Below are 72,089 nucleotides of genomic sequence, written 5' to 3' on the forward strand. Positions count from 1 at the left end.
AGGCTCATCCCAATAGTATCTCTTCACATCTTTGTAGAACTTCTTCTTAGCATATCCGTCAAGACCCATTGGCTCTCTTCCACAAGCTAAGTAGTTCACCAGATCAGCATACCAAGGACCTTTCTCTTCGGTTGCCTTCACCTCTTCAAGCTTCTTTCCAGTTTCACAAACTGCTACCACTGCTCCAATTGCCATGATCTGTTCTTCTGGAAGCCCTTCATCAATAGGGATCCCACTATCAATCTTCAGTCTAGACAAGTGATCAGCTACACCATTCTCGACTCCTGGCTTGTCTCTGATCTCAAGGTCAAACTCTTGTAGCAGCAAGATCCACCTCAACAGTCTTGGCTTAGCATCCTTCTTTGCCATGAGATGTCTCAACGCAACATGATCAGTGTAGACTATGACTTTTGACCCAACCAAGTAGCTTCTGAACTTCTCAAAGGCGTAGACAATGGCTATCAGCTCCTTCTCAGTTGTAGCATACTTCATTTGGGCTTCATCAAGAGTTTTACTCGCATAGTAGATCACATGAGTCTTCTTGTCCTTCTTTTGACCAAGAACAGCTCCCACAGCATAGTCACTAGCATCACACATGATCTCAAAGGGGAGATCCCAATCTGGTGGCTGCACAATGGGGGTGCTAACCAGCTTGTCTTTCAACTTCTTGAATGCTTCCAGACATTCCCAATCAAAGTTGAATGTAGCTTCTTTGCATAAAAGCTTAGTCATTGGCCTTGCTATCATTGAGAAGTCTTGGATGAATCTTCTATAGAATCCAGCATGACCAAGGAAGCTTCTAATGTCCTTAACCGTCTTTGGTGGAGATAATCCAATCATCACTTCGATCTTGGCCTTGTCTACCTCAATCCCCCTTTCTGAAATCTTGTGTCCAAGCACAATCCCTTCCTTAACCATGAAGTGACATTTCTCCCAATTCAGCACAAGGTTTGTCTCTTCACATCTCTTGAGGACCATGCTAAGATTGGACAAACAAGCAGAAAACGAAGATCCGTAGACAGAGAAGTCATCCATAAATACCTCCACAACATCCTCTATAAGATCAGAGAAAATAGACATCATGCATCTTTGGAAAGTGGCTGGAGCATTACATAGCCCAAATGGCATCCTTCGATAAGCAAAGGTACCATAAGGGCATGTGAAAGTCGCTTTCTCTTGATCATTTGGATGTATGGGGATTTGGAAGAACCCTGAATACCCATCAAGAAAACAATAATAGGAATGATTTGCAAGTCTCTCTAGCATTTGATCAATGAATGGCAATGGAAAATGATCTTTTCTAGATGCTGAGTTAAGTTTTCGATAATCTATGCACATCTTATATCCTGTTATTGTTCTTGTTGGTATTAGTTCATCCTTATCATTTTTTACCACAGTAATTCCTCCCTTCTTTGGGACAACATGCACAGGAGACACCCATTTGCTATCTGAAATAGGATATATTACTCCTGCATCTAAGAGTTTCAGAATCTCTTTCTTAACAATATTTTTCAAGTTGGGATTCAACCTTCTTTGATGTTCTATAGAAGTCATAGATTCATCCTCTAAATGTATCCTATGCATGCATAAAGAAGGTGATATCCCTTTAATATCATCTAGTGAGTAGCCTATTGCCTTTCTATACTTTTTAAGTTCATTCAAAAGTTTAGACAATTCATCTTCACTAAGCTCACTACTCACTATGACAGGGTAAGTTTCATTAGGGCCAAGGAAAGAGTACCTTACACCATGGGGAAGAGGTTTAAGCTCCACTTTTGGTGCCTTGAGTTCACTCCAATCATCCTCTTGGAGGTTCTCTTGTTGAGTGGCCGAGGAAGCATGGTGAACCTCATATGTAAGCTCCTCATACTGACCTTCACCACTAATCCCCTTGTGAGAATCCAACATTTTCACGTAGGCATCACTTTCTTTGTTCTCAATCACATGGACTTCTCTCTCAATTGTTAAAGCATGTTGTAGAGAGTCTTCAAGTGCCAACTCTTCTAGAAGCTCATCAGCTAGAGCATCCATTTCATCAATGTAGAAAACTTGGTTCTGGATGGTTGGCTTCTTCATCACTTCATTGATATCAAAGTGGAAAATGTTCCCTTGTCCAAGATGAAGATCAATATTTCCTTGTCTAACATTCACAGTAGCTCCTGTTGTTGCTAAGAATGGTCTTCCAAGGATCAAAGGGTCTTGGGCTTCCTCCCCCATCTCCAACACAACAAAATCAGTAGGGATTTCAAAGTTACCAACCATCAAGGGGAGGTCTTCTAAAATACCTACAGGAATGTTCACTGATATATCAGCCAACACCAAAGAGAGTTTTCACTTCTTGTATTGAGTAAATCCAAGCTTCTTTGCAATAGACAAAGGCATCAAGCTGACACTAGCCCCAAGATCGCAAAGACACCGTTCAAATACCATGGGTCCTAGAGCACAAGGTAAGGTGAAACATCCTGGATCCACTAGCTTCCTTGGAACATCTAACCTCTGGATAATGGCACTGCACTCGTGGGTAAGGATCATCATGCCCTCCATCTCTTTCTTCTTTGCAGCTACAACATCTTTCAAGAATTTGATGTATTGAGGAACCAGCATAAAAGCATCAATGATGGGCATTGTGATCTGAACTTCACTCATTTATTTCTCAAAGAGTGCCTTGTACTTTTCCAATAGCTGTCTTTTGAATCTTCCAGGGAATGGTAGCTTTGGCTCATAGGGAGGAGGAACAAAAGAGGAGTCATTTGTTGGAGTAGCAGTTTCACCATGTTTCATTGTCCTCTTCTCTTCTCCAACCTTTCCTTTATCCTTAGCTTCAACAATCTTCTCTAGAATTTCTTCATCAACCTTCTCATCTACAATCACCACTTCATCATCAATGTTGATAGCCACCTCCCCACCTTGCTTTTCACCATCCTTGGTGAGAATTCTTGGAGATAACTGTTTACCACTCCGTAGGGTGATTGATTTCATAGTTTCCTAGGGATTTTGCTCTGGCTTTCCAGATAATGCCCCTTGTTGGCGACTTGGTTGAGAATTCATTGAAGCAAACTGGTTCTTCAAATGTCAGATCTTGTTGTTGAGCTCATTGTAGCTTTCATCAATCTTGGAGTGAATGTTCTTGAACTCATACCCCATTGTCTTCTCATTCTTTGCCTGAAAATCCAAGAGTTTCTTGAACATTGCATCCACACTTGTATCTGAAGCTGGAGCTTGGGAAGAACTTCCTTGAGCCTGAGTAGACTGATTGTTGTTATTGTTGAAACCAGGAGGGGTGTTTTGTCTAGGTTGATAGCTCCCTTGCTGAGTGTTTTGCTTCTGTTGGTATCCTCCTTGCTGGTTGTTAGAGTAGGACCTTTGCTGGTAGTTGTTGTACTGAAAGTTAGGCTCCTTCCTGTACCAAGAACCATTATTGTTGATGAAGCACAGCTCTTCTTGGCCTTCCAAACCATCAACCTCATTGATCTTGGGAAGAACCTCTTGATTAGGACCACCCACAAAGTTCATCTGCTCTTGCTTAGCTTGGTTGGAAAGAAGCAAGTCCATCTTCTCTTGCAAGGACTTGATCTCTTTTTTTGTCTGTTGATCATCACTTCTGTTGACCCTATCATGCTCCTCACTGTAGACCGAGTCACTCTTAGCCATGTTCTCTACCAGTTCCTCTGCCTCCTCCTCGGTTCTCCCCAAGAAGAAACCATTGCTGGCAGTGTCAAGCATGTTTCTGCACTGTGGTAGAGCTCCTCTGTAGAAGGTGCTAAGCAAACTCTCCTTGCTGAAACCATGATGAGGACATTGAGACCAATAGCCCTTGAACCTCTCCCATGCTTCACTGAAACTCTCTAGACCTTTCTGTTGAAACCCAGAGATTTCGTTCGTGATCTTAGCTGTCCTTGAAGTAGAGAAGAACTTGTCGTGGAAAGCTCTCTTACACTCTTCCCAAGTGGTGACAGTGTCACTTGGAAGAGTCTTCTCCCATTGGTGTGCCTTGTCTCCCAAAGAGAAAGGGAACAGCTTCAACTTGAAGGCATCTTCAGAAACACCATTTGTCTCGGACAAGCCACAATACTTATCAAACTTGTACAAGTGATCAAAAGGGTCTTCAGTAGCAAGACCATGATACTTGTTGTTCTCTATGGTGTTGAGCAGCCCTGACTTGATCTCGAAGTTGTCGTTCTCCACTGGTGGTGCTCTGATTCCTAACCTATGACCATTAATGTGAGGTTGATCATAGGCTCCAATGGCGCGAGCTTGGCGTGGTGTGTGTTGTGGCTGGCGCTGTGGTCGAAGGTGATCAGCTCTTGGATCAATGCCTCCTTGGGCATCACCATCTTGAAGCAGATTCTCCGTATCAAACCCCAACCTTTGCAAATGAGTTTGTTGCTCTACTTTTCTTTTCTGTCTTGTAATCTCCCTCTCAAGTGCTCTTATGTCTTCAACTCTTGGAACTAGGATTGTTGGACCTCTGCTCCTTGTGTTCATACTCCTGAAATCCAAAATCCAAAGGGAGAAAAAAGAAAGAAAAGCAATAACACAATTAAACAAAAATTGACTTAGTCTCAAGCAAATGACTAAATCTCAATGTCACAATCAACTTAGAATTTGGCAACGGCGCCAATTTGATGATAGGAGTTTCAAGGCTCCTAATCAAATGTTGTAGAATAAAGGATGTCAAACCAGTTTTAAGTGATTCTAAAGCAAAGGGAATGCAAGACCATGCTTAATCTAAGTGCTATCAATTGGTGAGATGATTTTTTAGCTAGAATGATACTAAAATGCAATAAAGGACAAAGCTTTCTTTCTTATAGGATAAGAGAACTCATGGGCTAAAGGAATTGACCTTGGGTGATCAAGTTTCAATCTAAAAATGTTAACTTTCAACCAATCTATCTACCTTAGACCTAGACACCATCATAAACAAACTCTATCTCTAGATGAGTGTTCATTTACTAAGAAAACTCAAGCATCAAATCTCTTTGGTTGAATGTTATCTAAGTAATCATTAATCTCAAGTCTACTAGCCATCTTAACACCTTTAACAACAAATCTCTTTGGTAAATAATGTTAAAAGCTTAGGAGAGTTGGTTCAGGCATTTCATCAAACACCTTTCAGGCATGAAATGCCTAGAGCTCAACTTTTAGAGAGGCCAACTCTAGAATTGCATTAAAAGCACTCTACTAGCAAGGAACAAGATGGATCTATACTAAAACACCTTAGATCTAGCTTAATCACCCTTAATCTCCCTAACCCATGAATCCAAAGAAGAATACTCACTACTCTTCATGATGAGCCCAAGAATCAATGATGATTTGGTGCTAATCATGATTAGTGATCCCAATAATCAAAACAATCACAAGAGAAAATGATGAAGATAAGATCTTTCACCTAAAAGTTCTTTGTGATTAGATAGAGAAAACAAGATAAGATCCCAACTTTGGGATTACAAGAGTATTTATATGTCCTTGGTAAACCTAATGGTTTCCATTAAAAAGTCTAAAAAGCCCTTAAAACATTAAAATTCGACTAAGGTAAAGTCTCGACTCGGGTCAAGACGATCGGCACCAACCCGCGTGGCCTTCTCCGCGTTGGACCTTCGACGACATTCCTTCTTCATGCGAGCGGGTAAGTGTCCCCGCGCTGCTTCACCTGCGTGGCTCCTCGAACAAAGCTCTTCGGCAACGCGGGTAAGGGAAGATGGAGATCACCCGCGTCGTCGTCCCCGCGTGAAGACGTCGACAATCCTTCTAACTCGTGCGAGCGGGTAGTCGTCCCTGCGTACCTCTTCCCGCGTGGCTCCTCCGATTTGGTCTTTCCGTGACGCGGGTAAAAGGACTCGGGGTGTTGCAACCCGCGTGAGACTGGCGTTGATGTGGCTTTCGGCGCGAGCGGGTACTGCTTCCCGAGTTGCTCAACCCGCGTGGAGTTCTTCATTTCTTCTTCTCGACATCTCGACGCGGGTAAACTAACCCGCACTGGTTCTCCCCGAGTTGAACTGGCTTGAACTCGAACTAAACTTCATTTTCATCTTTTCTTTAACTTACATGCCTCTAAACACCTCCAATCGCTCCATAGGTCACTCTAATACTTGATTAAGACATATGAATGCAAAATGGATCTTAAAGATGCTAAACTCTTACTCTATATGAACATTATGTACAAAATGGAAGCTTAAAACAATGCAAATATGCAAGATATCACTAACTTCTTTTTTTTTCATACAATAGCACAAAGATATTATTATATATTACTCCTCCTTAGCTATTTGAATAAACGAACACTCTGATATTTGAAAATTTTGAACGATTCCCTTTGTACGGTAAACAGTTTTATTTCAAAATATTAATACGCCAATGTAAAAATATATTTTGCAAGATAATTACACGCATTTGCAGCATAAGCATTTTATTACGTACGAGCATGGATTCTATAAAAACCGTCCATGCAATATTATCATTTAACTTAAATATATTGTTAATTCATAATGCAAGTTTCCACATTATTAATAACTTCTAAATTAATAGTAAAAACTATCAAATAAATTCTAAACTTATTTAATAATAATAGACCGTATTCAATTTAAAGAGTGACAAAAAATTTGAAGTATGACTTTCATTAGAAGAAAAATATCACATTTTAATTAAAACACACACAGACATATTTTGGCTTAGATAATATAAGTTTTTCCTTAACATATTTCTCTGGCATGATCATTGCATAATTATATGCAGACATCATTAGTTTTATTATATTAGATTGTTCTTCATAGAATAATGAAAGTTACTGTCATTTTAATTCAGTCTAAAAATATTTATTAAAAATAACAACATGATTTACGAATTTTATTATTTATCTATATACATAAAGTAGAGTTTTCTCTCACCTCCTGCTGCCACATCAGCATGGAAGAAGAGGCTTTTACAGACACGTGGCATACTCATCACCTCCCGTCGTTGTTAATCTCTCTTTCTGATCCTATTTCTTGCCTTTCCAAATACCCTAATAAGTTTGTTTCCGTAGACGATCCTCCTCCCAAAATTTATTTGATAACAGTTTCTCGTCGTCTCCTCTCTATTTTAAAGGCAAACTTGGAACTCTTTTTCTTATGATCTCTGATATTTGTTACGATAATAATGATTAGTGGATTTGTGAAGCGGCCCGAAGGCAAAGGATCAGAGTTCAGCTATAAAGTTGTCTCTGGCAAATAAGAATCAGGCGGTTGCTGCTGTGGCGGAAGATTCAACGGAGGATTCCGACATCATCTGAAGGTTGTTCAGAAGTGGCAAAAGTGTATTACTTGATGCAGATATTACGATTGATAAAATCGGCCTCAACCTCCGCAGCTGCATCAGACGCGAGTTCAACCACCCAAGGATGAAACTCCATCGCCCCAATTGAGTCCAGAAGAGACTGGAGAAGAGCAAGGACCCAGCTTTCCCACGGTGAAGCTGAAGGAAACGGTGTAAGGGGAAGAGGCGGTGAAAGGGTTGGGACTTCAGAGAATAAAAACGGAAGATGAAGCTGAACAAGAGGCTTTGAGTATATTCCTTGGAGATTCTGCAGACGGAGAGAAATTTGCAAAAGACCCAAGATTTTAAATGAGTTAGCAGAAGGATATGAGGGTATCTGAAAAAGGCTTTCAGCTTTGCCTTCTACTGCTCAGTGCTCATGATGCCTCCGTACTAATCTCATGGTAAAGTTTATTTCTTTTGGTTCTCTCATGATTGTCTTATAGACTTTATGCAAGTATTATTAGCAATAGTAAATAAAAAGGAAGCAATATCACTTATACTAATTCATGATATGTATCTGGTGGTACTTGAAGTGTATGCTTGCATGATTCTCAGATTTATAACAACCTCTGAGGTTTTCAGTCTTCCGTTGTTAACTTGGTCTTTCAGAAAAAAAGAAGTCTTCCAGTAAAAAAAAGACGCAGAAAGTTCTTTTTTGCTGTTTAGCTTTGCATGGATATGGATGTTCTTGGGTTTCTAACTTTTCTCTGTCTTCTTTGTTTTATAGATTGAGTGTGAGCCAAGCATATTTGATGCCTGAATTTGGAGCGAACACTTTAACTAATAAACAGTGATGAGTATCTAGATCTTATATTCTTATCACAACTATTGTCACCAAGAGAATTGGTAATTTTTAAATAAATTTGCTACTAAACGGTGATATTAAGATTATGTCAGGATCGAAATTAGGATACTATTTTCTCTAATCTTCCACTAACTTGACAATTTTTGCATTTCAGCTAGAGTTACAAATTGTCGTGTGCATGCTCGAGGAGTGGCCGTTAAGTCAAGTGAGTGGTTTTTGTTATTGATTGCTCTAAACCAGCTGATGATACGAACATGGATTTCTCCACGCTTGAGAAGTTTCTTCAGGAACAAATCAAAGTCGGCGCCAAGCCGGAACTCTTAGTGACACCGTTTCCATTATGCGAGAGAGACAAAGGCAAGATCACCGTTATCGTCATCACCGCTCCCAACCTCTCCAAATGGTACATCACGATTTTCATTTTGAGGAACTTCCAAGTATCTGACCAGATATATTTGAGAAAGTACAATCTCCATGATTGGCTTTGCGTGATTGCGTTGAACAACGACAAGGACCGGTAAGACCTAAGATACTTAAGCATGTACAAGCTAAGATATACTTAAACATGTACAAGCTAAGAAATTTCAACCTATATAATGAGTTTTCTTTCTTAGTTTTCTTCCAGTGCCAAGGAATAAATGCTTGGCGTTCTTCCTCTGTTTTCTTAAAAGAATAGGTCGGATCTGTTTAAGAAGTTGCAGAAGAAAAAAGCATTTTCCATGATGTATAAAGAGAGAAGAGCAGCAACTACTAGCTTAATCTCCATGTATTGTCAAACGGACTGTAAAAAAGACGTTTGCTTGGTTCCGTAAGCAGATGTTAGTCTCAGGTTCCGCCCTGCAGGGATTGATATAGTAACCGGTTGGGGTAGACATTTTAGAGTTACTGCTACAGAAATTGTGAGACAAACCGTTGAAGAGCTGCTCTACATCTTTGGCTCAGCGTTTTTCATGGAGATTGAAAACTCAGATTGTTTAGTTGTATGTGGTGAGTCTCTGATTGCTTTAGTCTAACGTTGATAGGATGCATTTGCTGTGAGTTTTGTTTGTTTCTCATTTTTTACTTTTTACAAAGTATTACCTACTACCCAGTGTTGTACCTGAAGCTCTTTATTAGTCTTCACAAGCCATTTTAGATCACTTCTCTCGAATGCCCACCACTTGAGAAACGTCAAGTGATCCTCATGTTCATGTTATTAACAGGTGTGCCGGAAGCTGTTTATTAGTCTCAATTGTATTTTTAATGACCTTAAGGTGGATATTTTGTAGCTATGAAAACGTTCATGTTCTTTTGGTTTGGTTACGGATTCGTCTAAAACCGATACCAATTGAGCAGATTCGCTTTTGTAACCACGACAGCTACCTGGTTTTGTTCTAATCCTCTACGTGTAACTCTTGTTTACGATTCTAACTGCTATATTTACACAACTTTACTTTTAAAATTGTCAGACATCCAAGGTGAGCTCAGTGCAACCATATTTTCCTACGTCCTGCCAGTACGTATAAATATTATGCAAAATGTTGTTAAAGACAATCTTCTTATTTTAATAAAATTTCGATATGGTGCTTACTTAATTTTAGAAGACCAACCATTTTCCTTCGTATAAGGGTGCTTACGTATAAATATTCTGCAAAATGTTTTTTTTTTTCTTTTTTGAAAAAATATTCTGCAAAATGTTGTTAAAGACATTCTTCTCATTTTAGTAAGGTTTCGATAAGGGTGCTTATTTAATTTTATGCTTAATCAACGTTTTCAAGAAAATGCGTTTTCAAGAAAATGTTCTGTATAACTTTCGAACCATGACAATCAGCGGATTTGTTGTCATATATATTACTAAAACTTCATACTCAATATGTATTTGTTCTTCAGTTTTTATAACTGAACAAACTTGCATTTGTTTTTTCAATCAATCATTCGGGCAAAACTTTAGACATCATCACAGTTGAAGTTCAGAAAATAATAAATTTTGCCTACTAAAAGTAAATAGTATTTTTTCAAAATCTTCAATATTTATATATTCCCCTTGGTTTAAAATACTGTCTTAATACAGTTCAAGATTAAAAGTATACAATATAAAATAACTATAGTTTCTTCATAGTCAACTGACATCTTAGAGAACAAAATCTTTTACTTAACATCTAATTATTTTTGCCAAATGTTTATCTAAAATAGTCCGGCGGTCAATAATACATAATTGGTAATTTAAAATGATTAGCATAAATAGCATGTTATTAATTTATAATTTTAATGAGACCATATATCTACATATACTTTTTTAGAAAATGTATTATCTTATCGATTGGTGTTATAGTTTAATTTGGGATCGTAAAAATTATTAATTTATAGTATTTGTTAATTTTTTGAATATTAATTTATAGAGTTTCTACTATATATGAAACCACTACGCAGATTTAAGTTTGCTCAACAAATATACATCCAAAAAATTAACAACAACAAACAACACAAATATAAAACCACAATTTAGCATTTCATTTTAAAGTTTATAAATTTTGATTGCCTATTTAATTAAAATATACTTAATGAGAAAATATTCATTCATTATATAAGTAGAGGTTGGTTGATTTAAAATAATTTGGTTGATTTAAAATATTAATTGATTTTATTTAGAGACATGAGAGGATAAATGTTTATACTAATAAAATATAATACTTTCTTCACAATGCACCACTTCAACACCTGAATAAAGAGAGAGCACCAAGCAACACATTCTAAAATATTACAAAAATTTCTATATTTTCCGTTTTGTTAATATTTGATTAAATATTTAAATAATATATTTAGTATATTTTAAATCTTACCAAATTTAAAATAGAGATAATTTTTAATATAACGAATGTTTACTAATATAACACAAAATACAGAAAATTAAAAATTATTTATGCTATTCTTCTTTGACCTAGGCAACTTCAAAACAAAGTAATACACTACGGTCGCTAACCACTATCAAATGGATCAAAAAATTATCATTCTCTTTAAATATATTTTCATCTTCATATATTTGAAAATATTTTATTTACTAATACCATAAAATTAATTTTATTTTTTACAAAATAAAACACACGAACCCGGCGCGTAGCGCCGGAAAACCACTAGTTTTTGTATATACTATTGTTTTCAATCTACAATTTTTTTTAAAAATGCATAAACTTAATGTAAATTCATATAAAGTGGTTTTTTTAACTTCCCGCCCGTAGGGCGGGCCGACCCTAGTTTAAGATAAACTAGACATTGATTCGCCCAACTGGGCGGATATTTATTTTATGTTTTTTTTTGTTTATATTAAATTATGTATTTGTACTATTTCAACATAAATTTAGATTGAAAATTAATCATGGGCCTATTAATCATTGCAGTTATAATAAAAACTAAAATTAAAAGTTTAGTAAAATATTCTGATATAATTTTTCAATTCCCTAATTAAAATAATATAGAGGTGGGTCATAATTTTTTCCAATTCCAAAATCTTAGCATCCCCTTAAAACAAAGAAAATAAATTTATAAATACATAAAATATATAAAAATATTTGAAACTATAATTTATATTGAAATAAATTTGTTAAAGAAAAATAGTCTTACGTTGTTGTTGTTTATTTCTAGAGTTTGACCCGTGATCATATAAATATTTTCTTTCACTTAAAAAAATTTATTTGTACTAATGGTATATATATTTGTAACAATTTTAAAACATAACAATTTTATTTATTACTTTGAATAATTATATTTTGTGATTTTAATCGTCTATTATATCACAATGTATCATATAAACAAATCCAATATTTATAACTAATTGGACTTATATTATGAAAGCATTATACTAATAACATATGAATAAATTATGATATGTGATTTTTTATTTTATTATTTATCACTAATAAATATTAAAAATATTTAATATGTTAATACGAAATATATCAGGAAATCTATTTTTTAGATTTGATTAAGGAAATCTGTTATATTAAATGCTTAAATCTATTATTTAAATTAGGAAAAGACAAGCATACTTAACTATATGCTCAATAAATATCTCAATGATATTCTAATGTAAATAAATAGTAAAACTAAGGGGTATTTCTATTTTGTACTTCTATTTTAATAATATAGGTATTACTCCCTCTATATCAATATAAGTGGATTTAAAGTTTTTGCACATGAATTAAAAAATATAATTCTTTATATAATTTACATTTGTTACATAAAAATATCATTAAATGAAAGTAGTTCAACCAATAAAAACAGTATTTTGTAGTTGATCACAAAATTCAAATACTATTAAATTCTATATAGAATAGTGAGAACATCAGTTATATTGTAACAAATTTTTTTTTGTAAACACCACTAAAGTGATAGGGAGGGAGTAGTTCTTTAGAACCTATTATCAAGAAAATGTAAATAACTTTTAGTTGTATTGTAATTTAATCAATCATAATCTAAAAATTTAATCAATCTGCAATAGTTCTCATCACGAAAATGTAAATGAACTCTATTTTTCAATACTTTTACCACGCCAAAACAGGGTTAGATTCTAGAATGAAGGAAACATATATGAGAATAATATTATCAAATTAGACATCCTTATAAGAGAATATATGCCATTCGACAAATAAAGATCGATGTACACTTTTGCTTTAGACATGTCTCTTCTCTATGCCCTTTTACTTTGTTGCTTTAATCATCTTTCTGGATATCCATAAAGCCCTTTAAAATTCATTTCTTAGAACCTCCTTTTATCGGCTCTCTTTTCATTAAAATAATTATTATCACAAGTATTATGTAACAACAATCGAGATAAAACAATTAAGTATTATGTAACAACAATCGAGATAAAACAATTAAAATAGTGCAGAAAAAAGTAATTAAAAAGAAATAATGAAAAGTCGACAGAATCCAAAGCGAATACATCTCATCTGAAGTTTTGCTTTTCTGAGATCCACGCTCTTGACATTTATTTACCTGAAAATTTTAATTTAAATAGAAAATTTTAACCCTTTGAAAATTGAATCCTAGAGAAAATATTATTATTTTTTACTTCAGTACTGTTTGATTCGTTTATTTTGAAGACAATTATATGATGCAGTACATCATGCGTGCACGTTGAAGCATATTACGTACATATAATATTCATAAAATCAGTTTGACCACTAAGATCCCATGCATGGAAAATTTGAATATACAATGTTTGTGTGTGTTTTCTATGTTGTGAAAGAAATTAGATTGAGTTCCAAAAAAAGAAAAGAAAAAAAGAAATTAGATAAAATTAAAATTGAGGAAAGGGTAAGAAAAATTAATTGATTACCTCCGCGACTGCAAACGCCTCTTAGGAAAAGAAGGAAGATAATGAGAAGAACAACTGCAGCTAGTAGTCCTATGATGATGGCGAACGTCCTTTCTCCACCATAGTTTGTTTTATCTAATTTATTCAAACAGTTAGATTCCTTTTTACTATTAAACCAAAATTACAGAGCAAAAACACCGGTTAGTTTTAGGGATACCTAATTTATAGAAAAAGTTAAATCCTCCAAAATTTTGTGTAGTATGTTTCATAAAATATTTAAGATTATATAAAATAAAAATAAAATAAAATAAATTTTTGTTCAAATATTCAAAAGTTCTGAGAAAAATAAAAACAAGACGAAATTTAGGTTTAAGAAGAATCATTTAACCCCTAAACTTTGAACTGAATTTTGTGGGTGTTAAAACTTTCAGATTTTGATGGCAATGATAAACGGGACAAAGTTTTTATATTTATACCAGTAGTAGTAGTAATAATGATAATAATAATAATAATAATAATAAGTAAAGAGAAGTTACAGTTATGAGACTTGGCATTGTATTTTCCACCGTCAGTTGAATATCTTGCGTAACACTTGGTCAAGAACATGTCTCCAAATACGGCTGTGCCACAATCGTTTTTAAGCCGTCCGATGGCCGTTCCTAAACAATCTTGGCACTCTGAAACGGTTAGATCTCCAACACACTGCCCCATACCTTGAACATCACTGGACCCTCCGGCCCGAAAATATCCTCCGCCGCCCAGTAGTTCCGTGAGAACAGCGTCTCTCCGGCTGATTCCTTCGGTATTGTAACCCTCAGAGGGACCACATTTCTTTAGGACAACGGTCTTGTCTTCTTGGCCAAGGAAGCTGACATTATCGTACTTGATGTAGCAACCGGCTAGCTGGAGGGCCCCACCGCAGGTGTAAGGGCAAAGAGGGCCGACTTGGGAGACGGCACGTGTCACACACGTGGCGCAGTCGGGCATGGATAGGTCACCACGGCATTGGAAAAGGCCACGAGCAGTGTCTGAAGAGGAAGAGCCCATGATGGTGAAGTTGTTGTAGGAAGAGTATGTAGCTGAGTTGACTAGAGAAGTTAGAAGCGAGTTGAGGTTTGACTCATAAGGAGATGCGGGAGAGAATTTTTGCTGGGAGCAGCCACCGTAGACGAAAGTGTCTGTGGCGGAGGTGGCGGAGCAGGGCAAAGGACGGGTTGCGGCGAGGAGACATAAGAAGAGTGGGAGAGTGTTCCTTAGTGATGCCATTGGTATTAATGAAAAAGGAGAGAAAGATATTAGCATTGAAAATTGATACTTATTTATACCCGAAGTGACTAAGGTTATGAATGGGAGAGTGAGAGAAAGGCAGATCGTCAACACTTGTGGAAGAATTGCTTTTCAAACGCCATTCACCTTTTTCTGTTTTTAAAAGCAGTTCAATATTTTTAGTTTTTTGTGGAAAAAGCGGGAGATCTCGCCGTTAACATTTGGTGGTGTTGATCTGTTTTTTTTTTTTTTTTTTTTATTTGGCCAATAAATAATTTTGTTACAAACAATTAACTTAAAATATATCTGATTTTCTAAATAGCGTACGATGATTAGTTCAAACTATATAGCTCACACTAATACTATTGTGTCATTTTAAAATTATAAGCATGACGTCAAGTTACCGATAAACACACAACATTTTTCAAAGAAGAAGATATAAATCTTCCTACATAAATCGGATAAGTAGTTGATATTTTTTTTTATGTTTTAAAATAGTTAATATATAGGTAAATGATTAAAATTTTGTAAATCTATTGAGATAAGACAATTTTAAATGGACACTTAACCGAGAATGAGCATTTATTAAGTTGTATGATCAACTAATTTTCATGACCAATTACCATTTTAAAAATCCTACATCCACTTGTAGAAAGTTTTTCAGTGATAAGTTCAACCAAGAGTTTAATATTAGCGTTTTCTAAAGAAAAACTTGATCAACTAGAATGAAAATAGAAGAAGTACAAGTATATTATAGTTTTACAAGCATTAGCCGATTCTACAACATCTGAGATATTTATTTTAATATTTGGTGTAATTTTTATTGTTTTAATATATAATTTGTTGTTTTAAACTGCTTTTTCTAATCATAATTTATAATAAATTATTTTATATGTTTGATCCGATTGTTATGCATTTGTTTCGTTTGATCTGCAGTTGTCCTGCTTGATCTGCACTTCTTCCTGTTGATATGCTTGATCTGCACTGCTTGAACTGTTTTTACCATTTGTACCCTAAGACATAAAGTAATGCGGAATTTTCTGATACCGCGCTATTTCGTCAGAATTATGTACAATGTTTTATCAAAAAAAGGGAGTCTAGTAAAAAAAAGTAAGGAGAAAAATTGTCTTTAAGTTGCAAAAAAAAAAACTGTGTTTATTTATTTTTTTAACTTGGAAAAGAAAAGGGCCAAAAGGCTGTGTTATAGAGTTTTAATGTATTATGAATATGTAATTAAGAGTGTCAATTCGGGCTGGTCCGGCCCGGCCCAAACTCGTTAAGCCCGTAAATATTTGAGCCCAGCCCGGTCCAGTCCAACAATATTTTGGGCCTAAAATTCAAAGTCCGGTCCGGCCCTTATAGGGCTATAGGGCTTTTCGGGTTTTTTTTTTGTCTTTTCAAAAAATAATTTGTCATTGTTACTTCGGTCGTTTGATACATGTGATTTTTCATTAAAAAAGTTTCATTTTTTTTTGTTTTAAAATATAAATAGAGTTTAAATTTTTATTCTTTATCAAAAATGTTTTACTTTTTCGTATGTTTTAAAAACATATTATAAACAGACCAAACTTAAAAAAATTTAAATAATCAAAAATAAATTATAACTAAACATATAAGAGAATAAAATTTATGATAAACATGGTCAAACGTTTCATACAAATGAAAAAAAAAACATGATGTGCATAAAAGAAGAAATTACATTTACAAAATTTAAAATGAGACACTTGTAATGATCAAAAAATAAGTGCGTTAACAAATTTTATATTTACTTTATTAGAGTTTGGATTAAAATATTAAAATTATATGTCAATACTAATAATGGTTTTGATTGCAACAACGATAATATTTAAGCTAAAGTATAAAATTTCGGGTTTTCGGGCCGGCCCTAGTCCAAACAGGTTTAGGACCAAAAAACCCAAAGCCCAAACAGGCTTAGTCCGAAAGACCCAATTTTTTTTTGGGCTTATAAAACTAAGCTCAAACCCGATAATTTTTAGGACTGGACGGACTCGGGCTGCGGGATTCGGCTCTAATTGACATGTCTGTGTTATGTAATAATGAGGTGTTACTATTATTTTGGGGAGTTTAGTAAATGTAAATAGCCAAGTTTATCATGGTTATAATTGATATCATAATAAGAAAACTCCAACTGTACTAAACTATTCAATATTTTGGGTTATTTCTAAACTTTATTAAACTATAACCGGCCATCATATTAGCAAATAAATGTATTCCTAAGCTTAATGCGCGAAAACAATAAGAAATTCACTAAACCTCAGTGAATTAGAGCAGCCCCAACGCATATTATAAAATTTAATTAACTAACTTTTTTTGAAACAATTTAATTAACTATCTAATTAAAATTTCATATTTATTTAAATCTCAGCCACTACAAAATCAGTATTTGGATCATGAGTTTCTCTTTAAATCTCCTATTAAGAAATTTTAAGCAGTCCCTCTCCTCTCTTTTAATATTTTGTTTTAATTTTAATTACAAAAGGCTCATTAAAATCATCCTATTAGATGGTACTCCTACCGTTTCATTTTAATTGTCGCTTTATATTACGATACACAAATTAAGAAAAAAAATGTAATTTTACATATTTCTAAATAAAAACGTAATTACCAATACATATAATCAGATTTCAACCAATAGAAAAACAAAGTAGAATAAAAAGTCAATAAATTTTGCATTGAAATTATAAAACAACACTAATTTTGAAACAAAAATTTTACTCCAGAACGACAATTAACTGAAACGGAGGGAGTATTATATATTAATCAGTGATCTCGTCTATTTAATTAAAATGGATTTTACTATTACTCGATTTTTTTTTTCCGAAAGAACAACTACCCAATATATTTGAATGTTTTGTTAAGTAATATTTAGTCTTTTGTTTAATTAATTTCACAATCTGCAGTAGTTGAGCTTATAATCAAACTATCGATAAATGTTAAGAGGATCGATGTGATCTCAAAACCAGCTAATTAGTGAGGCGCATAAAATCATAGTTAAAGTGTATAAGGTAGTTATGCGAAAAAAATGAAAGGTTTAATTATATTTCAGCACTAAGATGTGGCTGGCTTAGTTTTATATACTTGTGTAGCTTGACTAACGAAGCTTTAAATTAAGCTTTTCGCAAAGTAATAGTTTTCCTAATTTCAGTAATTATCATTGTTATGTGCTTGCTTTATATGATTTACTATATCACTACTTATCTAAAAATTAAATGTAACTTTAAAGGCGTCCAAATGTTGAGACAATAATTTCAAATAAAATCTTTTTCAATTTTTTTTTAATTTTTTTTTTGTCATCGACTTTTACAGACTCATATAATTTCAAATAATCAACATTCGAGTCCGAAAGATAATTAGTTCACTAAGTAAAGTTCGACTAAGGGCCTGACTGGTTCAAACGTAGCGGTTGCGGTTGCGGAAATTTGCGGATATTGATAGTTGCGGTTTCTAGCGGTTTTAAGAGATTTGTACGACTAATGTTGCGGTTAGAAATTAGTGTGTTTGCAAGATACTTATGACTGGTTAACTATTAAATGTAATATCGGTTAAATAATAAATTAATAATATTTACAATTAATATTATTATAAAATATCAAAAATCATAAAATTATAACAAATATAACAAATATAAAATTTATATTAAGAAATTTATAATTTTTTTTAATTTATAGAAATTATTTTATTATAAAATTTTATAATATTAATTAAAATATAATAGATATATTTTAGTATTTTTATAATTTCAATTTTAAAAATTTTATTGAATGCTTTTATTTTGTATTTATATTATTAAAAAAAAATTACTTTCCCGCAACCGCAAACGCTAGCTGAAACTACCTTTTGAATTTATGAGGTTTAGACCAGTTTGAACCGGTTTACAGCAGTTTGAAGCAGTTTATGGTGGTTTGAGTGATTGTTGCAAACCGCCAACAACCGCTACAAACCGCTGTGTTTGCGGGTGAAACCAGTCAACCCCTAAAGGGGTAAAATTTACTAAAACCAATTGAACGTGAATTTTGCTATCAATTGGTTGCTTTCATGATTATGGTTACTTTTGTATTACATATAATTTATAGTTTTGTAATTGGACGTGCAGTTGTAAACTTGTAATCGATTATATTAATATATGATATTTCTATTTTTAGCTGGGATTAAACTTATATTTTAGTTTAATCTAACCTAAAATAACATCAAAATTCACATACTTCAAAAAGTAAATTACCCTCAAAACAACGGGTCCGATTGGTAATAACTGTATCTTTAAATTTTTTGCTGTAGAAAAAAATCTGTAGATTTTTTGGTGTGGTTTTAAAAATTGTTGTAGAATTTTATTGAAAGCACTAAAAATTTGCTTTGGATATTTGGCTCTGCAGAGCACTTGTACAGCTGTAGATTATTTTAAGAACTGTGGTTTCAAAAAAAAAATTAAAACTTGATTGCTCTGAATTTGGTGCCGTAGAAATAAATATGATCACCCCCCCCCCACCCCCCCCCCCCCCCCCCCCCCCCCCCCCCCCAACAACAATCATTACAATTTTTTTTTTTTTTTTGCTTCCTATCTTGATCAAATTAATGAGCCAACCCTATTGTTCTCTAATTGAAAAATAATAATTATGATTAATCTTTCATACAAAATCATGTCAAATTGAAAAGCTGAATATTCTCTTTCTTTCTTTTGTGCTGATAATTCTCAAAGGGACTAGGGTAGGTGGGTGATCCAGAGAGCTTTTTAATCAGTGTTCATAAAAGAATCCGCAGTTTTTTTTACATTTACAAATTAGAATTGCAAAGAGAGACGAAACCTTTTTCGAACGAAGACACGGCTCTCCAACTGTAACATCGCACTCATCGAGTTTCCACTTCATCTTTTTAGGAAATTCATTGCTTGCTCTCGAAGGAAGTCTTGTACCACTTTATTTAATCTTATTTAATTTCTTCATTTTACAAATCAAGCTCAAATTAGAGTAATAGAATAGCTGTTTGTTGTAAAAAAATGTTATTCTAAATTCCAGACAAAATTAAAATAAACTATAAAAGGTTTATACTTGCAGTCATTTATTTAGCATTTTTAGCATGAAAAATTATATCACAAAATCAAAATAGTGCCGGTAAAAACTTTAAATATTGAAGTTAAGACGAGTGAAGTTTATAGTTAATAATAATAATTACTATTAGTTACTTTTGCTAAATAACTTAAAACTCGTAGTTAAACACAAAAGTAATTTTTAGAAAAACAATATATATATATATATATATATATCCTTTATATCCTAAAACACAAGTCACTTAAGCAATAAGATTTTGACATGTGTAGTTTTTACAAAAAAAAAAAAAATTAGACCAAATTCTTTGATTTCATATATCTATGTAATTGCAAAATTATTAATTCACTGTTTTTCCACAAACTGCTTTCATCACACGTTCCATGAATTCAGTAACTCCTGATACCAACTGCCTATCTCACATATAGTGTTCAGTTTTTTTTTTTTTTTTTTGTCATCCATTCATAAATCAGGGCAAGACTACGTCGTATCTTTTGTAGTGTTCAGCTAACTATCTTTTATCTTTCGATTCAACTTTTTTGATTCTTCTCAACAGTTTCACTTTCTTTGTCTTTTGATATGGGTTGTGAGTGTAGCAAATATCTTTATTCAAATCGATCATTTAAAAACAGCTTTGTATGATTCTTTCTACATGATTCAAGCTGATATCATAGTTTACTTCTATTTTATATTCTATTTTTAACAAAAGAGTGAAAACCAGAGATTTATTTCAAAGGATATTACTGTTAGAAGCATGAAGTTATTTGATTCCCAGCGTGACATTATTCCTGTGAAAGAGGTAAACAGATTACATTTAAAATTGTAATTATCTAAAATATGTTTAGATAGATGGAGCTTTGTAAACATTTTTAAAAAAGTTAGAAGAAAACTAGCAAAACAGAGTGCGGTTAATTTGTATTAGGACAAATGTGAAACTGTATGGGAAACATATGTATATACTTATTTATAGTTTGTTGATTTTACTATCTTTTTTAACATCACTAATTTTACTAATCTATCAATGAAATTTATATGAGAAACATATTTTAATTTGAAAATGGGTGCAAGTAAATATTCAGTGAAGATATTTAATCACGTTTTACATGTGTTATCTAGATTTAAAAAATATGACTAAAATAAAAATTTATTTTTATGCTTTGAATCATTATAACTTATGATCAGATAATTTTGAAAATAATGAAAGTAACCCGTGCTTTAGCACGGGAGATAATACTAGTATATATATATTTCATTTGCCTTATTTCAAATCATTTGGTGAACTAACTGTTTAATATTTACAATGAGGCCGAATCTTCCAAACATGTGTGGAATGCTCTAAAAAAAATTTCTTTAATGCAGGATATTAACCACAAGAAAACATTTCATACTTGTGATGGTTAATTCATGACTTATCATAGATCAAGTGCATGAGTTACAATTGATATATAAAGAGATCGATAAAGAATGAATGAAGCTATGTGAAACGTTTATAGTGGATTTCTTCATTGAGAAGCTTCATACAAGTTTGGCGAACTTAAACATTATCTTGTTTATAAGCAAAAGACTTTCAAGTTAGCAAATATGATTACCATACTTCAGAATGAGTTACTGAAACGTGAAAAGAGCCAATTCATACTCACGATATTAATGCCACAGAGTACAAGAATATTAGAAGGAAATGCAAGATTCTAAAAAATCTGGCCGAATAAGCTTGCTCAGCAAGCACCCACGAGCTTAAAGAAACAAGCTCAACCATCCACAAACATTAAATTCACTAGGAAGTGAAACTATTGTGGCAAGATAGGTCATAGCTCCTCAGAATGTCGAAGAAAAATTATGGGAAAAAATCAGGCAAACCTAATTGAAGTTGATCTGTGTGCTTTGGTCACAAAAGAAACATGGTTGAAAATAACCCCAAATAATTGTGGTACAACACAAGTACCACTATATACATATGTCCATACCTATCAGAAGAGCAAAACTGATGATCAAGTGAAGATGGGAAATAACATTTAGTCCAAGATTGAAGAAACTGGAAAAGTTGTGTGAAGCTGACTTCAGGCATGCAATTTACACTCACCAACGTGAAGCATGTTCTAGACATGAGGAACCATCTGATCTCTAGATCACTCATGAGTAAGCACGGTTTTGGAATCAACTCTGAATCCGACCAGCTGATCCTCAGAAAGAGTGGTGTTTTTATTAGAAAAAGTTTTACCTAATTCCAAAGTTTCAATGAATAAAAATCCAGTTGCTTATGTCGTTGAAGCTTCTAAATGTTGCAGGAACATGGGCTAGCTCATAATCTGTGGGGTTGCGTTGCTAATCACAAACTATATCTTCAAAAATACCTCATAAGGTAACAAACAAAACACCATATGAACTTTGGAAAGGTAACATACCTTCGTAAAAATACCTCAAAGTGTGGGGTGTTTGACAAAAGTCGTAGTTCCACATATTAAAAGGGTCACAATTAGACCTAAAACCGTGGATGCTTTATTCATTTGTTATGCACACAATAGTAGTTATTATTGGTTCCTGATAATTATATCAGATATACCAGACATCCTTATAAATACGATCCTGGAATCCAAGAATGCTTCATTTTTAGAAGATATGTTTCTGTATAAAGATAGAAAAATACCCTCAACGCACTCTTGCTGAAATAGATGTGAATACCTTTGTTGATGAGGCAAGTATTTTTGGAACTTATGTAGTTGAAGCAAAAGATTTTGAAAATGAATCAAGACGAAGTAAGTGAGCTCGTAAGGAAAAGTCCTTTAGTAAAGATTTTATGATTGTATATCTCGCTGATAATGAGTCGAAATCTTATGAAAAAACCATATCTAACCTTGACGCAGACTTCTGGGAAGAAGAAGTCCATAGTCTTTTTTTTTTCTTTCAAAACGGTTATTCTATTTTAAAACCTTGAGGTGGTCTGAGAAACCAGACCAAACCAAACAACCAATGAAATACAATTCCCTATGAAATGATATCGCTATCTTAGCTAATGAATCAGACGATATATTATGGGATCTATGAAAGAAAACTATCGAGAATTCCGTGAATCAATCCTTCAACTTGAACAACTCCTTCGGCTCCGTAGAAAAGTTCGGCCATGCTTTTGGATCTTGTATCATTGATATCAAGTCCTTGCAATCAGTTCCAAAAGATTGACATGTCGAATGATGTAACATGCCCTCCATTGCCCATGACAAAGCTTCTAGCTCCGAATGGAGGAGTGAAATTCTTCGAGTTTGGTTTCTTTCCCCTAACAGTTGTATCCCACCTCTTGCATTTGTCCAAGTCCATCCATAACCACCGAAGAGTGCATCATGAGTCCAGGATCCATCAATCATACACCTCTCAGAGGTTGTATGTTGTTCTGGCGCATGTACTTCCACTATTATTTCCTGTTTTTGTTTTGCTTCAAACCAAGCATGGCATTCTGATTCAGCATGTCGGACAGTTTCCAAAGGGTCCATGTGTATCCCTCTAAAGATTTTGTCGTTCCTCCATTTCCAGATGTACCATATAATCCAAGGGTAAGGATCTCTATCCAATTCTGGATCTTCAATATTTCTTCCGCCAGAATAGATAGTCCATATTTGTAAAATGACTCACACTTGGAAATAGCATCAGTGGAGTTGGTGTTGCCGCATGTGTCCATGTCTGTAGGGCTGGAGGACATTCAAATAAGAAGAAGTCAATAGTTAAATTTGATTAAATACTGCAAAACCATACATATGTGATAGTTGATTTACTTCAAGGTTTAAAACACTAGCTAGGTTCTAGATGGCTGTTTAAAACCAAGTTGGAAAGTGATGGCTCAGTTGATAAGCACAAGGCCAAACTTGTGGTGTAATGATTCAGACAAAAAGAAGGTCTAGATTTCTTTGACACTTGTTCTACAGTGACGAGAATAACTTCAATCAGAATTCTGATTGCAGTTGCAGCATTAAGAGACTTAGAAATACATCAAACGGATGATAAAACTGTCTTTCTGAATGGATATTTAGAAGAGGAGATATACATGAAACCACCTAAAAGTTTCGTGATTTCGGGTGAAAACACACAAATTTTGGAGGCTCGTGACGTTGGTGTATGGCCTGAAGCAAGCTCCAAAATAATGGCATGAAAAGTTTGATAATGTGATGATGTCAAATGGTTTCAGCATCAATGAATATGATAAATACATTTACTTAAAAAGTACTCCTAGTGGATATTTTATTTTACTTGTACATAGATGACATGTTATCGGCAGCAATAAGGATATCATCCAACAAATCAAGAACATGCTTAATGGTAAGTTCGACATGAAATACATGGGTCTTGTAGATGCTGAAAAGATACTCGAGAAATTTAAGATCTACTCTAGTGGAACTGCAAAAACTCTTGACACTATAATGCACTTGACCAAGAACTCAGACGAGGCAGTGTCACAAGTGGTGTATGCACAAATAATTGGAAGTCTGATGTACTTAACCAACTGTACAAGACCCGATCTAGCACATGCAATCAACGTATTATGTCTCTACACAAGTAATCCAGGTCACAAACTAGAAAGCCATAAACAAGGGGGGATGCGTAAGTACAGTTAATAGGGGGCACAAAAAATATTCATTCTATTTTCATTTGAGTTGGAGGCACTTATATGTATTTATAGCATTTGTCAAAGAAATTTTAAAAATTAGTTGGGGGCACATGCCTCCGTACGTCATACACTCCTTCCGCCCCTGGTCATAATAAGGGTATTAAATTATTTACGATATACCAAAAGTTATGGGATGAACTAGGGTAAAAACCAGTAGTCTTGGAAGGATACAGTGATGCAAACTGGCTATCAAACTCAAAGAACTCTAAATACACAATTGGATATGTTTTTACGCTTAGAGGTGCAGTAATATCTTAGAAATCTTCCAAACAAACTTTATTGGCCAAATCTACTATGGAATATGAGTTCATCGCTTTAGAAAAAGCAGCAAACGAAGCATAATGATTTCGTAATTTCTTGGAAGATATTTCAATGTGGGAGAAACCAGTCTCAGCTCTATGCATACATTGTGCTAGTCAATAGGCTATAGCTCGGGTATTGAATACTCTATATAATGGTAAATCGCATCACATCAGACGATGACATAAGACCATTAGACAATTGATATCAACCGGTGTTATATATGTGGATTACATTCAGTCAGCTGACAACCTTGCGAACCCGTTTACCAAAGGTTTGCTAAGAGATCAAGTATTGAATTCATCTAAGGGGCTGAGTTTATTACATATGACTAAGAATATGTTTGATTGAAACCCCACCAACGTGACTGGAGTTTCCAAAATGTTAGGTCAAAAGGCAACTAAGTTAAGCAGAATCTAACTAAAGCTCTGAGAGTTACTCAGATACAAGGATGAACAATAGTGGTTCCTACAAATATTAAAAGGTAAAGCAATGGCTTTTTGATGAGATAAGGCCATAAACTTTCATATATATGTATATAGAGTATGACATGATACTTTTTGTGTATATGACATGCAGTAATGGCAATTATCTAGTGAGTGTGAAATGGAGAGTTTCTAGGAGGATGAAGTTCTGGCTATACTCTCAAAATTCACTCACGACAGATGCAACTTCACGGCCAAAACGAACACAATAGAGAACTTAACTCTACAAGAAGACTAAGCATATAGGTTTACAGAAAACTTCGGGTGATTCAAGATATCACATTCACCTCCTGCAATGTAGATCCGACAAGTACTAACAATGAGTAGTTCAAGGATGGAATACGCTACCACCTCAGATGTAGTTAATTTTTGCTTATACTCTTGAAAGTATGTCTTTCCGTCTATTCTATTGTTAAGATTCTAGTTAATAGAGTCTGCATATGCTTAGAGTAATTTATATTCATGTGGATAATTTTTGGAATCCAATTTTCATAAGCCTTTGTGCTGTGTAAAATTGTTGCTTAAATATGTGAAGAGAAATTTGGAAATGTCTTTTAGGATCTAAATGAAAAGTATTTCAGTTAAATGAAATGGAAGATTAAAAAGTCTCACATTATTTATGATAAGAATTTTTTGTAGTATATATATGGCATTCACTTATCAAAATTCAATAGCTTGTGGAGACACTATGGAGAAGGAATGAGAGGGGTCATGTAAACATCAAACACACACACACGCGACACCGTCCCAGGGACGGGCCAGGCTTGGACTTGGGTACTAGGGAATGTGGGCTTTAGCCCACAATAAGATGTTCTTTTTAGAGTAAATTCATACCAAGATTTTTGCATACTTTTCTAATAAATCTTAACAGATTACATCTAAAATATCTCGATAAATTTAAACGTTTTAGATTATGTCAAGATCATTTTAAAATACTTCCAGATAATTATTGGAATATTTTTTAACCTCATCTCGCATGATAAACATAAATATTTCCAGAATATTATTTCTTTTATCGTTATTCTTAGTTTGACGATCAATCTTCCTTCACATAAAGCAACTACCCTCTTCATAACTCCATACTCATAAATGCAATTAGAAAGTTTCAGCAAAAACCCTAATCATCTACCTAGTAACTCGCTAGAGTATTCATAGTAGTTATAGTTTACATATTCTGTTTTTAGTGTTACAAAACAATCTCGTCACGGTTGTATCATGAGATTTAGAAATCACATAGAACCGTCACACATTATGGATGATTTATTGAGTTAAGGAAATAGATCAAATCTCGATTTCGTGAATTCGTGTTTTCTTTAACGATTTCTCAAACATGTTCATATTTTATAATATCGTTTATTTACCATTCTGTTTGTGATTTTCAATGAAGATTTTCGCAGTCCCACAAATTTAAGTAAAATGGTGTTGTTTCCTGATTTCACAGTTTTTTTTTACTTTTCCCTTACCATTTTCCTGATACTTTAGTTTATTTCCTTACCGTTTCTTGTTTCATCAATCATTGTTTTCTTACAAGCTTTTAGATTTTCTATTTTCTTTATCTTTCTGATGAGTAAGATATCTCAAGAGCTGGCGTTGAGCTGACTGCAACCACTTGTATTAAAAATAAAGAAGAGAAGAGACAGTTATGCTCGGGGAGAGGAAGTGAAGAATAGTATTAGTAGATACATGTTGTAGAGTTCCAAAAAAAAAAAGATACATGTTGTAACTTGGTAGTCCATGCTTAATACTTCATAGTGTGGAAGAGCCCACATGTGACTTACATCTCCACATGGACTTGTTAAGCAAAAAAGGAGAAGATACGGAGAGTTCAAAAATCAAAGTTACGATCATAACAAATCCGAGATTTGCAAACTTAACTAAAACTCGTACATAACAAGCAACGGATTGGACACAACTAACACATAACAAGCATTGATGCTATACCCAAAATACACATAAACCCAAAATATACTTTGGTAACAGACGTACAAACAACCTCTATTCTCATTCATCAGATTCATCTGAATCCTCTGCCGTAACATCAGACGAACCTTCTTCTTCCTCAATTACCTCATCTGTATCTCTCTTTTTCACTTTGCTTGCCATTATTTTGGCTAAAGCAGCAGTTTTACTTGCCCTGTGTGACCGGGTCATCAAAGTATTAGGAGCAGAAGGTGGAGGAGATGTTTCTTCTTCATCTTCTTCATCAGAGGATTCTTCAATCCTTCTTACTCGTCTTCTTGAAGGAGCAGGTCTTGTTGAGCATGGAGCAGGTGTCTGTGGTACTGTTACAGGTGCAGTGATGTCCATGTCGTAATTTACTCCTAGTGATTCTGTAAATAACCATTAGAAAGAAACCAACAATCAAAGAGAGACTATATCACTTCTAACTATCTAGCTCCCGGCTCAAGTTTTTGGTGGACCTTGTGCAAATTCTAAATTTTCAAGAGTAATAAAAATAATTTGCAAAACTAGGACCCTAATTCTATAAAAATGGACCTTAAATTCTAACCAAATTTTGTTAATTTCTTGGTGGACCCTGTGCAAATGGTGAAGTCAAAGTATAATGTACAAAAGCAAAAGATCAACGTACCGAAGATGGACTTTGCTTCATCTTGTGCTTCATCTTGTGAAAGCTCCTCGCTTGGATTATCATCCAAAGATTTTAGATGTTCAAGCACCAGTTTCACTTCCTTAAGAAGGTCCTTCTCTGAGTATGCAGAGTCCGCGACTCGGCTTAAAAGATTTTTGATCAATCTTATTACATTTTGTTCTGATGATTTTAGATTGAGCAGCACGAGTGTTTTGCACAGTGCTAAAACATATGCCTTCTCAGCTGCAGTCTTCTTTGCCTTGAAGCTCACCATCTGTAGGAAACAATATTATCAAAGGGGACTTCTTAGCCAACTATGACGGGAAAAGAGATTCTACCTATCAAAGGAATATAACTAACCTCGATGACTATGCGTATGGCTAACCCTTCTTCTGTACGGTCTAGTGGAGGCTGGATAGATTCTTCTAGTGAGTGTGGTGATTTGTATAGTGGGGTTTGCATCATCTGCACAATAAATCTAGATGCTTGAACGGCACGCTTGCGTTGATTTGATACGACGTATGAAGAGTTTTTAGAGTTTCCATCATCAATCCCAGGCCACATTGAACGTATGAGAGGCACAAAAGCCTTTGACACGTATCCCTACATCACATGCCAAATAATTAAGCTGACAACTATATAAAACTAATCAACATATGAACAAACACGCCATGAAACCTCTTTCTTAAGGACATATCATGATCTTTGTTACCTTGTGCTTTTCCGAGAGGGAAGCGTAGTGCTCGAAGAAGACAGATAAACACTGTTTGAACCTGGACAATAATTAAGCAGAGCAAATCATTAGTGGATATTCTGATGACAAAAGTTATCAATCGAACAAAACGGGATCCCTATACCTGAGTTGTTCCTTTGATTCCTCGCTGAAGTATAATGAAATCAGCTTGACCAAAACAAAAGGATATAAAGAGGCAGGCAAGTTTGGAAACTTCTCTCCTAGAAGAAGAAGTTTCGCAAATCCCTCCCCGACAGTTGCTTTAACCGACTCATTCTCAGTGCTCTCTGTGTATGCTCTCCAGTCCTCGCTTTCAAGTCCAGCATACAACAGATCGAGCATCTTAAAGTTTAAATCTTCTTCGGCATTGGACAAGTCGACAGGTACAAAATCAATGTTCTCGTCCTCAAATTGTGACAAGAGATCTTGTCCCATTGCCTTATCAACTTCGGCTGGGCTATGCCACATCCCAAGATCCACTAGTGCTTTGGAAGCCATAATACTAATCGGAGGAGGGCTTCTACAAAAAGCTACCCGTAGCTGCCTTACTAGCTCTTCGCTAGGTTTCTTTTCTAACAAACCAAACAGACCGAGGCACTGTATTGCAATCCTTTGCACATCCAAGTGAGTGTGTTTTGCCTGCATTAAACGAATCATATCAGAAAGAGTATTTGTTTGTGCAGTGTCCAAGAAAGCTGGACAGTGACAAAATGATGACCAGGTTCTGTAATGTAAACAGAGGAGTAGAAAACATACCCCTGGAAGCAACAAAGCATGCAATATCTCTTCTGGTTCAATAGCCTTCTCTCGCAGTGAATGTAAAGATTCCCCATTTTCCAAGAGAAGACTTGTCAGAGAAAGCATGTGCATCCACTGCAGGAAATCCGCAGTCCTTTCCCTACAAGGTCTGGCTAGTTCTTCAACAACAACAAGTATAAGTTGTTCATATTCTCCAGGGGCAGAATGGACTTTCTTAGCTAATTTGGACACTGCATCAGCCCAATCTTTATCACCACCGAGGTTTATACCGTCTCCAATTACAATACTGTTGCCATCTTCATCTAATTCTTGCTCAAAAGGTCTATGGAGCAGCTCCTGGACAAATGAACTTGCAGTCTTGTGGAGCATAGCGTCAGAGAAATCAAGCATTGTGCCCAGCAATAATAGTTGCCGCGAAGCAAAGTGATGATTCGGTCCTGAAAGTTATATGTAAGCAGAAGGTAACTAACTCCCAGACAAAAACAGCTAAGTTTTGGTATTAAAAATTTATCTGGACTCACCAGCTTCTATATGAGCTTTAACTAGAACAACATAATCAGAAACTGATGCAGGAAGAATTCTTTCCAGCAAATCATTAGCATCTGAAGCTTCGGCTGCGTAAACTGCCGCCTCAGCTCCCATCGCAGTAGCAGCATCAGAACCCTTTGCCTGTGTAACATCTCATCATCATTAGTGTGTCCCGCATATAAAACCAACAATCGGAGAATATAAATCATCACACGAACACCAATAATATATCAAATGCTAGCTAGTAGACTATATATATTCTAAGAGGATTTTGAGTAAGCTCATGCACATCCTAGAGGACATATCTGCGTTTAAGGAAAGGTGAAGCAAACTGACAAAAGATGTTTTATTGTTATGATAGTATTGATTTCTTTTAACTTTTTGTTTTGTTTGAGATCTTACGATGTATCTGAAAATCCATTTTAAGCACATTATCATTCACTGAAGCTAAATAGTATATTTTCAGAATTTGTAGCTTCACAAAAATCTTATTTGAAGCATAAGAATACCTAACCTCAGTAATGAGTAGCTAGTGCGCTGAAAACTTACTTGAGCGCTTTTGTGCAAGTTCCTGCATATAACCCTCCAGTAAAGAGCAATCTCCGGCTCCATAAGTTGGATGCTGGGCGTAGAACATGTACTCTCATCTAACACGTGTATAAGAAATATAAGGTAATGCAGAAAAAGCAAATTACACATATATATTCCAGACTTCAACAGACCTCTAGCTTCACCATCAGCTGACGATATGTACTGCTGGATGCTTTTATCATCGCTAGGCATTATCAGTCCTTCACTTAACAGAACCTCCAAAGCTGATTCTGCAACAGATTCATAGGTTTCAACATCGAGGTACTTAAGAAATTCGATAGGATCTCCTTGACAAGAGTTTGACAGCCACTGATCTTTCATTAGCTTCAAACACTCCTTTGAAACATTTACAGCGCGATCAGCAAGCCCTCTTTCCAGAATTGTTGTCCTAAGCTTGATGCTAAAGCAGGGAAATAAAAGAAATATAACCTTTGTCAATAAGGCTAAGTGTGGAACAGTTGTTACTGAAAAACGAAAGCATAGAACTCATCTTCGAAAAAGCTCTAAGCCCAAAATTCACCTTAGACTCTGAAGAGGAACTTTATTAGCGAGAACAGAGTAAGCAGCTTTGCGGACTGATTCATTAACATCGAGGGTGCAATCGATGATTGCTTGGGTGGTCGCATTTGAAGGAGGCAGTGATAGAACAATTGTTTTGCGTACCTCCTGAATGGAAACATTAGCAATATAATAAGAGTGATGATAGCAAAGAAGAAATAGAAATGGAACAAGGTAGAAACTTTTACGGGATTCTGTTCGAGAGGAAGGACCTCAAGGAGCAAATCAAGAATGTCAGTATTATCAGGATCGTTCACAAAACGTGAAAGAGACCTGACAGCAAAGGTACGGATGACAGGGACTTTGTCCCGCACACGCACCATCATACAGTCTATTACATCGTCCCACAGCTCATCCGCCACTTCCACTTCATCTGGCAGCCTCAGTATTATCTGCAAACAAATCCAAAGTCCATAACTTTTCTATTTCTAAGTTGAATTAAACTCCAATTCATTCAATGGCAAATACAATACGTGGAGAATCTTTTGATTTTAATTCAAAATAACATTTTCTCAATTAGAGGAGAAAGAACCTTTAATTAATACCTCGGAGATGATCTGGCACGCCCTGAACCTAGCGTTTCTGTTCGCAGCAACAGCGCCAGGAATCAAAAACCTGAGGAACTCATCGAGAAACTCGTCGCAATCGGAATCGCCACCATCCGAATTGCTACCAAGGCAAGCGAATTCCGCCACGAAGCGCACGATGCGCTCTGCTGCCGCGGTTCTCCGTTGCGCCGCTGCGAAAAGAGGGGTTAGGGCTTTGAAAAACACCGAGGAGAATCGACGGAGAGGAGGCGACTCGTCGTCGGAACCGGAGGGAGATAGTTTGGATCGTAGGGAGGCTAGCTCCTTGAGCTTCCGGTTATGAGTGGCGTACGAAGTGCGAGTGTCGTTCAGGATCTTGGCGATCTTGTGGAGGAGATGGAGATCTGCTGAAGCGGAAGCGGAAGCGGAAGCGGTTTCAGATTCTTCGCCCATGTTCACAGAGAAATTTGAATTCTCGAATGAACGCTCTTGTGAATATGAGAGTTTTCTTTTCTTAATTAAAAGAAAAAAAGTTATGTGAGACTTTAGAGATCTATAGGGTTATTTCAAGCTTTCAAAATTTTCAATGAGCGGGAAATTGTGGATATTTATTTTTTTATATTGAATTGATCTTTTTCTTCAAAGTCTAAAATAATATTTTTCTGAACTAGAAAAAAACAACCCTTTTAGCAAATGATAAAAAAAACTATTCAACTATGTTGATAGACAAAGTGACAGCGTTGACTAACGATATGTTATTTAACGCGTAGGTTTCAGATTTACAAAAGCAGTTTCATAGGAAATTTTAATTTAAATTCAGTTGGATCATATATATATATTTATTTATTTATCGATAACTGAGGAATATAACCAAATTTTTATTAATCTAAATCATATGAAGACAATATATGTTGGAGAAAGAATATTGGGACAATAGGTTTTAACAAAACATCCATTTAATTATCATTCAAATCCTAGATTGTTTTTGAGTATTAAAACTAACACAACAAGAATATTGGGACAATAGGTTGGTATTTTGTTTAATTTTAACAAAATATTCAGCATAGCGCAAGGTGGTCCCAAGATCAAAAGAAGAGAATCATGTAAGTAATATTGAAGAAAAAGTTTACAAGATATCATTAATATTTTTACATCACGAGAACTGGGTTGACCAATGGTTCATTAATGTTTTTACACCAAGAGAAACAGAACCTAAAGCATCTTGGTTCAATGGTTTGACTAAGAGTTTGTTAATGCTTATACGTAAAATTTCAATTCTCGGAGAAGGTAAATTATGTAGAATATTGAAGAAAAAGCTTATTAAAGATCTTCAACACGGCGAAAGAAATACAATCAGGAATTGATCTCGTAGGACGGCTCAGAGTAATGCAGTCAGACGTGAATCCTCATAAAGCAAGTAGAATTGTCAGTTGTATTATTGTCTATATGATTTTTTCATAATTTGTAATAACATAATTAACCAGTGTCTAAAAATGATGAGATATTACCAAAAACACATATATCTTATTTTGGTATTAATAGGGGTGTCAATTCGGGCTGGCCCGGCCCGGCCCGGCCCAAACCAGCTAAGCCCGTAAATATTTGAGCCCGGCCCGGCCCGAAAATAATTTGGGCCTAGAATTCAAAGCCCGGCCCGGCCCTTATAGGGCTATAGGGCTTTTCGGACTTTTGTGGGCTTTTCGAAAAATAATTTGTCATTGTCACTTCCATCGTTTTAATACATGTGAATTTTCATTAAAAAAAAGAGTTTCATTTAAAAAAAATAAAAAATATATAAAGTGAGTTTAAAATTTTATTCTCTATCACAATTTTTTTATTTTTTCGTATGCTTTAAAAACATTTTATACACAAACCAAATTTAATAAGATTTAAATAATCAATTATCAATTAAAACAAAAAAAAATATAAGAGAACAAAATTTATGATAAACATGGTCAAACGTTTCATACTTTGTATTTTGAAAATAAAAAAATGTTGTACATGAAAGAAGAAGGTACTTTTGTAAAATTTAAAATGTAACACTTGTAATGATGAAACAATAAAGTGCATTAACAACTTTTATATTTGCTTTATTAGAGTTTGAATAAAAATATTAAAATAATATATCAATACTAATAATAGTTTCGATTACAAGAAAGAAGGATAATATTTACGCTAAAATATAAATTTCGGGTTTTCGGGCCGGCCCTAGCCAAAACGGGCTTAAGTCCAAAATACCCAAAGCCCAAATGGGCTTAGCCCGAAAGGCCCAATTTTTGTTTGGGCTTATAAAGCTAAGCCCAAACCCAGTAATTTTTAGGGCTGGACGGGTTCGGGCTACGGGCTTCGGCCCTAATTGACATGTCTAGGTATTAAGACACATATGTTTTGAATAGTAAAAACGAATTAACCATATCAAAATGAATCAGTTTAAACAAATCTATATCAAATATATAAAAAAAAATTAAGAGATATTTAAGTTACAAAAATATAAATAATAGTAATATAATTAAAATTTTAACTTAATACATATATATATTATAAATCATATTAGATATTGTAACTTTATTAGTCTTCTAAATAATGACATATGTAAAAATAAACAAAAAACAAAAACAAAAATTGAAATATTATTGAAATACATATAATTATAATTTAAAATTTGAGATAGATTTATTATGCAACAATTTAAACTTCTTATATTAAATATTTTAAATATAAATTAATCAAATCGGTAAGAGAGTTTTGCTTTTACCCCATCTTAAATACCATTATTCATGTTTTTTTTTTGCCAGCTAACATTATTTATGTTTATCTTCAAGAAAGAGACATTTTCATAAATACCTAAATCATTAATGGGTAAAATAACAGTAACTAACATGAGTCTCTTACAAACCAACATCTTCTCTCAAGGGTATCCAGCAACGAGATCAAACATCTTCTCTCTCTCATGTAGCCAATGTCAAGAGTAATCACATCCGCTTAGGGAGAATTGATACTCAAAACCTCAGAAAATGTCAGCTCCTATACGATTCACAACTTGTATGTTTCTAATATGTGTATGTTTTTGTTTGTTTCAAGTAATTTTTATTTTGTTTTTCTGTTATAAAATCAAAGAAGATTGGTTTAGACTTGTCATTTGAATAATTCGATCTGAACCCAAAAATTAATGAAAAAAACTGAATAGTAAAGAAAAATTATTTGCCAATGACTGACCATGCTGCTTTATAGAACTCCATAGGTTAGCCATCTGGACCTGCTTCTGGCATACATAATAAAACTTCTTTGAATTTCAGCATACAAGCCCGGCTTGATAAGCAGGCTTGCATCTCCTTTTGAGCAGCGATAATCAATCAGTTATGTTGAGTCTCTATATAATTTCTGACAGTAAGGATCTCCTGATGGTGTTTCTAGCATTTTTGAATTTTGGTTACCTTGTGAAAGAATTAGGGTTCACGTCGCCTAACCCCAACCATTGGATCTTTGATTTCTGATAATAAAATTATATCTTAATCACTGATATATAGTGCTAGTGTTCTCGGGCATCTAAGGCTGCTTTAAACGTAGAGGTTTGGGGTTTCTGCATTACTTCATTTTTCTTTATGCAGAGGTCATTATAGGTTGACTTAACTCGCTCAAGAAGATCACCAAACATATCCATGTTAATTCCATGCAACTCAGCCTTAAACAATAGCTTAATATGAAACTTCTTGAGAGCAATCCAAGAATGGTATAAAAGCTTAAAATCGTTCCAAACCTATGAAACCACATTCACTACTACAAGAAAACAGCTTGTTTCATACGGATGATTTCGACGGAGATCCGTCGGAAAAGCCATTTCCGACGAATTTCTGACGAAAAAAATCATCGGTTCTATCTCGTCGGAAAACAAAATTTCGTCGGAATTTCGTCGGGTTTTCTGACAAACTTTCCACGAAATTTCAATTGACATATTTTCGACGAAATTCCAATGGAAAATTTTGGACAAAATCCCGACGGACAAATTTTCAACGAAATTCCGATGGACACATTTCCAAAAGAAATTTGACAGGTATATTTTAGACCAAATTCTGACGGATATAGTATGATATTTGTCGGAAATTTTGTAAACTATTAAAAATAAAATATATAAATTATTTAAAATATAATATTTAAATGAATTAATTACTTAAATACAAAAAAAAAATTAAAAAAATTAAAATTAAAAAATGTTTTTGTAATATAATTATTTTTAAAATCGTTTATAAAAAATGTTTTCATAAATTTTAAAAACATAAAACGTTTTATAAATTGAAAATATATTAAGACAAAAAGAAAACTTTTTAATAAATTTTGAAAAGCTTTTTTGTAATTGAAACCGTTTTCTAAAAATTGAAAAACGTTTTAATTAAATCTAAAAAAACGCAAAAACCTTTTATAGATTGAAAAGGTTTTTTAAAAAGTGAAAAATGTTTTGATAAATTTTAAAAACCAGAAAAAGTTTTATAAATTATAACAAACTTAAAAACTTTTTATGAAAACTTAAAATGTTTTATAAAAGGCTTAAAACGTTTAATAAAATCATAAAAACGTTTTAAAACAACAAAAATAATAAAAACTTGAAAACATTATATATATTTTTTTATCTTTTAAAAAAAATAAAACTTTCAAAAATTATAAAAACTCCAAAAAGGTTTCAAATTTTATAAAACGTTTTATAAAATAATAATGAAACTTTATAAATTTCACAAAACAAAAAATTAAATAAACAAACCACAAAATCACAATCAAAACCTATCTAAACCACAAACTAACAACAAAATCTAACATCTAATTCATAAAATTCTTCATCCTAACATATATCCAACATTCGAAACCTAAAATTCACAATTTCACAACCAAAAAGTAACATAAGTCAAATGAGAAAAGGAAAGAGATGACTTACATAATTTGTGAGGTGGATTTGAGGAGTTTAAGGCTTAGAATCGCCGGATGAGAGAGAGAGAGAATCAGAAATTTCCTAGGATATTTCCGACGAAATGCCGACAAAGGGTAAAACTTCATATTCTTCGTAAATTCGTCAGAAATTCCTCAGAAATTTCCGATGAATATTTCTTCCGTCAGAAATGACTATGTTTTCTTGTAGTGATTGGATGATCCATAAATTAGTAACTCCCAGTACTGCCCTAGAAATTAATTATATTTCCCTTCATAACTCTCTTCTTTTAAGGGCATAGTTAGAGATACAAATAAAAGAGCTAAGGAAGGTATCTCCCCTTGATTTGTATCTTACCCAAACTGTAATCATTTGGTCACTAGTTAGAACTTGAAAAACCTCCACATCCTTGGACCAGCACATCCAAATTCTACCCAATCTATGGTGTGAATAGTTACAGTTCTAACCTGGAAACGTAGCATCAAATAGCTTCTGAAAGTTTCCTTCTTGGACTCGTGTCTCGATCAAACAACCAATGTACAATATAACAGCATTAACCTAATATCTTAATGTCTTCTGTTACTTGGCTTATTAAACCTCACACATGTTCCAAAAAAGATTGACGCCAGCAATGCTTCTTGTAGGAATTTTTCTTGTTTTGACATTGTACCTTCTGATGTTCACTACTTCTTAACCAAATCTTTGGAATTCACTATTATTTTCTTGGAACTCCTCCCTCTACCACGCTGAGATGACCTCTGCTAGGTTATATCCATTTTAGTTTTATTCGTTATATCCTCACCATATGCATACTTACTAGTGTTTCCCTCATTGCCAACAACATCAGTTGCATTCATCATTATCATCACTCTCATCCTTAATTTCACATCCTTCTTGAAATTTGGTAGTACTTGGAAACTATTCAACGGCATGCTATTCTCAGTGTCGTCCATGTTAGGACCTCCACAATCTTCTTCGATATCAAGGTAACATCTTCTTCATCAATAATTTTTTTATTCTCCTCATCTCGCTGATTGTTCTCAGAAAATTGAACCAAGTGCAGTTGGGCGGAATACAGAGTTGTCGCGTCCCACATGGTCGATCTATGCCTTCTGTCCAGTCATGCGAGCTAGAATCATCCGACTATAATGATGCAATATTGATTTATTTCCCTTTTGTTGAACGCTTACGGATCAAATATATGTGTTTTAATGAACAGACGAAGGACGAAGAGCAGATTAAAGAAATCCGTAGGTAACGCGGTGGCAAATCCAAATATAAATAAAGTAAAGGCATAGATATAAGAGTTCGAGAGTGACCAAATACCTGAGATCGTAGGAAGAAATGGAAAATGAGAAAGGAAACTCCTATTTATAAGAGTGCAAAAATTTGAAAGAGCATCATCATTAGATCTATTCAACCTAGAAGTGGAGGAGGTGTTCTACATTCCAAAGAAGCCATGATTTAATTTCCCATGAAATTGGAAATTTGATTTGATGTTAAAGCAGAAAATGGTTCAAGGCTAAACCAATTCAGAAGGTAAACCGAGATAAACTCGGGGAATGTCGGATGGCAGTCCAACAAAATTTGAATGGTATAATGTGCCGAGTTCATTTACCTTATGGACATGTTCTCTGTAATGCATTGAAATTAACTTTGTCTTTCGCAATTAATTGGAAGATATTTATTGTTGGAGATGGATTTGGATTCCTTGATTAAAACTCATCATGTAAATAAACTCAGACTAATTGAGAAGAGAGGTGGTTGAAGAAATCCAAGCCGACTTAAAAATAAAGAAAATAAAGTGATGAGTTTGGCTATAATTAAAGGAGAACTCGCAGCAAAAACATTCATAAACACACAAAAGTTGGCACAAGAATTAGGCTTTGATAAATTTACTCTGTCCATATTGAATTCACTGTTTTAAGAAATTTATTTATGTTTTTCCTCGTAATCAATCATTAACTTCCAATAAAAATTCGAATAACTCACTATTAAATTCATGATTGAATCTGAAACACGCCGAATTCAGATTCAACATTTATCTACATTCAAGATCAACAACTCTAAAAGATCAACACAGTGTAAAAAGATCGACAGCCTAAAGAGATCAAAACGTTGACACTTCTATCAAATTAAGGATGTTTAAGCTACGAGTGATTTACCATTCAATATAATTATTTGACTAACCTCTTTGATTTATGTCTAGTGTTTCAAATCAAAGCAATCAAACAATAACATAATCATTTTTTTGTTCTGTTTCTGAATTTGATCATAAAATATCACTAGTTGATAGAACCATTATATAAGGTCTTATTAGCTTTTGAATCACACTAAAATAATACAATTCTTCCAAAAAAAATATTAAAATTTTGTCTTCTTTTTTGCCCTCGATCCAAAAGACCAAAACTAGACTTGATTTTATGTGATCGATTAACTGTTTATTAAAAAAATGTCAACAATGTTAATTTATATATATACTAGTGGCTTTCCCGGGCTACGCCCGGGTTTTCCTATATAAATTTTAGTTTAATATAATCTATGATATTTATTTTTAAATAAATACAATGTATACTTTACAGAATCTAATTATAAAATGAAGTTTAAATTATTAGAGTGCAAACACTAATAATAATGAAAATATATATTATATGACTTAAAATTTATATGTTGTTGATTTATATTTTTAAAATATAAACAGAGATTAAAGATAAGGTATAAGTTTTAAAATATGTTTATGTGTGAGCATTATAGTCTCATTAGAACCAACCTTTTTTTTTTTTACGGTTTCTTTTGGTTATAGTTGATGATGATGTTGTGGATGCCTGACAGACATGTTGTTTTTCCTGGAATCTTGTTGTACTTGCTCTACCTTTTACATTGAGTGGCGTCTTCACGATGATTTCTGGAAATTGAAATGGGAGCAATCAAAGATCATGAGCTTGTATCAGATAATTCAGATTTCCCTAGTAAAAATGTAGAAGATATTAGTAACGGTTGGATTATGTCCATATCATTGCATTTACAGTATGCATTAAGGATTTATTTGGGAGGCATATATTCATCCTGCAATTATCACCGTATAATTAAAGTTAAGTTGCTTGGTATTATTTTTTCGGACTTGTGTTTGTGATTAGACATATCTTATCGTCCATATCTTAAGGTTTCGAGCAACGATGAAAGCCGATTTTAGACTATGATGATCCATCTTCCTCTATGTTCATGGATTGGCCTGGAGTGATCATTATTAAATATACATGATCACTGTTGATGACTTTAAACGTATCATTCTTATTACTATTGTGAACCTTTACTTAGCTCTCCTTCTTACTTGTAACATGTATCAAACTGTCACTGGTTGATACGAAGTGGCCAATAGGTTGAACGCAACGATGGTCGTGGCTATCCCGATGTTGTTGATTTAAATCTTGTGATTGTCTAATTGTGCATCAATTATTACTAGATCTCGATCCGCGCAACCGCGCGGGTTTTCATTTTCGTTTATTTTTATATAAATTTTTTTTTTTTCAATTCTAAATTGATATGTATTATAATATATATGTGTCTATCAATTAAAATCGTAACTATAATATACAGATTAGTAAAATATTATTTTATTGTCATATTCAAAGATATTGTAACATTTCACAAATTTAGAAAGTGTTTAAAAAATTAAACTTTTCGTTTCATAGATTTATATTATCGAGTAAATACTTAAACATTTAGTTTTTGTTTAATTTTTAAAATAATCTATATAATTTAAAATTTGTTTTCATTGGTTTAAGGTAGTAAAGATTAATCATTGTTATATAATATGATTTTTGTTATTTAAAAAAAAAACTTTATAATTTTAAAAGTTAACATCGACAAATATTTAAATATTTAACATATGGAGGTATAATATTACAACATTAAATTATATCTATTTAATTTATACTATCTATAAATCCAATGGATCATCTATTGTTTAAATCCATTTATTAATAGCCCAATAAAAATTTCTGGTAGACCCAAAATTTAAATGATAAGATTAGAGATTAAATGTGACATGACTTTCTAGGAATAGATCCATTAGGTCTATTTTAAAAAAAATAAACATATATAAAGTTGTGACTTCTGTTTTAATATATAAGATAAGTTTGTTACTCATAAGGTAGCTCTGAACAATATAGAGGGTGGGTCTAAATATGTGTTGCAAGCTCTGCATCTTGTTTATGTTTGCCATTTAAAAGTATACATTTGTCTGTAAACGTAACAGTTTTATAAGCAATGCAAATGTTGATAAGGTTGCCATTCTATCCAAGGGTCCATGACTTTACCTGACTTTACAAATCCTCGTGATGTAAATGTTTTGTTCTGAAATTGTTTTGCATTATTAATTGGACAACAACCTTCACATTGAGTTTTAAAAGAGAATTAGATTTAAACGATCAAGCTTTAAAGGATGTTAAATAAGAGGAATAGATTTAAACGAATTTGAAACTATTCATTATTATTAGCTGAAACAAGAACCATCACATTGAGTTTAAAAAAAAACGAAATGGATTTAAAGGAAAATGAAAGATGCTGAAGCATTATTTGATAAGGAGAAGACGTGGTTGTATAAGTCCTCATACTGGACTCACTCCACACGTGCTTCCTTCGGGTCCCTCTCATCCAAAGCACCTGGTTCTTTGGCTGATGCTGAACGTCCGGCAAGTGAACCATCAGATGTAGTTGTTGCTTGTCCATTGTTGCAAATGTTATCAACTTTACCATCTGATCATGGTGTCACAACTTCAGGCTGTGCTGCTTCGGGGACCTGTGCACCTTCTTATTAATAAGGCAACAAAGACAGAGATTATATACTTTAGATATCAGTAAATTCACATTAAGAAAAGAGACTAACCTTTACAACGAAGGCTGGCATAGGTGCAAGCTCTCGCGCTGGGAAAATGCGAGAGATGGTGAAGGTTTGGTGCTTTGCTGTAAAATTGAAGTCCTTTAGTTTGAGTTAACTATGTTTCACAAAAGCCACAATACTAAGCAAATAACACAAAAAAAGGAAGTTTCAAAAATCAGAAGCTAGAGTGCGAAACTAAAATAAAAGCTTCATATCATCATCACATAAGAAAGTAATGACAGTCTGCAATAAGTTTTAATTGCATAGTAAGCAGACACAAAAGTGAGCACATTTCTTCTCGTTCTTGTAATTGACTACAAAGCAGAACAACAAACTGATATGACCAATTGTGATCGGCTGATTGGTCACCAAAGTCTTGTGGTTCATATAGCCAGACAATAAATTAGATATAGTCTAAAGTTAATAAAAAAAGCCTGAGAATTAGACAACGAATTAGGTTCGGTCAAAATCCACACTAAAAGAAGCATTTAAGCGCATGAATCTTACCAAACAAAACTCATCAGAAACACTGTGAGAGGAAAAACTTATTGTGAGACCTAGGTTATTGCAGAAGAATTCTTAGACGCGTGAGAGGGGACGTTTGATTTGAAATTTGTTATAGCTATTATTGTAGCTTAAGGCTTGTTAGTGGTTGTTTGAGTAGCTTTAGGGATTCATATGAGGGGAACTGAGGAAGTTGAATAGTGATTCGTCTTTTTATTGGCTTTGATCTAAAGAAAAGGTTGAGACGTTACGGTGAGGTCATCGGCGTTGGGAAAATCGACAGCTAACATACGAAAGAAGAAAGTGAGAAGATGAAGAAACCTTAATACTTCAATGGGATTGATAAAACGAAAAGATGGAACAAAAATTCCAGTCCAAAGAAACCCACGAAATCAAAAACCCAAACACAATTCGAAACCAGCCCGGTTACAAAACGAAGCGTCCAAATAAATGATGGGACAGGTGTCATCATTCCCCCATTGAGAGAAAAAAGTCTATTTTATTTATTAAGATATCTATACTATTAAAGCAGGATCCTATTGTCATAATTACCTTAGGGGCATGTTTCCTTCACTAACATTGCATGTTTTATTAAGGGCAATTAAGTAATATTAATAACAAATCTATATTGGGTCATTATTTTTGGATCCAGCCCAAATCAAATCTCTCTTGGGCCATTTGGGCCTATTAAAAAATCAGATTCAATTCTCACCTTTTTTTTTCCTTTGGACCATTGAGTCCAAGTTCAAATAATTTTTTTTCAACTATTCTTAATTATTATTTTTTTCTTTTCTTAATATAATTTAAGCATTCATAAAAATAATTGAATTTTTTTATTGAAAAGTATAAATCTTTATTAAAAGTATATAATTTTTTAATTAAAATATTAACCACATAATAAAATTAATTTATCAGAGTTATATCTATACTATTAAAGCAGGATCCTATTGTCATAATTACCTTAGGGGCATGTTTCCTTCACTAACATTGCATGTTTCATTAAGGGCAATTAAGTAATATTAATAACAAATCTATATTGGGTCATTATTTTTGGATCCAGCCCAAATCAAATCTCTCTTGGGCCATTTGGGCCTATTAAAAAATCAGATTCAATTTCTCACCTTTTTTTTCCTTTGGACCATTGAGTCCAAGTTCAAATAATTTTTTTTCAACTATTCTTAATTATTATTTTTTTTTCTTAATATAATTTAAGCATTCATAAAAATAATTGAATTTTTTTATTGAAAAGTATAAATCTTTATTAAAAGTATATAATTTTTTAATTAAAATATTAACCCCATAATAAAATTAATTTATCAGAGTTATACCAACTTAATTCATTAAAAAAATAAAGTTTAATTTTTTTAACATAAATAGTCATTTAAACATAAATAGTCATTTAAAATGAAATACGATAAATAAAGATAAAATTTTTAAGTCTTTTATAAAATAAAATACAAATGTATGAAAATGTATGAAAATGTGACATTTACTAAATATTTGTCAATTGAAAAAACAAAAACAAAAATTCAAAGCGCGGATCAAAATCTAGTATATGATTTAAATGAAGTACATGTGCCGGCACAAGCATTGATTGCGAGGCTGGACCTATTATCTGACTAAAACAAACTCAAACATGCATATATCTGACTTTTATTATAGTTTTTTTTTTTGATTAACCAAGGGTAATCACATGCTCATGGAGAGGCCCAGACTAATTCCCAAATAGAGGTGCAGCCCACGGATAGACCCTTTCTCCGGGTATTCAAATGGGCCCTAAAGCATAGGTTTATATACGTGTTAGTGACCAGGATAATTGTGACTTAGTTTCACGCAGCAGGTGTATCGAACCTGAAACGTGTTGGCGTCTCAGTCTCGTCTCAGTCCCGTCTCCTTACCACTCGACCACAATCACCCGGTCATACTTTTATTATAGTTCATTTTAATTTCATCAAAAGACGGATATTAATGAATTAATAATGTGGTTATTAAGCTTAAGCACGACTTGATACAATAATAGACATCAGTATATTATCATCCACATTTTAGTTAAATGATAACAATCAGTTGGTCCACTTTCTAGGAATAGTTTACAGGCACTCCTGATTATTGAAATTTGCTGTTCTTAGTTACTTTTTTGCACGTCTTGGATCAGCTAACCGATTTATCATATGTTTTTGAGATTATCTAATTTTTTGGTCAAATGAAATTATCTAACTAGTTACACTAATACGTACAATTAGTGAAGAGTATTCCGTAACAATTATTTAATAATAAGAAAATATTTTACTGTAAAGCAAACTTTTTCTAATCAAATTATTACTTAACATTTTATTTGACCAGAATTATTACTTAACATTTTTACCAAAAAAACAAATTTTATCTAACGAAAACTAAGTCAAACATATTTACATTTCCAAAAAGTCTACTACTTTGTTGTTGTTTTTGACAAAAACTCTACAGAAATTATTCTTCACATTTCTAAATAAATCGGTCCAGTGGGAGAAAATTATATAGAGTAGAGTGAAATTTGCAACTTTCAATTAACATTTTAGAAGAAAACTTTGTAACTATAATTACTCTTAATGTTTTTTGTTCAAGATCAATAATATTTTAAATTGGGCAAAATATTTGCACCCGGGAATGTTTTTATAGACATGGTTTTGAAAGCAGACGATATCTATATTATTAAAATAGAAGTACCCATTTGAAAATGTTCTTAATTCATTAATTAAACTCCCTATTTTTTTGCTTGTCTTTTTCAGTTGAATTTATGAAATATCCTAAAATGAATAAAACTGCCTAATTTATTACTTGTCTTTTCAGTTACATTAATAAAATATGCTCAAATGAATTTAAACTTCCTATTTTATTGTTTGTTTTTTTCAGTTACCTGAATGAAATATCCTCAAATAAATTTGGACATAATATTATTTAATCAACAAAAAAAAACTCATGAGTTATCCTTACGTGCATAATTTTAATAATGGAGATTTTAAAAAACGTGCATCATTAAAATGTTACCTAAAACATACAGCACTAATATATAACATGCATCAATAAAACTAGAATTTGACTCACACAATTGTACGGATATTATTTTCAGTTGATTAAATTAAAAAATATTTATTTATTCAAAAACATTTTAAGAATGGCTATGTTTTTAAAAATTATATGGTATTATTTGCTCATAACTCATTTGTCTTTTGCTAAATTGTTAGAAATAAAATTTTAGCATAATATAACTCATTTGTCATTTGCTAAATTTATGGTTTTTATTTATATTTTTTTATTATTTAATTATAATATTTTTATTTTATATTTGAAAGAGAAATGAATTTTCTTTCAAACAATATTTTTGTAAATGTATTTTTTTTTAAATAATAAATTTAAATTGTTATTTTCATTGAATATAATTATTTTTTACTTAATTTGAGTTTTCGTCTACATCAAAATTTATCATATTTTAGGATAATTTTAATTTAAAATGTAATTTTTATATTTTTCAAACAAATTCTAAAAATATTTTTTAAAATATTTTGTTATAATTTTTAGAAAAATATTGAGTTGCATTTCAAATAATAAGGTAAAGATATTAAAAATATTCTAATTAAAATATGTAAAATTTAATATAGTTTTAAGGAAATGGTCAAAATTAAAAAAAAAATACACATAAAAAAAATCATGATTTTTGTTAACTGGGCGGATCATTATTTATATGATATCGCAAACGAAAGAAAAATTTATGTTTTTACAATTATCTAATTAACTATGTATACTCATTTTTTAATATTTTTTTATATGATATCACACATTCGTAAAAAAATAGATAGTTTAAGATGTAAAAAAAAATATTTACTTAATGAATATAATATGAATGAATTTTATAATTACATCATTTAATAAAATAAATAATTAAAAACTAAAAATCCATATCCGCGCGCTAGTGAGTATTAATTCTGACTATTCAACTCTTAGACCATCTCCAATATAAAACTCCATTTTTTCCTCCAGAATAGAGCAAAAGTGAAAATGAAGTAAAATTGTTTCAACCCTACTCCATTTCCCACTCTATAATGGAGTGAGGAACATACAAAAAATAGATTACTCCATTTATGAAGTAAATTTCATTATGGAGTGAGGTATGAATTTGGGTTGGAATATTCCTTACTCCATATTCATTTTTACTCTATTTTAGAGAAATAAATGGAGTAAGAGAAAAAAATGGAGTGGAGATGGAGACGGAGATGCCCTTAAGCTCTACTTTTTTCAAAAAAAAAAAACACCCTTAAGCTCTACTTAAATACAGAAATGTTCTCTCATAAGCTCAACTCAGAGAGAGATAGACATAAAATCCTTCAATGCAACAGTTTTAAGGCAACTGATTAATATTGTCTTACAATGATTGAACCGATTGTCTAAGAAAATGACATACGCAGTTGAAAATGAGATATGACAATGCAAGTTGGGAATGCAATAATTATATTGGACAATTCTGAATGTGCAAGTAACACAAATTGGCACTGTATTTTATCTTTTATTCATTGGTCCCGTGCACGTATTCAGTTCAATTTCAAGTAATTCAGCGTTTCCATTTTCTTTTCTCTTCAACTTGTACTGTTTCCTTATACAACTGAAGAGTGGGCAAAATACCCAAAATTTTCGTTGGATCATTAAAATTTAAAAGTATTACATGTATATCCAATCTATATCTGTGTTCACATGTATTTTCTTTAAAATGTAGAAATAAATATTTGTATAATAGATATAAACTACATTTTAATATCATCAAAATTAAATTCATTTATATAAGGAGTGTATTCAGTTTAGGATTTAAAACGACTTTTTATTAAGTTTCAAAAATCACTTTTATCAAAATGACAAATTTCTGTTATTTAACCCCACTTTTGAATAAAATCTGTGTTATTGAACTTGATCTTAAAATATATTCTAAAAAAAACTGGTTTTCTTTTAAAAAAAACTGAATTTAAAGTAAAACAAATTAATATTATATAGAATTTAGTTTAAAAACAACTAAATCAATTTTTACCTGTATATATTTCATATGTAATACTCTCGCTGTTTCTAAATAGACACTACAAGAAAACACATGCTTAACGAGAAAAAACAATCCTCGTAAATTTGCGTCGAGTTTACGACGAATTTACGTGAAAAACTAAAGTCATCGTTATTTCCTCGTAACGTAACGACAAAACTGTTTCGTCGTAAAGTGGATGTAATTTTACGAGTATTTTACGAGGAAAAACTATTTCCTCGTAAATACGACGTAAACTTTGCGTGGTATTTACGAGGGAATAGTTTACGGGTATTTACCGAGGAAATTTTTGAATCCACCAACTTTATAGGTGTTACACGTTTTTTTTCCCCACCTAATTAATTTTCGTCGTAAATTCATAGCAAAATTACAACTACCAGATTCGAATTTTCCTATAAATATGGATGTTTGAACATCATTTTAAATACACCAACAACAAAAAACGTGAAAGAAAAAAAATGGCTGGCTCCGGGACTATTTACGAGTTGCGGAAGTGGATGTATATGCATAGAGATGCTAACGGGAGAGTGATGAAAGAATACCTTGCGGGTCTGGAGACATTTATGCATCAAGCAGATTCAACACCGCTCGCCCAAGAAAGTAGTAAGATGTTCTGTCCTTGTCGGAAATGCAACAATTCGAAACTGGCAAATCGTAAAAATGTTTGGAAGCATTTAATAAATAGAGGTTTCACGGCAAATTACTATATCTGGTTTCAACATGGAAAAGGTTTTAATTATGATCAGAATGAAGCTAGTAGTAGTAATAGCAATTTTCAGGAAAAAGAACCGGTTGATCATCATTTGCATAATGAACATAGTTACCATCAGGAGGAGATGGTAGATTATGATAGGGTTCATGATATGGTAGCTGATGCATTCGTAGCTCATGATGAAGATGAAGAACCTAATATAGATGCAAAAAAGTTTTACGAAATGTTAAACGCGGCGAATCAACCACTTTACAGTGGTTGTAGAGAAGGTCTCTCTAAATTGTCGTTAGCTGATAGAATGATGAATATTAAAACTGGTCACAATCTACCTGAAAGTTGCATCAACGAATGGGCGGACTTGTTTAAAGAGTACTTGCCGGAAGACAATGTGTCTGCTGATTCTTATTATGAGATTCAGAAACTGGTTTATAGTCTTGGGTTGTTTTCGGAGATGATAGATGTTTGCATCGACAACTGCATGATCTATTGGGGAGATGATGAGAAGCTAGAAGAATGTCGATTCTGCAAGAAGCCACGATTCAAGCCGCAAGGACGAGGACGTAATAGGGTACCGTACCAAAGGATGTGGTACCTACCAATTACAGACAGATTGAAAAGATTGTATCAATCAGAGCAGACTGCTGGAAAGATGAGATGGCATGCCGAGCATACTCAGACGGATGGTGAGATGACTCATCCATCAGATGCAAGAGCCTGGAAACATTTCAACAAAGTACATCCAGATTTCGCTAGCAATATCCGGAATGTGTATCTCGGATTATGCACAGATGGATTTAGTCCGTTCGGAATGTCAGGGAGACAATATTCATTGTGGCCAGTCTTTCTTACTCCATACAACCTGCCACCGGAGATGTGCATGCAACGGGAGTTACTATTCTTGACCTTATTAATACCTGGTCCGAACCATCCAAAAAGGTCCCTGGATGTTTTCCTACAACCACTGATAAAAGAGTTGAAGGATTTGTGGTCAACAGGGGTGAGGACGTATGACTGTTCAACGAAGATGAATTTTACGATGCGAGCGATGCTTTTGTGGATCATAAGTGATTTTCCTGCCTATGGGATGTTGTCTGGATGGACTGCACATGGGAGATTAGCTTGTCCATATTGTAATGGAACGACAGATGCGTTTCAACTGAAGAATGGTAGGAAGACAAGTTGGTTTGATTGTCACCGTCGATTTCTTCCCATTGGCCATCCTTACCGAAGAAACAAGAATTTGTTTAGGCACAAAAGGGTTGTGAGAGACACTCCTCCACCATATCTAACTGGAGAACAAATTGAAGCGCAAATCGACTACTACGGAGCTAACGAAACAGTTCGTTGGGGTGGTAATTGGCATGTCCCTCGTAATATGCCAGATTCTTACGGTGTTCATCACAACTGGCACAAGAAGAGTATATTTTGGGAGTTGCCATATTGGAAGGATCTTCTTCTGCGCCACAACCTCGATGTGATGCATATAGAGAAGAATTTCTTTGAGAACATCATGAATACAATATTGAATGTCCCAGGGAAGACAAAAGACAACATAAAATCGAGGTTGGACTTGCCGGATATTTGCTCAAGAAGCGAGTTACATATTAAAAGCAATGGACAAGTTCCCGTTCCGATATTCAGATTATCTTCAGAAAAAAAGTCGGTGTTGTTCAACTGGGTGGCATCAGAAGTGAAGTTCCCCGATGGGTATGTTTCGAATCTCTCTAGATGTGTTGAAAAGGGTCAAAAGTTCTCCGGGATGAAGAGTCATGATTGTCATGTATTTATGCAACGACTACTGCCCTTTGCATTTGCGGAGCTACTTCCAACAAACGTACATGAAGCACTTGCAGGTACGTAGTGTATTATATCACAATAATTTACAAAATAATATATGACTAACAATGTGTTTAATTTTTTTTTTAATATAAAAGGCATTGGAGCATTTTTCAGGGATCTGAGCACACGCACTCTTAAAGAAGAAGTTGTGGAACAGCTTCAGGAGAACATTCCCATCTTATTGTGCAACTTGGAGAAGATATTTCCTCCCGCATTTTTTGACGTCATAGAGCATCTAGCTTTCCACCTCCCATATGAGGCATTGCTTCGTGGACCTGTACATTACGGATGGATGTATCAGTATGAGCGAGCCATGAAATATTTGAAGGGAAAAGCAAAGAACCTCGCCAAAGTTGAAGGTTCTATAATTGCTGGAAGTTTGACGGAAGAAGTTTCTCACTTCACATCGTACTACTTTGCGTCAAAAGTACGTACAAGGAGAAGAGCTCCAAGAAGATATGATGATGGTGGTCTTGCGCCAACATATGCAGTTGCTGGTGTTCCAGACATCTTTAGCCAGATTGGGCGACTTGGTGGGAAGTCTAAAGAGGTTTGGTGGTCGAGTGAACAAGACGCTCATAGTGCACACACCTATATTCTACTCAATTGCGAAGATCCATTGATTCGTTATTTTGAAAGGTAACATATATTGACACTTCGAAACACATATAAGTATAATTAATTGTATAATTGCGAGAGATTCATTCCTATAAAATGTGATTTTACATCATATTTGTTTCTCAAGTCGAAGAAACATTTCCTGGTATATCCACAAGTGACGTAGACAAAAGGAAAGATCAACACTTCATTAAGTGGTTGCGGAATCATGTATTAACTAAAAAAATTTTCATACATTATCTGTATTTCATTAACATTCTCTTTATTTTTGCAGGTTGATTATGACGACGACGATGCAAATTATCCTAAGTGGTTACACGAAGTAATTCAATCTCCACTTGTAAAGGTCACCACATCACAGATGTATTTCACACGAGGCTATACTTTTCATACATATGACTATGGTAGACAACGGGCGACCAGTAACTATGGAATATGTGTGAAAGGGGAAACAAATTTCTACGGGATCTTGACGGAGATTATTGAAGTCGAATTTCCAGGGATACTGAAGCTGAAATGCGTCCTCTTCAAATATGAATGGTTCGACCCCTTCGTCAACAGAGGTGTTCGGTCTAACAAATTCGGTGTAGTTGATGTCAACGGTGGACGAAGGTACAACAAATTTGAGCCTTTCATCTTAGCTTTACAAGCAGACCAAGTTAGCTTCCTTCCATACCCTCGGATGAGAGATTCAGGTATAAATTGGTTAGCAGTAATCAAAGTTACACCTCGAGGACGAATCATCAGTGGAGAAGAACCACCATTGCAAGAAGAACAGATAAATGAAGTTGAGGAACCTGAACAAGAAATTGATGATATCCTTCTCATTGATCCGCATAATCACGAGTACGAAGATCTTACCGATGATGCCACAGGTGAAGCTGTTGAAGACGAGTTTAATGAAAATGATGATGTTTCTAGTGATGACGAGAATGTCGATGTATCCGATTGATGTATTTGTTTTATGAATAAGATGAGGGAGTTTGTTTTATGAATAAGATAATGTGGGGTTTGTTTTATGAATAAGGTAATGTGGGAGTTTGTTTTATGAATAAGCAAATGTGGGAATTGTGGTTTGGAATGGAAATAAAGATGGGGTTTTAAATATATGAAGTAGAAAACAAGGAATATGGGGTTTCGGGTTTCGGGTTTCGGGTTTTGAATTCTAGAGATTTAAACATAACACTCGTTAATTCCACGTAAGCTTAAATCGTCGTAAAGTCCTCGTATTCCAACGAGTAAATAACGACGAAGGACTCATTAATTCCACGTAGGACTAAATCGTCGTAAATACCACGTAGGATGAATTCGTCGTAAAAACCACGTAGGATGAAATCGTCGTAAATATAACGTAATACAACGAGGAAATAACGACGAAACCTAAAAATAAATATGGGGTTTGGAATATATGAAGTAGAAAATAAGGAATATGGGGTTTGGGGTTTGGGGTTTCGGGTTTCGGGTTTCGGGTTTCGGGTTTGGGGTTTCGGGTTTTGGGGTTCCGGGTTTTGGATTTCGGGTTTCGGGTTTCGGGTTTTTGGTTTCGGGTTTGGGGTTTCGGGTTTAGGGGTTCGGGGTTTGGGGTTTCAGGTTTTGGATTTCGGGTTCGGGTTTCGGGTTTCGGGTTTCGGGTTTCGGGTTTCGGGTTTCGGGTTTCGGGTTCTAGGGATTTAACCATAACACTCGTTAAAAATAACGACGAAACTTAATTTAACTTTAAATTTTTACTTACAATATTTATTTTTTGTTTTTAAGGTTGTCCCTAAAAAAAAGGGACGGACGTTGGGTATTGGTTCCGTCAACGATGTTCCGAGAGCGACATCGTCTTATGGTCAGCGACGGGATGATGAAGTCACTGAGCTGCGTAGAGAGTCCGCTCAGCTGCGTAACGAGTTGACCGCGACAAAATCTCGTATGGGTGGAGTCGAGGGTTTCTTGGACGTTATTGCGGCCACAAATCCGGAATGGGAGTCCATGTTGAGGAACATGCGACAACAACATCTCATTCAAGGCGAGTCATCCGACGTACATAACGAGGCGGATGTTACGAGGAGGAGTGATGAATTCTACCGGGCGATGAACGACCCTTAGTTTTTTTTTTTGTTGTTGTATTATATAAATTCAAAACTTATTTATATATAAAATATTTTCATATTGATTTATTTTTATTTTAAATTTTAATTTATTATTAAATTAAATAATTTTAATTATTTTTTAATTATATTTTTAAATTCTGTAAATATAATAAAAACGAAGTAAATTCGTAGCTAATGTACGACCTCTTTACGTGGAAACCTTACGAGGAAATGACGAGAAACAATTAACGACTATTTTACGAGGAAACATTTGCGAGGAAATAACGAGGAAAAGTTTACGAGTATTTAACGAGGAAACCGTTTCGTGGTTGTTACGTGTATTTTGCGAGGAAACTCTTTCAAGGTATTTACGTGTAGGTTACGAGGAACTCATTTCGAGGTATTTACGAGGAATTGTAGCGACGTCCTTGCGTGGAATATTGACGTGGTCTTTACGACGAATCGCCCTACTTCGTCTTTACGACGAAATATATTCCTCGCTAAGTTACGACGAATTAGAGAGGAAATATGTGTTACGACGGACGAGTAACGAGCAAACGCGCTTCCTCGCTATTTCGTCGTAAAGCCTCTTTTACGACGAAATAACGAGGAAAACCGCCCTCGTTAAGGTTATGTTTTCTTGTAGTGAGATGATGTTTTATGAAGTTTTTAATGTTTCAAAATAGATGATGTTTTCATATACTAATGTACTTTTAACTTTATCAAAAACTGTGTAACCAATGATATTTTATAGTATGTTTTGTGATTGGTTGAATAACTTTTAATTTTTATTTTATTGATATTTTTAAGATTAAAAAACAAGTTTCTTAATAGTTGTGCACAATCGTAAAACTTCGTAACTTCATGTATTTTGAAACAGAGGGAGTATGAAATTATTAAGTTAAAGATAAATAAAATTAAATAATTTAATATTCTAAATCATCCTTGTTTGATGACCAACTTCCTTGTAAACATCTATATTATGACTTTTTTCTTTATCGATGATCATCGATCCTCTCCTTCAGCATGAAATATATCTTTTGCAAATTTCAATGTGGATAGTTGGATGTGATCCAGACCATCTACATCGGCTAGTTCCTCGATGCCTTCTCATCAGATCGAGGACAATGCTGGTTCTAACTCTGGACTCGCGTTTTAACTTTTTTCTTTCTTTTTTTCGAGCATCTTAGGATTGACGATATTTCTTATCCAAAAACAGCTGAAGAACATGATGCATATTGGAGAAATCCAACAAGTTATGATGGTAGATCGGATATAAATAAATTGAGAGTATGAAAGACAAATAGAGGTATCATGCGAAAAACGAAGAAACATCATCATTAAGTTTAGAACTCTAGCGGTGTCACTATTCTCGTCTTTCAAGGGACGGCGATTTCACTTCTCAGGTTTAATGGTTCAAGAAATCGGTACGCTAAAATTGGTGATAACCAAGAATCATGGTAAAATAAAACCATAGAACCTTTGCAAACGCACATATGGGAGTTCTGCAATATCTAAGAAAAAAGGTTCTAGGGTTAATTTTACCATGATTCTTGGTTAATGTATCCACACCATACACTTTCTTCTTTTCCAACCATTTTCCATTTATGATGTATTTTTTTATAAATTGTTTATATATCTCACATTAGAGAGTCACCCTATAATCTTCTATTGGGAGATCTAAAAGATCGACATAATCCAATGGTCAATATTAGGATATACATCAATCTATCTATCTATATATAAAAAAATGTTTGTCTCCCTCCTGTTACGCCACGTCATAAAATCGTTGATTGTGAGTGCGACACTTGTCTTCTTTGCCTAAAACTCATCGTTTCATTAATTTTTGATGTGGGCTGTTGCGTTTCATAATTGTTTACGGTTTAGTGGGCTTTTTGTTCACACCGTGATATAGCCCAAATACAGAGAGATAACCACTATAATGAAAACATATGTAAAGACTGAAACTTTGGAAACGAGAAGGAAAACAAGAAGCGTACCGTGAGTTTCTGGATGCTACTGACTTCGCCTTGGTTGGAGGCGATATCAACGGTGACGGTTCATTTTGTTGCCACCTCCGGTAACTCAATAACATTCAAGAGTTTAAAATTATTGGCGATGGGTTTTGCAGAGTATGAAGAGGCAGAGGTAAGAGGATGATGAACAACAACACTGAAGAGGTTAAAAAAGAAAATCGAGCCAATTAATAAAAATATTCCACAGTTTAAGCGGTGGTGAGTAAATCAGATCGGTTTCTCAATTCTGCTATGACTCGATCAAGAGAGAAATATAGTTTTTTTTGTCCAAAGAAATATAGATATTATCAAAGCAAAGATTGCTCCGAACGAATCATAAGAAGATAAGGGAAGCAATCAAAAGTTTTTATTTCATTTTTTAATTAGTTATTGGGAATTAACATGAATGGAAGTGTCATACACGCGCAGAGACATGCGTGTTGGTGAGATATGAGATACAAATTTTAAACTTAAAAGGGAAATAGACAGGAAGCAATTGCGTTCATTTCCCATTGGATCTTTTCTTTTGAGCCGTTTGTTTCAAAGAAAAATGACAGAACATAACCGGATTTACTTCGGTTTAGTTTAGATTCGATTCAGCTTAAACGCATGCATGATTTTAAGCTACACAAGTTTCATTCAATAAATAAATCAACGGAAAATTTTATTGTAAGAAATTGGGTTAATTGAAATTCATAAGACAGAAAACAATAAATAATTAAAAATAATTTTATAATTATCTAGCCACTTATATTTATATAATATTTATATATCAAAATAACATAAATATATGATTATAATTAATATTTAAATAAAAAACTCAGGCGTAGCCCGGGCCGACCCTAGTATATATATATATATAAAGGAGTGTTTTACTCCCTCCTCATTGTGACACCTAGGATTCCACCTAGGAAACGCACTTCATACAATCGCGCCACGTGTCAAGGCTTCACTCCGCATCATTTCGTTTAAATGAATTCGTGTTGGGCTTCGTTTTTGTGACATTTGGTTATGGGTTTGAAAGCGATCCGGCCCGGTAACACTGATTTCGGTAACCCTAATAGGGCTTCAACGAAAAACAAAACCGTCTTTCTTCTTCGACACGAAGGTGATGGACTTTCGCGATTCTTCTTTCGAACTGAAACGGTGTTATTAATGGCTGCGTGATTACTCGAATACCTCTCCACATTCATCTTCAATGCTTGACTTAGATGTGAAAGGCGGTGTGTAAACAGTATAAATAGATGTGAGATCCCTCTCCTTGTCCTTGAACTCATCTTCTCTTCAATCATCAATCTATTTTTTTGAAAAGCTTGAGTTCAGATGATTCTGGTTTCGTTTTATTGATTTAGAAATTTTTAGTTTAGATGATTTTGTGTTTGTTTATTGATTTTATTTAAGGTTTATGATGTAAGATGATGCAAAGTAACTCGATATTTACTTTATGCTGTTAGAACCGATTAATCGATTTGATATTTGTTGTAATTTGTTTCATCTACTCCTCTCGCAGGCAACGCTCATCCAAGGATCAATCACCTTTTACCGTTTTAACTCCTTCCGAGATATCTTGCAAGAAGGCTCAGTTTATGAGTTAAATGGTTTTGATTCCGAGAAGCAATCCAACCTTCAAGTTTGCTGACGCAGCCGTTTCTATTAAATTCACGGACCATACCGCTTTCGTGGAGGTAACAGACACAACTAAGCTGACCCTGACTCCCGAGGGAGAGCTTGAGGTTCCGCAATACGAGTAGCTCATGTCACTTGCCAATACCAACACTCATTTTTCAGGTTTGAATAGCTAAAGCTTCACTACAAGCACACCATATAATAATTATTCATTTCAACAATAAGTAGTGTTTATGTTTATCTTGGTTAACAGATATAGTTGGAGAAATTAGGAGCAACAAAACCATGTACAACGAAGACACCCAGAGCACTCAACGCCGCAAGGAAACCATAAAGCTTGATGATAAGTATTTGATATTTTGCTTCCATAAACTTTTAACGTGTAACTTATATGTTTGTGCCAAGTTTAGTGTACGATAAGATACCTCTTTCCAACCATTTCAGGGACAAGCCTGTCTGCCTCAGTGTTGTTGATGGCCTTTCTGCGGGCCTAGACACACAACTACTAAGCTCCGGCTGAATCCCTGAAGTTATAGCTTTAGAATATTTGTTTAATGACTCTGCTTCACTTTCTTTTTATCATGTGTGTTTCCAGTCACAGTCTTTGCAGTATTTGGGATTCTACAATTACATGGTGTTTCTATCACAGTCCTCTCTATAAGTGGCTTCAAACTATGAATAGGGACAAAAACATTTGAATGGATCAAATGTCTTATTAATATTTCTATCTTGAGTGCAGGTCGATCGAGCTTGAAAATTGTTGTGTCAAAGCAGTAAACCGGAGAAAGAATACGAACATGTACAGAGTTTTGGTTTGTGGGAAGTTCCAAAAGCCATTTCTAAAATAAAGAAAGAAAGGGAAGTGCTGGTCCACCAATGCGGAATGGCTAAAAAGTTTATTTATTTTTTAACAACTTCTGTCAAACTCTTTTGCGGCTCTTCTAGCATGCAGCTTCTTCGCACTTTGCATAGTGCATCTTCTCAACTGCTCATTGATTCGACCCTCTGTCTCAGTGTGTTTGACGGATAAGCCAACCACCTTCCCTAAAGTTTGAACGTTTGGGTTTGGAACCAACAACCCAAAAAATTTTTTTTTGTAAATAATATTTTGAGATTGTTTGTTGTAATGTCCAAATATGGGAATCATCTGATATAAATTGATAAATGTTTCTTCTAGAGGGGAGGAGGATATGAAGAAATCCATCTTCAAGCTCGCCAGTTTCTTGATCTGATTCTTTCTGATTGCTCATGTTTATTAACTAGAAACCTCGAACTATTTTATACTAATCAGAGAATCCAATATCATGCGAGCTTTCACATCAATGGGTGCTTTCACACAACACACATGCAGATACACATTTTATAAGAATTATAACATGTACATCTACTTTACAGGGTGTTGTACTTCTGTTATATCCACATACTTGCGTCAGAGGACTCATCAGAACCTATATATTTGTGACAAAAAAAGTATTAAATCATTTTTAATGTTTGATAGGCAAGGAAGAGATTGTCTGCGAGGGTTATGGAGATGATAAAGTTTTAAGATAATAAAGAAGAGGTGAATAAAGCATTAAGAGAAAATGTGTACATGAAATCACAAAAGAAAACTGAAATGTTCTGGACTTTATACACGTTTATTAATTTTAGTCTGAAGATCTTTAGTGATGTTCACAAAACATGATATAAATATAATTTACATTTTGTAAATTGTTTCAAAACCTTAATAACAATTTTTCCGTATCTTCCATCGTCTATGTTTAATTATTAACATAAAATAAACATATCATATTAACCATATAATAAAAATTTACATTTTTCGTATATTTTATTATTTGAATTTTAGAAAATGACTATAAATTACTAATACTATTCAAATTCCCACATTAAAATTTGTGATCAAGGGTTTAAAAATTTTATTGTAGAAAATATAAATAATCGTAAAACATATGAGTGAAAATTTTCATTTAATAGATATTAAAAAATAGATATATATATATATATATATATATATTAAAGTATATACCATATAAAAATATTTTTTTTTCAAAATTTTCATTGATGATTTGGAGTGAATATTCAAGAACTGTTCTAAATTACTAAAATTATTAAAATTCTCACATTAAATTTTTTTGTTATCACGAGCTTACAATTTTTGTTATAAAAGATGCATAAAATCATAAAACCATACGATTAATAATTTTCATTTAATATATATCTATATTAAAATACATTATATATTTATGTTAATATCATTTCTGCCCAAAAACAATTTCCTAAAAAAGTAATTTATGTTAATATCATTTAAATTTAGTTATATCTGTCAAAATATATAAAAAAATGATTGTTTAGAATTATTTACCTATAATTTATCACCAGATTATTACTTTTAACTTAAAAATGTCTATTTGAGATAGTTTCCCTATAATTTATCATTGGTAAATTTTACTATTTAATTAAATGCTAAATATATAAAGATTTTTTCTTAATATTTGTATTTTTAACCCAAAATACTTATAATTTGAAACAAAATAAATATCAAACATAATAATAGATTTTTAGCCTACAAATTACTCTTACATCTCAATCACAACTTACAAAATACTAATAACTTCTCACTTATATATATAAATAATCAGTTATAATAAGTATAAAATGCACCACATAAGTTATTATATAATAATAACTTCCAGTGCAACAACATGAATATTCAGAAAGAAATGATGTAAGACCATCCTAAGAAAAAAAAACATAACTAATTATCAACATAGCATGGTTTATTTAGTATTAAAAAAACATGTACAAAATTTACCTAATATTTATATTTTTAATTAATAAAAATTTATATTAAATATTTACTCTAACAATTTAAACTATTTTTAAATATTCATCCCGCCCGTAGGGCGGGCCGGTCCTAATATATTATAATAGGAAACTTATTACTATCTATTATATACTATTTTATATTAGTTTAGGAAATTAGATTGATTTATTTTCTATATAAACTTATGCATCTTTATCATTGTTTTTACGAGCGTTTAATAATATTTTTTATAAACACCTTTGTGTGATGAGAGTAAATCAACGACTTTATTAGTCAAAACGCAAAGACTTTTTCACAGAATTTTAAACAAACAGATAATAATCAACGAAGCTTAACTTCAACCCATCTTACACCACGGGTGGGCCATCTAACCAATAATGCCTTGCCGGTCAAGAGCGGCCTCTTACATGCAACCATAGAAAAACTACTCAACTTTATAAATATTTTTTTTTTTTTTTTGAAAAACTCAACTTTATAATTGGACATGACATATTTTCAATTTATTCTAAGTATATCAATATAAGTTCTGTATGGTCCATTTGACCAATAAAAAGGTTCTGTATGGTCCACAGAAGGAAACGAAGTCATTTAGAATATTTGGTTCTCTTTGTATTGCTAAGAGTTTTGAGCATCGGTAGTTTATCTTTGGTACTCGATTTCTTGTTAATACGTAAAATTTTCCGGACAAAAAGTCATTGTCGAAAAAAATTCCAGAATAGACTCAAGAGCCAAGATTCGAGGACAAGAATGACCTTGTGATGTCGATATGACACCGTAAAATATTCACTAATTTCTCAGCTGATTCTTAATGTTGACAAACTATTTCAATCCACAAAATGGCCGGAGAGAAATCGAAGATGTGTGGATAATGAGTTCAATTTAGTACTATATTAACAAATAAATTCAATGTAATACTAAATTAACAAATAAACGAGGGCCATTTAAGAGTCTACATCATAGTAAGCTCAAATAAACGAGTGCTACTGAGATAATTATTCATTTGTACGCAAGAGAAGAAATGCGGGAGGAAGGAAGGTAATAATAGATCACTTTTTCTTTTATAATACTGAAGCAAATTAGCGGTAATTAGATCTACTCAAGGCGGGAGAAAAAATGATAGACCTTAAAAAGACAAGTTAAATAATATTAAAAATCATCCAAAAAAGAAAGCGTTCATTGATATTTCTACACAAAATATACATTTAAATTTTAAACTAACAAGAGCATTTTATTGGTATTTCTAAAAATTGGCAATAAAATGCATCAAGCTTATAATTTGTATTTATTTTTCCATTTTTAATGTCTATGAGAATTCATTTACCAAAAACATATAAAACAAGACATTTTGTGTAAAACCTAGAATAGATAAAATTACTCTTCTAATTAATTTTCTATCGAATAAATTAAATTTAATGTAGAAAATTTGCCAAAAACTATTATTAGGTTGTGTGACATGTGAGTTGTATTGTATCATGATCATTATCTCATCAGTCTTATTTTTATTTTATATATTTACGTGAGTGCTAAAATAATTTTAATTTTACTAGAAAACATTATTTTGTTTATAATATAAAAATTTCTTAATAACTTTTAAATTAATTAATCCTTCCGTACATTTTCAATATTTCATAACTATTTTTAAAAACTATTTGAAAAACTATTGTAAGTGTTGGCATGTGATTTTGTCGTGTTCATGTACATGTATATATATTGAAAATATATAAATCATAATAATTTGCAATCAACTTGTTTTCATTATTTATAAAAATATACTTTTATATATGAATATATATAGATTATTTTAAATAATAATATGTTGTTGTCAATATAATAGTAATAATATGTTGACTTAGTTATACGTAAAATATACGTATGAAAATATGATTGTTCACTTATTTATTTGGTGTATGTTGGGTTCGTTAATTCTGCTGAATTAAATTTAAAATATGTTTTTTTGTCATAGAAAAAGGAACTTAAATAGATAAAATCAAACTCATTTTTTAATTGTATTTAGTTCTGTTTGTTTTCTAAGATTGGTAAATATATTTCTTAAATTTTTTATAATTTCTTATATGATTATTTGAGAACAATAAAAATATAAAAGTGTTAAATATGTAAGTTGCATAAGTGAACAGTACTAATCAAGAGTTAAAATTCATGTATAGATATAAGTATTTAAAAATTTACTAAATTATAATATTAATTAGTATTTACGCTTCAAAAGACTGTATTACATCACTTAAGTAGCATCTGAAAAATAAGTGATATTAATTTGAATTATTTATTAGTAAATGATACAAAATGCTTAGTTCAACATCTATTATAGTAAATGATGATTATCAATTTATATAACATCATCTCAACAAAATTGATACAAATATATATTACTTTACATCATTTTTAAAAAACATTATACAAAATATGAGTTTACATCACTTACATAACTGATACATGTACTAATTTGTGTTCAGATTACTTATAGAGAAATGATGTAAAGTAAAATCATTTTAATAAAAATTTGACATCACTAATAAATAATTGTATTAATATAATTTTAACTACAATATTAATATACGTAGTTCATTTGTGCAGTTGAATAAATTTGATGGTACTAAAGCTTACACTTCAAAAACTGTAGTACATCACTTAAGTAGCATCTTAAAAAATAAGTGATATTAATTTGAATTGTTTATTAGTAAATGATACAAAATGTTTAGTTCAACATCAACTATAGTAAATGATGATTATCAATTTATATAACATCATTTCAACAAAATTGATACAAATATATATTACTTTACATCATTTAAGAAAAACATTATACAAAATATGAGTTTACATCACACTTACATAACTGATACATGTACTAAGTTGTGTTCAGATTACTTAGAGAAATGATGTAAAATAAAATCATTTTAATAAAAATTTGACATCACTAATAAATAATTGTATTAATATAATTTTCACTACAATATTAATACACGTAGTTCATTTGTGCTGTTGAAAAAATTTGATGGTACTAAAGCTTATTTTATAGGCTAAAATATTAAAGCTATAAAACTGATATATTTATTGGCTATCCTAAGTTTGTATTGGTTTGATAAATAATTCGTATAAGTTTTTGAAGAGTATATATGTATAAATATATATATATATATATATATATATATTCTAAAGTAATTTAGTAAATCTACATTTTGAGTAATTAAAATAACAACAGAGAATAAGTATTGATTGCAGTTATCTTTATGCAAAATATATAAATTTAATATAATTAAATATCTAGTTAGTTCAAAGAAATAAGCTAGAAGAATTGAAGTTTACAATGAATATGCTAAATTTTCGCAATAAACAAATACTAATAGTTCCCTAACAGTATTTCTTTAATTTTCGTTGTAAATATTGTTTATAATTAAAAAAATATACACTTGTTACCATAAGTATATATTTTTGTTTTCTAGGTAAAATCAAATTAATATTGTTCATATCCCTTATATATTACAACATTGTTTTGTAGCCACGTGTCACCATGAGAATGAAATTCAGAATTTTTAGAGAAATAGGTTGGTTCATCTTAAATTATACTAAATTTTTATTAAACTAACTATCACATTGATAAATAGTGTACAAATAATATTTTCGCACTTTCCTTAAATAAAAGTTACGGAATTGCCTAATTTAATTAACGTATATATGACAATCAATGATTATGAATAATAAATATTTGATAATATTTTTTGTATCTTGACTCTTTTTGTTTAATTTATATTATTAAAATATATTAAAAAACCACATTAATCATATAATAAAAAATAATATTTTTTCTTATATGTTATATTTTGAATTTTTAAAACGGCTATAAATTACTAAAAACGTTAAATGTCTCACACTAAAATTTTGTGATCAATGGTTTAACTTTTTTTGGTAATAAGAAAATACAAATGATCATAAATCGTATGAATATGAAGTCTCATTTACTAGACATTCATATTATATATTAATATTTTTTAAAATTAAACTATATAACATAGAAAAATACTTAAATATGATAATTTCTAATTTTGTATTGAAAAAATATTGAAACCTTAATATTTTAATTTTGAAATTTGCATTCAAAAAATCGCACATTAGAAATTTTGTGTTTATCATATGAGTATGAATTCTCAATAATAAATATTTATATTAAAATATACTATATATCTATGTCCATGTCATTGGAATTTAGTTATATACCATATAAAATAAATAAAATGATTGTTTTGATTTATTTACAAAAATTATCAAAAATAAACAAGATGTATTGTTTTAATTTATGTATTTATTTTAATTTAATTATATATACATAATACGTAAATGAATACAAATACATAATAATAGATAAAAATTAGTTTTATATATTGGTTGCGCGGGTCTTAAACTAGTAACTATTTATAGTGGTTGATATAGACCCACTTGAGCTGATCATAGATGCATAAGAGAATGCCAAGCATGATTCACATTAAATGAACCAACTACTGATTTGAGCGAAACATCAGTAGCAACATCTCAAGTCTTACTTTTAAGGATATATGTTCGGTAGATGGTTCTTGGACCTCTACTTCGAGCTTTAGTGAATGTGGATGAATGTAGAAAGATAGTACTGGAAAAAATAACTTATAGGTTTAAGAAATCAAAGACGAAGAGAATCCGCATTGCATTTGGAGTTGGAAGCGCTAAGCTGGACAACGGAAAACATGGTGTGTCATTCGACATGTCAGCACTTTGAGATGGACTACAAAGACTTGATAGCAATTTTAGTGGTACTTTAGCCATGGCCGATTTTTTCGACAAAATTAAAGGAGATACAAGAACTTAAGAAAAGATTTCATGATTTCAGATATGCTATATCACTCGGGGACAAATGAGACTGCATATTTTTAGCTAAAAACACTCAATTTTTCATAACTCTTTTTTTTTTTAAAGTTTTGTTGGTTATTATATTTCGCCCTGGTTACCAAGATCACTTCAAATTTGAATATTAATATGACATTTTTATAAGAAAACTAAAATATCGTTGAATACTTGTATTTTAGTTTTACATATCAGAATAGTTGTGATTTTGTTTCGTTGCCGAGAGTTTTCAAAATGTTATTTAGGGAAATATTATTTTACCTTTTAAAATAAATATCTAAACTATTTTACAGAGGATAAAAGAAAGCTTCAGAACCTTGGCGCGGACTCAAAACATAAAGACCGACAATTTTGCACGCGGTGCTCGGAGTCATCCGCTGGTATATAGACACTAAGTCACATGTTTGGTAGAGTCTTAACCGAGACTGTTTATCTTGATGACAAAAAAACTATTTTTTCCATGATTTTTATACCATATTTATATGTATATATAAAACCTTCATATTATAGAGTTATAGATATTTTTTTGTGTGGTTTGGAAACATTATAAAGTTATTAATTTTTTTTTTCTATTTTAACTTTAAAGCAAAATATATCAAGTAATAAATAAAAATCAATTTTTACAAATAGAAAATAAAAGGCAAAACATCAATTTTTTTGTATATGAAAGGAATTTTTGTATATAAAAGAGAATTTTTGTGTATACAAAGGAGAGTGGTTGTTGTTTTTTTTCTGAGAACACACATAAAGGGGAGTAGATGTTATCCAACAAAAATAGATATTTCTTCAGTTAAGGAATCAATGATTCAATTATATTCCAATGTTAACATTTATAACTCTTATTCGGACATATTACACCAAAAATCACGTAATTTTGAAAGATTACACCAGCATCATTTTCCAGTAATATTTCACCAAATTCTTTTTTATACAAATTTTTTAAATAAAATGTTTATTAGTATAAAAATTATCAAAATCTCGTAAAAATATTCATAAAAATATAGTATTTAAAAGAACTGGTAAATTTTTGATAAGTAGTATCTTCATAATTCCTACCGCCGCTTTTTAGAAATATTATATAGAAATGGATTTTACCTTAAATAATGTTTTTTTCCGATATCTCATGGAAAGTGTCACCCTGTGTGTACATGTCTGAAAAAACAAAAATACATAAGTATATACTAAATATATAAGATTAAACATTACTAAATAGATAAGATTCCATTGGGCCGCAGGAGAATCTTTAATATTTTATTTCCGATTTTTACGTTTTGTAATTTTGGTATTTTGTGGAGAGCCAGAAAGTCTTCTAACTCTTCACGTCACCAACTTTCTCGATCTCTGCACCCTCTTATTCTATAAGTACTCTTCACATCCACCAATATCAATACACAACCAAAACACGAGAAGATTTTATTCGATTTTATCTGTCATTTGCTTCAGCTGTTACTATCGACCAATCTCGGTGTTCGTAGCCATGAGTCTTCTTACAGATCTCGTTAACCTTAACCTCTCAGAGACCACTGACAAAATCATTGCGGAATACATATGGTTCGTCTTCTTTCTTCCCAAAATCTTTGTTGTTTATGTATTAGATCGTATGCACTCTCACGTTGACCGTAAATTAAATGGGTTCATGTTGTTTTTCCAACTCTTAACTCTATTTTTGGGGTTTGTATGGAGTAGATTCTGCTAAACACACATATTTAATTTTCATTTTATTAGTCCTTCGATTTTTCTTATTAGTCCTTTAGATCCAATTTGTTTATGTTATCATGGTAGTTTTTTTGTTTAGTTTTCTGATTAAATCTACTGTTTCAAAATCTGCTGTAAAACTATGTCTGCTCTGTTTCTGGCTCTGTTCCTAAAGAGTGTTTTTAAAAAAAAAAATGTTATTGTTGTGTTATTTCATATGCCAAATCAGGGTTGGAGGTTCAGGAATGGATATGAGAAGCAAAGCCAGGGTAACTTTTCTTTCTCTAGCTATTTTTGGTAATTTGTAACTTTTATCTATTTCTATTTTTGATATTACTAAAAGTTTGATTTATAGTAAATCTTGTTTATCTGTAGACTCTTCCTGGACCAGTGAGTGACCCTTCGGAGCTACCAAAGTGGAACTATGATGGCTCAAGCACAGGCCAAGCTCCTGGTGAAGACAGTGAAGTCATCTTATAGTTAATAATCGTTTCTTTCTGATCTTATATCATACCAATTTTCTGCATAAACATTTCTCTATGATTTTATTCAGATTCTTGTTTATTAATCATTTTTATGTTTTGTATTATGTCTTTCTAGCCCTCAAGCCATATTCAAAGATCCTTTCCGTAGAGGCAACAACATTCTTGTGAGTTTTGATCCTTCTTCTTGTTGCAGCCATATTTTTCAACATGTCATAACCTTTTAATGGTTTTAATAATCAGGTCATGTGCGATGCTTACACTCCAGCGGGCGAACCAATCCCAACAAACAAAAGACACGCTGCGGCTAAGGTCTTTAGCCACCCTGATGTTGTAGCTGAAGTGCCATGGTGAGTCCCTATTTAATATCGTTTTAGCCGGTTCTTGTAAAAATGCGTAGTTATTAATGAGATCTTACTTTGAAAACCAGGTATGGTATTGAGCAAGAGTACACTTTACTTCAGAAAGATGTGAAGTGGCCTGTTGGTTGGCCTATTGGTGGCTTCCCCGGTCCTCAGGTGAAGAAGACGATTGATACATGGATTTTGAATCTTTTCGATTTCGATGTTCGGATTTACTAAATTCTTAAGGTGAAATTTATCTTTGCAGGGACCATACTATTGTAGTGTTGGAGCAGATAAATCTTTTGGTAGAGACATTGTTGATGCTCATTACAAGGCCTGCTTATACGCTGGCATCACCATTAGTGGCATCAATGGAGAAGTCATGCCGGGTCAGGTAGTTTCCGTAACCTACAAGAAATTTAGATCCTTTTTTATAAATATCTGATATTTTCTATTTGACATTAATTTATGATCATAGAGATCAAATCTTTTTTTTGATCTTTTTTTCTTTTTCTTGTTGATAATTAATTGTGATATTCAAGAATCAAAAGAACAAATCTTTTGCATAAAGTACTAATTACCAAGTCTTTTTGTGTTGAGGGCAGTGGGAGTTCCAAGTTGGTCCAGCTGTTGGTATCTCGGCCGGTGATGAAATTTGGGTCGCACGTTACATTTTGGAGGCAAGCCTTAACGATTAAACATTATAACTCCAATAACGTAACTGTTGTATAGATTTTGAATAATAACATTCTTTGCTTGTTCTAAAAACAGAGGATCACAGAGGTTGCTGGTGTGGTGGTATCTTTTGACCCAAAACCTATTCCCGGTGACTGGAATGGTGCTGGTGCTCACTGCAACTATAGGTACTCATAAATCTCAATAATCTGCATTTGTAGTTGATCCTTTGATGCTGATTCATGTTAAAACACAAATGGTGATTGTTTTCAGTACCAAGTCAATGAGGGAAGATGGTGGTTACGAGATTATCAAGAAGGCAATCGATAAACTGGGAATGAGACACAAGGAACACATTGCTGCTTATGGTGAAGGCAATGAGCGTCGTCTCACGGGTCATCACGAGACTGCTGACATCAACACTTTCCTCTGGGTAAACTAACTAACTAACCAACACTTTGTGGGTTTCAAATAGTTAAAGGTTGCATTACATTTTAACTGAAGTTGTGATTGGTTTGTGTTGGATGTATAGGGTGTTGCGAATCGTGGAGCATCAATCCGTGTAGGACGCGACACAGAGAAAGAAGGGAAAGGATACTTTGAGGATAGGAGGCCAGCTTCGAACATGGATCCTTACATTGTGACTTCCATGATTGCAGAGACCACAATCCTCTGGAAACCTTGATCAGATCAAAGAAGATTGTTGAAGAATGTTCACTCCATTTGGGTTTCTTGCATGGTTCAACGTTTGTATGTTTCTCTATCAAGCATTGTCTCAGAACAAAGTCAAGAGATTTGCTCTGTTCTTATGGCTTTTATTGTTTCACATCCATTGAAAACATCTCTTTGTATCAATTTATGAATAAAGTGTGGTTTGGTTCTTTTGGTTTGGTTTAGATAGTAAATCTGAACTGGTTAATACCATAAAATCAGACTTTGTTTGTTTTTGTTTGGTTCAGTTTTTAGATGAAAAATATTGGATATGTCAAAAAGATAAAATATTGGATAATTTAAATAATTTGAATTTATATTTGATTTATAAATTATATTTATAGATATTTGATTATTTTAAAATTAAATATAAATAATATTATTTATAAAAATTATAATTTTTGTATTTGGATAAGATTAGAGAATTTTCTCTAGGATAAACCTAAAAAGTTTTTGTCGCAAATATATACCTTAAAAATAAAAATGACCAAAATAGACTTAAATTTTTTATCAAAAAAGTAAATATATACTTATACCTCTAGGGTCAATTAATCTAGACATTATGGTTTAGAGTTAAGGGGTGAGGTTTAAGGTTTAGAGCTGAGGAGTGGAGTTTCGGAGATAGGATTTCAAATTTTAAAAATTAAAATAATTTAAAATTTTCAATATAAAAAATTTTATTTTGGTCATTTTAATTTTTGGGGTCTATTTTTGTGACAAAAACTTAAAAAAATTTATCTAAGAGAATTGTCCATTGTTTTTTTTTTTTTTTTTTTTTTTTTTGAAAAGCCCATTGGATATTATAGAAATGGTTTTTTAATACTTATCACTGTTTGTCTCGATTTTAGATTTCAGTTAAATTGGTTCGGTTGCAATTAAAAATGTCCATGGAAAAGGGCTGATTGATTCATTATACAAATTACAAAAGGTTTATAATCAACCAGGGACCAAATGGTCCTTTAATAAATAGTTTTAGTTAGAATTTTGGCTTGTCGGTTTGCATAAGTTTCTCTCTTCAAGTTCAGTTTGGATTTGGCTGGATACAAGTTAAATGCCAACCAAATTAAATTGATCTGTGTTATAAAAAGAACTGGAATTTTATTGTATCGCAGGAATTTGAATAAGAGCAAAATTTATACCCGTACAAAGAAGATAACACTGGAATAGAGAGAGATTTTATTATAAGGGAGAAGAGATTGTGTTTTGAGATGGTGTATTATAAACGATCGAATCGTTTATATAGAAATTAAAAAGTGGAAGTTACTGTGTAAATAGTGACAATGGGCTCCATATTTGTTCACAAACTCAACAATTGAGGCGCTGCCATATTTGACGTTTGTAACACTCCCCCTTGGGAACCGGTGTCACTATCGTCTTTTGCTTAACGTCTATGTTGCCTCGTTAAAAACCTTTCTAGGAAAACCTAATGGGAAAAACCATAGTAAGGTAAAAAGAGTACAACTACGTAAGCTCCCCCTCGAATGAGCAGTCATAGATCCTTCTGATGGCGCATTCCAATGTTATGGACATGTTTTCTGAATGCTGAAGTCGGAAGTGATTTTGTGAAGAGGTCAGCTGCATTGTCGCATGATTGAACATATCTTACTTCAATCTCTTTCTTCTTCACGAGCTCTTGAGTGTATGAGAAGAACTTCGGATGAATATGCTTCATTCTATCGCTTTTAATATATCCGTCCTTTGTTTGAGCAACACATGCTGCATTATCTTCATATAGAATAGTTGGCTCCGTATTTTTGCCAATCCCACTGCTTGAACAGATGTGTCGGCTTATTGATCTTAGCCATACACATTCTCTACTTGCTTCATGGAGTGCAATGATCTCAGCATGATTTGAAGAAGTAGCCACGAGCGTTTGTTTCTGGGAACGCCAAGATATAGCAATGCCTCCGATCGTAAAAACGTATCCTGTTAGCGATCGGGCTTTGTGTGGATCTGAAAGATATCATGCATCTGCAAAACCAACCATTTGACCTTTTGAACTTTTAGGATAAAACAAGCCTAAATCAATGATCCCTTGGAGGTAACGAAAAATATGTTTAATCCCATTCCAATGTCTTCGAGTTGGAGATGAGCTGAATCATGCCAAAAGATTCACAACAAATGATATATCAGGCCGTGTACAATTTGCAAGGTACATCAGCGCTCCAATTGCACTTAGATATGGTACTTCCGGACCAAGTATCTCTTCTTTCTCCTCAGGTGGTCGAAATGGATCACTTTCAATATTAAGTGACCTAACGACCATCGGGGTGCTAAGAGGAGTTGATTTATCCATGTTAAATCGTTTCAACACTCTTTTAGTGTATGTGGATTGATGCACGAATATACCATTTTGTGAATGTTCTATTTGTAGGCCAAGACAATACTGTGTCTGTCCAAGATCTTTCATCTCAAATTCTCCTTTGAGATAGTCTGATGCCTTTTGTATTTCCTTTTGAGTTCCGATAATGTTAAGATCATCAACATAAACCGCGATTATTACAAATCCGGATATTGTTTTCTTGATAAAAACACATGGGCATATAGGATCATTCACGTATCCTTCTTTTATTAGATGATCACTGAGACGATTATACCACATACGTCCAGATTGCTTTAACCCATATAATGATCTTTGCAATTTTATTGCACATAACTCTTTAGGTTTGGAACTTAATGCTTCTGGCATTTTAAATCCATCAGGAACTTTCATGTAGATATCAGTATCTAATGATCCATATAGATAAGCTGTAACAACATCCATGAGACGCATCTCTAGATTTTTATCAGCTGCTAGACTCATCAGGAATCTAAACGTGATTGCATCCATAACTGGAGAATACGTTTCTTCATAATCGATTCCAGGTCTTTGAGAAAAACCTTGAGCCACTAGACGAGCTTTGTATCTCGTAACCTCATTTTTCTCATTTCGTTTTCGAACGAAAACCCATTTGTACCCAACTGGTCTCACATCTGTAGGTGTGAGCACAATAGATCCAAATACTTCTCGTTTATTAAGCGAATCAAGTTCAGCTTGTATTGCATTTTTCCATTGTTCCCAATCATGTCTCTTTTGACATTCATAGACAGATTTTGGTTCTGGATCATCGATTTCTTCATTTATTTCACTTGACACAATATATGAGAAAGTATCATCAAGATCATTTTGTTCATTTCTATTCCATATCCTTCTATTATGGATGTAGTTGATAGAAATTTCATGATTACTTTCCGACTCATGATGCTCAACTTTCTCAGTATCCTCATTATTTGTTTCTTCCAAAATACTTTCTGCTATTTTAGATGTGTCATTTACCTTGACATCCTTTTGTTTTCTAGGATTTTTATTCTTAGAACCAGCAGGTCTGCCACGCTGCAGGCGTGTTTTAGACTCTCGTGTATCGTCCGCTTTCCCTTGCTCATTTGATATTTTGATACAAGCAGGAGCATTCACGGCTGGTATATGAGATTTAGTTACCGTCTTGGTATCCGCAAATGCATCAGGTAGCTGATTAGCTATACTCTGTAAATGCATGATTCGTCGAACTTCTAGTTCAGACTCTTTAGTAGGAGGGTCAAGATATAGTAATGAAGGTACACTCCATTTGATGTCATTTTCTACATTTTTGTTTTCTCCCCCTAGAACTGGGAATACTTTCTCATCAAAATGACAATCGGCGAAACGTGCCGTAAAAACGTCACCAGTCAGTGGTTCTAGATATCGTATAATTGATGGAGAATCACAACCAACATATATTCCCAATCTTCTTTGTGGTCCCATCTTTGTACGTTGTGGTGGTGCTACAGGCACATATACCGCACAACCAAAGATTCTAAAGTGGGAAATGTTTGGTTCTCGACCAAACGCTAACTGTAGTGGGGAATACTTATGGTATGCACTCGGTCTGATCCGAATGAGTGCTTCTGCATGCAAAATGGCATGTCCCCATACAGAGGTTGGAAGTTTTGATCTCATGATCAATGGTCTTGCAATCAATTGCAGACGCTTAATTAAAGATTCAGCCAAACCATTTTGCGTATGAACATGAGCAACCGAAAGTTCAACTTCAATTCCCATTACCATACAATAGTCATTGAATGCTTGGGATGTGAATTCACCAGCGTTGTCTAGTCTAACTCTTTTAATAGTATAATCATGAAACTGTGCTCGCAGTTTGATTATCTGAGTTAGAAATCTCGCAAATGCCACATTTCGAGACGATAATAGACAAACGTGTGACCATCTACTGGATGCGTCAATTAATACCATAAAATAGTGGAATGGTCCACAAGGTGGGTGTATAGGTCCACATATATCGCCTTGAATTCTTTCAATGAACTTTGGTGATTCTTTATCGATTTTGGTTGGCGGTGGCCTTACGATCAATTTTCCTAGAGAACATGCAACACATGTCATTTTATTCCCTTGAGAAATCTCCTGGATTTTCTGTGAATGACCATGTGAACTTTCTATGATTTTACGCATCATTGTAGTGCCTGGATGGCCAAGGCGATCATGCCATAATGTGAACTCTTCTGGGTTCCGTTTTACTAAAAGATTTGATTCGATCTCATCGATATAAGTATGATGTAGTCCCGAAGGAAGTTCTGGAAACTTTTCTAATATGTGTTTTCTGCCACATTTCTCAGAAGTTACATACATGTATTTCTTTCCATCCTCAGTTGCAGACTGAGTATCATATCCGTGAAGATATATGTCTTTAAAACTCAACAAATTCCTTTTAGAACTTGGAGAATATAGAGCATTATTTATGGAAAATTTT

General features: G+C 33.0%; 3 protein-coding genes, 1 long non-coding RNA gene and 1 other non-coding gene across 6 annotated transcripts; 3 read left to right on the forward strand and 2 right to left on the reverse strand.

Moving 5' to 3' along the window:
* The first annotated feature begins 3,781 nt into the window (after window positions 1–3,781).
* LOC125586532 lies at window positions 3,782–3,888 on the forward strand. Its single transcript, XR_007323067.1, has one exon. It is a non-coding gene; the product is annotated as a small nucleolar RNA R71 (small nucleolar RNA).
* A 3,077-nt stretch (window positions 3,889–6,965) lies between these two features.
* LOC125585527 lies at window positions 6,966–9,369 on the forward strand. 2 transcript variants are annotated; one of them, XR_007322505.1, is made up of 4 exons: window positions 6,970–7,694; window positions 8,021–8,139; window positions 8,253–8,615; window positions 8,713–9,369. It is a non-coding gene; the product is annotated as an uncharacterized LOC125585527 (long non-coding RNA). The 2 variants fall into 2 exon arrangements; XR_007322504.1 differs by having other exon boundaries at window positions 6,966–7,694; window positions 8,253–9,369.
* Window positions 9,370–12,822: 3,453 nt separating this feature from the next.
* Window positions 12,823–14,717, reverse strand: LOC106407508 (plasmodesmata-located protein 7). The gene is made up of 3 exons (XM_013848374.3): window positions 13,928–14,717; window positions 13,413–13,526; window positions 12,823–13,069 (listed from the first exon to the last, which is right to left on the reverse strand). The coding sequence occupies exons 1-3, from the start codon at window positions 14,691–14,693 to the stop codon at window positions 13,062–13,064; spliced, it is 888 nt and encodes a 295-aa protein (XP_013703828.3). The 5' UTR covers window positions 14,694–14,717; the 3' UTR covers window positions 12,823–13,061.
* Window positions 14,718–26,975: 12,258 nt separating this feature from the next.
* On the reverse strand, window positions 26,976–31,976 carry LOC106407100 (condensin complex subunit 3-like). Its single transcript, XM_048754778.1, has 12 exons — window positions 31,461–31,976; window positions 31,104–31,307; window positions 30,878–31,023; window positions 30,489–30,757; window positions 30,316–30,413; window positions 29,760–29,907; window positions 29,236–29,675; window positions 28,604–29,118; window positions 28,459–28,519; window positions 28,107–28,349; window positions 27,747–28,020; window positions 26,976–27,486 (listed from the first exon to the last, which is right to left on the reverse strand). Exons 1-12 carry the CDS (start codon window positions 31,893–31,895, stop codon window positions 27,158–27,160), a joined length of 3,162 nt encoding a protein of 1,053 aa, XP_048610735.1. The 5' UTR covers window positions 31,896–31,976; the 3' UTR covers window positions 26,976–27,157.
* Window positions 31,977–64,684: 32,708 nt separating this feature from the next.
* Window positions 64,685–67,476, forward strand: LOC106410718 (glutamine synthetase cytosolic isozyme 1-1). Its single transcript, XM_013851289.2, has 11 exons — window positions 64,685–64,949; window positions 65,323–65,362; window positions 65,469–65,572; window positions 65,694–65,742; window positions 65,819–65,925; window positions 66,006–66,093; window positions 66,185–66,313; window positions 66,525–66,599; window positions 66,691–66,782; window positions 66,868–67,027; window positions 67,127–67,476. The coding sequence occupies exons 1-11, from the start codon at window positions 64,876–64,878 to the stop codon at window positions 67,277–67,279; spliced, it is 1,071 nt and encodes a 356-aa protein (XP_013706743.1). The 5' UTR covers window positions 64,685–64,875; the 3' UTR covers window positions 67,280–67,476.
* The last annotated feature ends 4,613 nt before the right edge of the window (window positions 67,477–72,089 follow it).

This window comes from Brassica napus, chromosome C4 (assembly GCF_020379485.1).
Source record: "Brassica napus cultivar Da-Ae chromosome C4, Da-Ae, whole genome shotgun sequence".
Taxonomy (NCBI): Eukaryota; Viridiplantae; Streptophyta; class Magnoliopsida; order Brassicales; family Brassicaceae; genus Brassica; species Brassica napus.

Coding starts and splice junctions, on each gene's coding strand:
- LOC106407508 (XM_013848374.3), bottom strand. CDS start 14,693: ATGCTAATATCTTTCTCTCCTTTTTCATTAATACCAATGGCATCACTA. Junction 13,527..13,927: donor CAATGCCAAGTCTCATAACT/GTAACTTCTCTT, acceptor TGAATAAATTAG/ATAAAACAAACTATGGTGGA.
- LOC106407100 (XM_048754778.1), bottom strand. CDS start 31,895: ATGGGCGAAGAATCTGAAACCGCTTCCGCTTCCGCTTCCGCTTCAGCA. Junction 31,024..31,103: donor TTCCTCTCGAACAGAATCCC/GTAAAAGTTTCT, acceptor GTTTCCATTCAG/GAGGTACGCAAAACAATTGT. Junction 30,758..30,877: donor GTTCCTCTTCAGAGTCTAAG/GTGAATTTTGGG, acceptor TCCCTGCTTTAG/CATCAAGCTTAGGACAACAA.
- LOC106410718 (XM_013851289.2), top strand. CDS start 64,876: ATGAGTCTTCTTACAGATCTCGTTAACCTTAACCTCTCAGAGACCACT. Junction 65,743..65,818: donor GTAGAGGCAACAACATTCTT/GTGAGTTTTGAT, acceptor TTTAATAATCAG/GTCATGTGCGATGCTTACAC. Junction 66,094..66,184: donor GTGGCTTCCCCGGTCCTCAG/GTGAAGAAGACG, acceptor TTATCTTTGCAG/GGACCATACTATTGTAGTGT.